This window comes from Melitaea cinxia, chromosome 1 (genome assembly GCF_905220565.1).
Source record: "Melitaea cinxia chromosome 1, ilMelCinx1.1, whole genome shotgun sequence".
NCBI classification, from domain to species: Eukaryota; Metazoa; Arthropoda; class Insecta; order Lepidoptera; family Nymphalidae; genus Melitaea; species Melitaea cinxia.
The window spans coordinates 5,654,592-5,715,353 of NC_059394.1; the positions used below are offsets into that span (position 1 = coordinate 5,654,592).

The 60,762-nt window shown below is 33.0% G+C and overlaps 3 protein-coding genes and 2 long non-coding RNA genes across 6 annotated transcripts; 2 read left to right on the forward strand and 3 right to left on the reverse strand.

Moving 5' to 3' along the window:
• Window positions 1–827: 827 nt before the first annotated feature.
• LOC123655790 lies at window positions 828–8,016 on the forward strand. Its single transcript, XM_045591547.1, has 2 exons — window positions 828–1,009; window positions 7,350–8,016. Exons 1-2 carry the CDS (start codon window positions 961–963, stop codon window positions 7,658–7,660), a joined length of 360 nt encoding a protein of 119 aa, XP_045447503.1. The 5' UTR covers window positions 828–960; the 3' UTR covers window positions 7,661–8,016.
• Window positions 8,017–9,349: 1,333 nt separating this feature from the next.
• Window positions 9,350–21,372, reverse strand: LOC123655695 (mediator of RNA polymerase II transcription subunit 30). Its single transcript, XM_045591453.1, has 7 exons — window positions 21,103–21,372; window positions 20,566–20,681; window positions 19,339–19,411; window positions 16,912–17,017; window positions 11,169–11,376; window positions 10,357–10,488; window positions 9,350–9,513 (listed from the first exon to the last, which is right to left on the reverse strand). The coding sequence occupies exons 1-7, from the start codon at window positions 21,218–21,220 to the stop codon at window positions 9,418–9,420; spliced, it is 849 nt and encodes a 282-aa protein (XP_045447409.1). The 5' UTR covers window positions 21,221–21,372; the 3' UTR covers window positions 9,350–9,417.
• A 2,625-nt stretch (window positions 21,373–23,997) lies between these two features.
• Window positions 23,998–57,295, reverse strand: LOC123655706 (RNA-binding protein 24-B-like). Of its 2 annotated transcripts, none has more exons than XM_045591470.1 (5): window positions 56,928–57,295; window positions 46,106–46,232; window positions 32,126–32,195; window positions 28,938–29,173; window positions 23,998–26,854 (listed from the first exon to the last, which is right to left on the reverse strand). In XM_045591470.1, exons 1-5 carry the CDS (start codon window positions 57,147–57,149, stop codon window positions 26,724–26,726), a joined length of 786 nt encoding a protein of 261 aa, XP_045447426.1. In that variant the 5' UTR covers window positions 57,150–57,295; the 3' UTR covers window positions 23,998–26,723. The 2 variants fall into 2 exon arrangements, with proteins under 2 accessions (XP_045447426.1, XP_045447418.1); XM_045591462.1 differs by having other exon boundaries at window positions 23,998–26,857.
• Window positions 35,040–35,732, forward strand: LOC123655858. Its single transcript, XR_006743458.1, has 2 exons — window positions 35,040–35,104; window positions 35,451–35,732. It is a non-coding gene; the product is annotated as an uncharacterized LOC123655858 (long non-coding RNA).
• LOC123655853 lies at window positions 36,304–37,257 on the reverse strand. The gene is made up of 2 exons (XR_006743457.1): window positions 37,174–37,257; window positions 36,304–36,573 (listed from the first exon to the last, which is right to left on the reverse strand). It is a non-coding gene; the product is annotated as an uncharacterized LOC123655853 (long non-coding RNA).
• Window positions 57,296–60,762: the final 3,467 nt, after the last annotated feature.

A 60,762-nucleotide genomic window follows, 5' to 3' on the forward strand; every position in this document is an offset into this window, starting at 1 on the left:
GAAATGTCACTTTTAAGAATTTCTCTCGTAAACAAAGAAATTTACCTAACTATGCTACGTATTAAGATACTCCATTTCTGTAGTTATGTCATGCTATCCATTTTATTTTATAATACAATTTCGTATAGTTTGTGAACAAAATATTCACATTGCTGGGTCTGGGTTTTCTTATGAAGAAGAAAGTTGTAACCTTGTCAGCAATGGTTATCTACTATTGATTGACAGATAACTGCTTCCGAACAGTTTTAACTGCACAAGAAAAGAAAGAAAAGCAAGGGGTGGTCACAGGCCAATAGGCCAGGCGATCAATCGAAACCCATCAAAAGACACATAGATTATTATCATCAAGACACCATAGATCAGGTTATAAAGGTGCTTCTAGAATTTCAATCAAGTCAAGCTGTTACTCAAAAGTGCTGAAGCTACCCTTTTTTTTGAATATAAAACAACAAAGACCGAGTGAAGCAGAATATGCGAATAATTCTAATCTTTTTTTTAGATCAAGTTAATTTTTAGTTTATCTGTTAAGATCAATGAGCACTTTGTTGAGATTCTCCAGAGTCTGACATCCTACCGTTTCATTCTTTGGCTACTTTGTTACTATAAAATTGTTGTTTAAAGTAACAACATTATCGCATCCTTAACTCTAACTACGACATTATTTTATTGCATGCAATATAAGTGAAACTTGCATAATAACTTGTTCATAAGGTCAACATTGAGTCGTGTCTAGATTTAGAGAATAATGAAAACCGCAAAGCTAAGTCTTTAAAGTTAGACATCTATAATACATGATATCGAATTCGCGTGAGGAAAGTAGCATCCCAGGGGTTCAGATAAACCGCACGCCTCGCATTTTTAATCCGGTTCCGTGCGCCGGCGCATCACTCGCAAGCTCGCAGCCACGGCCCACGCTTGCGCACTAGTGAAATTCGATCGATAATTCTTAAAATATTCGCAATGTATAAGTCTATAATTATCGTGTGTGTTTTATGCGTTGTTTTGATAGGTGAGTTAAAATGTCTCTTTTTTATCAATTACGGTTTTTTCATATATTAAAAATTAAAATTGTAATGTAATTGTATTAATTAAATACTATTTAGAGAAATATAACCCATTAAAGTCTAATAATAATAGCCCATTTTTTAACAACACCCAGTTTTTTTTTCAACGATTTTCCAATGAGCAGAAAATAAAAAAAAATATATAAACATATTGGAACAATCAGGCTCATAAAAAAATATAATGATATTTGTAAATAGTATAACAACTAACACTTAACTGTTAATAATAAAAAAATCTGTAAATTAAATAATACAATGATAGAGCTACGAATTCTATGGCAACATATTCGGTATATATTTAGCTACTATTTCTAACAGAAAATTTATACCTACATAAAAGTTACACTAAAATAAAATGCTTAAATTAAATTAATTAATTAGAGTTAACCTCAGGATGTATAAATATTTTTTTTTATAATATTTTCTAATATACACACACGGTCATCTATTGTTATGGTAAGCGACTTAATCCTTGTGTCATAAGTAACAGCCAATTGTTATAGCTAAATAACTTTTTATTAATATATAAGAATAATACATATGTAAATACGTAAATACAAATGTTACACCCAGACTCAGACGGGAATCGAACGCGCAACCAGCGGAATGGAAAGCAAGGCCACTACAAACTGCGCCAACGGGCTAGAGAAAATCAATTACATATAAATGTATGTTTAATCTCGAGGCAAAACTTTAGTAGGTAATTGTGTCGCAAGATAAGTGATTTGCTACGAGAAGCTCACGAGATCAAAACTGGACGTCTTTATTTTATAACAAAGTCGATAATACTATGCAGTTGAAAGACGCATAAACAAATACGCAATACATACACAAATTTTATATATTAAAATAGTATTATTTTGAAAGATTTTGAATTCTATGTAGCTCCCAAAATATATTTCTTATAAATAGTCTCTAAATTAACGCTACCAGTGAGTAAGCTATATACAATAAAAGATTATTTTAAAAAACACTACATGTATCGATTATTTTTTCATCAATTATATTAGTGCCTTTTTGGTATAACAATTATGATTTTAATATTCATAAGCTTAAATATTTATATTTTATAAAAGAATATAAAAGTTCGTGTTTAATAAAATCCAAAAAATGTTAAAAAAATAATAATTTATTATAAACGAAAAACTTATTCAGGCTTCGTTCAGGTGCAATATACAAATCGAATAAACAAAAACCGCGTTTGACGAATTTATAAAGCTTTTCATACCAACTTCCAAATTTTGTTTTACTTTTACAGTGACTTTTTTAAAAAATGGTACTGAATATTTACTATTTTTTTAATTTGTACAGCAATACGAATACGATAAAAAAAATTGTAGGTTTGAGTAGGCTGACCTAACTATCATTCCGTCTTATTGGTAGTAATAATTTTTATAAGACCTATTTAAGGTATAAAACATCAAAAGATCCTTGTGAACCTTTGTGGCTACTCATAGGAGTATAAAAACTAAAAGCATCGAAGTCGATTACGTGTTAAACCGTATTGGATTCAATAATAACACTACTACGTCTAAATTAAAAGATAAAAAGTCTACTTATGTATTATATTAAACAAAAACCTCATGACATGCTAATTAATAGATATTATCTATACTTTTAAACTTTTTTAGTCACGATTGAGTATTCGCAGTTAAATCGTGATGAATCTTTTCCGCGATCGTGCGCACACATTATCATTTTTTATTTATCAGGCCCTATTGATACCAACAATAGTAAGGACAACAATTCTAAGCATATTGGAGATTTTCAAACATGAAATGCTTCGTTAACGATTGATTGACAGGCTTCTGAATTAACAAATACCTTTTAAATAAATTATTGTACATTTACTTGTTCATTAAAAGGTGGAGTCAATTTATTTTAAATCAAACTTATAATTCAAAAGGTTTATCTTGTTGTATTTTTTAATAAATATATATATATTAATTTATTCATTTATTGATTTATTTACACTTTCGCAGACCAATACAAGGCTTTAACAATATTACAAATTATATAAGAAAATAGAAGTTGCATCAGTTTGCATCGGGCGGCGTTATCGCTAATACAGCGATCTTATCCAGGCAACCTTTGGACAGAGGACTAACCTAGGGAATGTGGGATGTGTGGGATATATCTATATACTGATAGACGCTGTAATATAACTGTACTACATTGCAATAACGCGTAAGCATTGCACGTATAATCCTATTCCAAAAAAACTTTAATATGTTGCTCCTGCATTGCGGATATGTACATAAGTTATCGAAAGTATTCAATATCCAAAATATGTTTTCTCAACCAGAGGATCCAAAATACCGCAGTAAATTGTCACCCTGACTTACAATAAATTTAAATTTAATTTAACTATGTAACTTAAATAAAAGCTAAATCTCGAGTCAATATTTGACTGAAAAACTTAATTTTTTTTTAACATTACTTTATATGTTTACTCTTAAATTGAGTATTATAAACAAAATTAACAAGAACATTTTCAAAGCTTACGCTTCGCTAAAAGCTTAAAAGCGTGTAATGATATCATCGCTATTCTAAGAAAGGTATTAAACGGAAAAGCATTTGAGTTGCCGCAAATGTTAAAATGTTCATGTTATTAAAAACCTAATTGGTCGGGCTAACTCTATCTTTGTTACGAAGTACAGTTCTGTTGAATTTTATTTAATTACAAGGACTTACATTTAGTTTTCATTAAAGTCGAGGGAAAGATAATGAGCCGTGCAAAGAGTATTTTTATTTTACCCTTCTCTATGGTAGAAAAAATCGGAATTTTATAATAATGAAAAAACAAACATGATCAACCTGTTTCAAGTCGAGTTACACACCAGTGGTTAGGACAACGACTTTTATTACTTCTTGCTGGGTCATTTTTAACCGACTTCCAAAAATGGAGGAGGTTCTCAATTCGATAGTATTTTTAATGTGTGTGTCAGAACTTTTTATTGAGTTGACCGACTGCAGTGATCCTTTTTTAATCAAAAGGAGGTGCGTGTCTTGTGGTCCCATTTAAATTTGAAAGATGTCTGATGACTAATAATAATCTTTAATAACGCGTACTTACTTGATTATTGTTTCGTCTACTTACGTTGTGTGACTTGTCGATGTAATTGAAGTCAATTTTTTTTTCGTTTGCGAGCAAACACAATTATCTTGTAAGAACATTTAAAATATATGTATATAGGTTTTTCACAAATTATCGAAAACTGTTATTTAAATATAATAAAAAAATAGTACTTAACATTTGACTGACAAATTTGGAATCGAGGCACCTTTTTAAAATTTGTGCTCAAACCTCACTCGAAGGGATACGGCAAATTAAAAGAATACCGAAAATCAGTCCGCAGAATGAGTTTTTAATCGTAAAAAGTGCCTATAAAATATAAAACCTACTTATTACAATTTTCTACCACCGACGATTCAAATTTCTCAATTTATAAGATAGATGTCAACTTAATTAAAGATCAGCACTATTAATACAGAATTCATATAATCATATTTACTTTAAAACTTGACCGTTTTAAGATAAGAAATCTTGTCTGACTTAGCTCTTCACCTCAGTGTCCTACTTTTTGCATCGATGTATGTATAAGCTGTTAGTACTATACATTATGTATATCGTCTTTATATTAATTATTTTTCATACAAATAATTTTAAATAAATAAATATGAGTATAGTAATATTTAACCCAAATTTGCATGTTCTTCGAACGATGAAATAAAAATGTATCCGTAACACTATTCAAGTTAAGGAACTTATCTTAGATGTTATTATGACCTTTTTATTAATAGCCAGCACTAACCAATCGATCAAAGACAATATACCGGTTTGAACTCATAATAAAATTGCCCATTAAATATCTCGGTCGACAACAAACGAGCAATTGGTGAAAGATCGTGTATGCGCCTAACGACATTACCTTCTTGAAACTACTTTCAAAGATTCACTCCAATTTCTACCCTACACTATTGATTTGAGGATCAAAATAGATTTCATATGTGATGTAATGTTTAAGTGAAGTGCAAGAGGAACACCGCGATTACTGTTAGCATTTTGACAAGCAAAAACTCAGCCTCGCGGCGCTGGACCGTTAGATGAAAGTCGCATACGCCCGCTCTATGCTTTTAACATAATGCTGCTAAGCGAACGTCAGATGTAACTTTGCACGGAAAAACAATTCATACCACCTTTACAAAAGACTCATTAACGCATACACTATTTAATAAAAAGCTGGTGCCGAGGCATGTCATACGAAACATGTCGAAAATATGATTGGTACCCAATATATGAGAAGCTTGAAATAATAATCTCAACCGGAATGATATACTCGGTCATTGTACTAAATATTTCGTGAAAATATTTTAAGCAAATATAAAGAAATGCTACACACGTGAAATTGTATGCACTATAATAAAAAGCTGTCGTCGCATGTTGCATGCTACATTTCAAATTGTTTTAGTAATAATTAGTAAGTCCATACATTTCAGACCAAATTTTTTAAAAAGTATCAATGTCACTTTTTTATAACATCATACCCGTTACTTTCGCATTTATAAGTATGAAGTTTTTTGTCCATTTTATATAATTGAGATAGGAAATGAGTCTATATTTACAGGTTGAACGACCGAACTAACAAGGGAAGCGGTTTGAACAAGTCCTGGCCTATCTGATGTCTATTAGTGAATTTACGATGCACGGTATATGCGCGTGCGCAGATTTCATCTTATGACCTCAATATATATCTATACATTTTGTTGATATGTATTCAACTGTCATAGACCATTGCTATTTAAATCATTTTGTAAGTGCATATATTACTAGATCCTAGGATGGTTTAGATATATAAATAGTAGGTGATGCTGCTGCAATGAAATTTAGATCTTTTCCTGACATCCTTATAAGATCCTCTACAATGTTGGATACAATTTACTACTGGTTAAAGGATTTTTCATATGCGATGAAAACGCATTGAGCTTAATTTACTCGTAGGTACTATGCTCCATTACGGGTTGTAGTCTGCTGGTACTTACACAACTTATACAAAAAAAATTGCTCACCAGCAAATACGACTTAATACTCTACATTTAAAATTTCTACGATATTTTATATTTATTATCAATTTTTATGTATTGAAATAATTATATTACATTCGATACTCCACAAAAACATGTTCATATATTTTGATTCATCCACACAAATCTATACGTATAAGGAAACCACAAATTCTAATATAATATTCTGCTCAAAACCCGAAAGGCCGTCTGGGGAAGTTCCTCAACCTTACCATGGGCGTATTACCCTAGAGTCAAATTGAAATGACTTGGGGCGGAATTCTGCGAGGGGAAGGGCAAGCCAAGCACGAGAGGTAGCGCAAGTCTGTACTTGGGATGAGGAAAAGTAATCGCTTTTTACAACAATGATTGACAAAAAAAAGGGAGACGAAATATATTCCGGACAATTCCCTAAACACGATTTTTTTATGGAATTATGGAATGGACGGTGACAAATAAGTTCCGCCAAAGAATTTCACCGAAATATGGATTAACTCATAACTAACACATACGTTGCTTTTACCTTTTTCCGTCAATTTATGGGGCAGCAAATAAAAACAGCCCGAGGCACGAAATTTTTAAATGCATCACTGAACCCACCGAACAGAAGATCAAAGCTAAATTACACTGCTCTCTATTAGTGTTGTCTTTTGTGGAGATTAGATGGCCAGAGCTCATGGGGTAGGTCAGGGGTAGGTTCGGCAACCCATTTACGATGCTTCTGATGTTGCAGACGTCTACAAACTAGTCAGTCTAGTCATATAAAAAATATCTGCACATAGTAGACATTTGAAGGCATGAGCAAAAGAATTCAAAAGAATTATTTTAAAAGTGTCTTTCCGTCTATCTATATGTTTATATACGTAACACGCCTAATAATAAATAGGTTTTTTAGCTATTTAATGAAATTGAATGCCATTTCCACGGTTGTATTGTAGGCAGTCTTTCTTAAAAGCTCATGCACGTATCATCTTAATACACCGCTTGGAACCTCAGATATTGAAATTGTATAATAAGAAGAAAAAATAGTGCGCAACAGCTATTACATATTTATTTTATCAAAAAAAAAAAAAACTTAAAATAAGTGGATATTAGTACTTAATTAGTTTTTGTTTACTTTCAAACGGAAATTTATGTACTATTTAAATAAACAAAATAATGCAGACAAAGAACTGAAACCCAAACGAATTGTTGTTAATAATGCGCTATATTTTTTTTCAGAGGGTCGTCCGAAATGGCAGCATCTACAAAAAATTGATGGCTACATTCCTGTTTACATTCGTATTGGAGATACTCCTTTGGAGGAGATCAACCCAGATTTAGCTGAAGCTTTCCACGCGCTACCCTCAGGACGCAACGCAGGAAAAGTTCTAGACGCTGTTCCGGATATTCCAGAACAAGATCAATCGCAGCCAGAAAACATTCCAGAAGTTTCGAGCTTTAGCATCGACCGACGCCCTTATGAGAAAAAACTTCTCGAAAAGAAGAAGAAAGTCAACTTTGAAATCAGCGACCCTGTCGAACGTAGATAGTTGTCCGTACTTAATTTTTAGTTTTATAGATCGAGTAAGATTATTTTCGGCCTTCCATGTCGATTTCAGAGTTCGCTGAACTCATTAAACTTGCCTATTAGCATATACTGTTACTTGTTATATTTATAAAAGTACTAACTACAATATAGTAAAATAATTTTTGACCACTTCTACCCTGTATGCTCATGACTATAAATAAAGTATAATTATTTTAATTCTTTCATTAAACTTTCCTATTAACGTATTCTATTACTTATTCTATTTATAAAATTAGTAACTAAAATATAGCAAAATAGTTTTCGACCACTTGTACCCTTTATGCTCATGACTATAAATAAAGTATATTTATTTTTGAAGGCTTTTAATTTTAACTCTACAGATTAAATTATAAGATTTTTTAAAATTTGTAGTTACCGGTAATTTTTTTTTATGTTTACCTAGCAAAAAACTCACACCTAAAAATGCTACACAAGGTTTTTCAAAAACCATTAATTTAAAAAAATTGAGTTTATCTGAGCAGAGCGATCGAAAATTGCTCATGATATACAATAATATAACAATAGCAAATGTTATTGTTCCTATACACGTAACCCAATAATCATAACTTGAGAACTTATTAGTAACAATTTTTTTTTTTTGGTAATAGACACGACAAGGTAGACTATTTATTTTCTAGACTAGAAATCCTAGATTGTGTAGTGTCAATTAACAGTAAAGTAAAAAATAGAAAAAGAATATGGATGAAATAAATATACAACGAAGACTTCTTACTCTCTTTTATACAACTAGGTCGGCAAACAATTCATTCATCAATTATACGGTTCATCTGATGGTTCTCGTAAGCGATCACCGTAACCTATAGACACCTGCAACACCAGAAGCATCGCAAGCGCTTTGCCTACCCCACCACCAATTCCCCTAGGAACTCTGTTCATCTTACTTACTACAGGAACAAAGCACTGCTTGAAAGCATTATTATTTAGCTGTGTTATTTATCATCCGTAAAGGCGAGGTACGTCCTGCTGTTCACTACTTCAGTTACATTTACTTCATCGCTTTCCTTGCAAGAATTAGAATTTTTTAACTCATCTCTAATATTAAATAACTTTATATGCTTTGATTTTTGATGTTAAAAGTATGTGTATAAAGAATATCAAAAGAATGTTTAACAAACATATTACATACAAATTTTAATTATAATTATCACAATACAAAGCGATAAAGTAATTCTATTTACGTTCTTCCAACAACCTCTCTGGTGTAATGGTGCGTGTAGACCACTAAACACCGACGGTTTGCAGGTTCTATTTCCACTCTGATTCTTCGATTCCCTCTCCCGATGCATATTTGTATATGTACAAATATTTGTTTTCGGTTTGGTTGTCAGTCCTTGTCAGGACTCCCCACCGTGCCTCGGTGACCAAGTTAAGCTGTCGGTCCCGATTTTTATCATAATACCTAATAGCGATCGTTACTCATAGTAGGGAATATATCAGTCAAACCGCAATGGAGCAGCGTAATGGATTAAGCTCTAATCCTTCTACGTAGGGAAAGAGGCTTACGCAGAGGAATGTTACAAGTTGAATCGTATCGTATATATTCTAATTCACATAGTTATTTTGGTTCTATTTAAAGCAATTAATCAAAATAAATTAATGAATAGTCTAAAATATAATAAAAAACAATACAGCTTAAATAAATTTTATTATGATAATAAAATATTAACATTTACACAATTTATTTAAATTTTTAACAATTTATGACCTTCGCATTGTTAACATAACATTAATTTCCCAAATTATCGTCCGTAGGTTTGTAATTACTTCCTTCAACTGCTTATTTTTGAGAACCACCTGAAAAGAGACATTATTTATTAATTAGCTAGCTGTGCCCGCCACGCAAAATAGGCGCAAAGTCGTCGAGTTGCGGAAACCAGCCCGTGTTAACCATACCAACCATACCATAGCTGTGCCCGCGACTTCGTTCACGTGAAATTTAACAAAAAAGTTATTGTTCAGTTCGCAAAGCTATAAAATAAATTAATTTCACAAATAAAAGTAGCCTAAGTTATTCCTTACAACATCAGCTATCTGCCAGTAAAAGTCCCGTCAAAATCGGTTCAGCCGTTTCAGTGATTAGCCGGAACAAATAAACAAACAGACAGACAGACAAAATTGTAAAAAATGTCATTTTGGTATATGTATCGTGTATACATCCATAAGCACTTTGTAAAAAGCGGTTATTTTAATATTACAAGCAGACACTCCAATTTCATTTATCTGAATAGATTAAGAGATAAATTATTTATTAATACTAAATATAACTCTAAACTCAAATTATTTTACACAATCACAATTCAGCCTGTAACATTCCACAGGTGGGATATATAGGCCTCTCCACGTAAGAGAATCATCAAGCTTAATCCACCACACTGCTCCACTGTGAGTTGGCAGTCCCTATTCCCTGCTATGACACTAAATTATTGCTACTACTATTACTAGTTGCGTTTCGCAGTTTTACCTGCATAATTTCTAATCTCGCGGAAATGTCGGAATATAGACTAGTCTAATGGCGTTCTGGTCTCCAGCTATCTAGTATCTACTTACTAAGTTACAATGCAACGTTCGCATTTATTGTATTAGTAGGGTTCCCGATAAAAGTTCTTGCACGAGTTATTTAATATTTTAAACAAATACCTGTTCAGTCAATTCTCTGTTTTCTTCCAACGCCAATCTGTAGGATTCAGTGTTTCGTCTTTCATCTAGCGCTTTATTCTCTGCTTCGTCTTTTAACGGTATTAGACTTTCCATATGCGTGTACTCCATGCCCTAAGAATACAATATACATTAGTCATACTTTGCTAAGCTGTGTGGCTACGGCATTAAAGAATATAGCCACCCCCTCTCTTCCCGTGGGTGTCTTAGGAGGCGACTAAGGGATACCACAGTTCCACTACCACCTTGTAACTTAAAAAGCCAACCGATGGCGGGATATCTATCCAACTGCTGGCTTTGAAATACACAGGCCAAAGACGGTCAGCAGCGTCTTCGGTGCGACAAAGCCAGCCCTGCGGTCACTAACCCGCCTGTCCAGCGCGGTGACTATGGGCAACACACATAAGCTCATGCCATTTTTGGCTCGAACTTGTGGAGGCTTATGTCCAGCAGTGAACTGCAATAGGCTGTAGTGACGATGATGTGATAATACTTTGCTATAATTTAAAATTCATCGTAAGACTGCAGACACCAGAATTAAAATGACGGATAAGTCTTAGTAACCTTACACAAAATACAAAAATACAAATTAAAACTAGAGTTACGCAACATATCTACCATATGTAAAAAATTAAGCGGAAATTAAAAAATGTTGAAAAAATTAAACAAACGTAAAAACTGTTTTACTGCCACTGTATACTGATACATAATAACGGAATACAGAGCCAACAGTACGAGTCTTGGTAGAATGTAGTAGTTTTATTTAACACTTTTTAATTTAAGTTTTTGTTTACCTGACATGTTTCATTACATTTCTCATATATGAGCCTTAACCTCTTGAACAAGAGTCGTATAGTACGGAGCTGTTCTTGCATTTTTGCTTTCTTATCGTTGCTTGCGTTTTCCCCATGTTGTGTTCCATTCGGAGGCTGGATCGCTTTTAATGTTTGAAATACATCTTGTGTTCTACTCACGATATCTTGAACTGTTTCTTGACCGAATCTGAAATAAAGATTGATGTTTTATAAGTAATATTTAAATAACTTCTTGCCAAAACTAAACCATAATAAAAATTAAAAGTGAATATTAAATGTTTGTATAAATTCGAACTTATTTCTAATATTTTCAGGTTTTCATACTAAAATTTTATTATAAAAAAATTGTTTAAAATATTTACAGTAGAATGCCTATGCTTTCTTAAACTATTGACCAAATATCACTTGATTCTATCTACTTATTGAATCAAATTAATAAAAAATCTTTTAAAATCAATGATGCAATCATACAGCTTTAATGCTGACTCAAATAGCATCATCATCCTGTCATGGAGTATTTTATTGTTAAAAATTCAATTTAATGACTCATATCATTAATAATAAAGACTGAATGCTTAGCATTCTTTTTTAGTATTAATCTCGCTGTTCATTCATTTGCTAGCTTGATACCTAGGTCAACTATGTTTAAATTTCTTATAACAATATGTATTACTATAAATTCGCCATTTTTTTAGGGTTGAATGTTGTTATTTTTCTTATGTAATTTAAACTGTGCAATATACTTATTAATAAGCAAAATAAATAATTATGTGTCTGTTAGAAAACACAGCATCGCTAATGAAGAAGCAGTGTGTAACTTACCCTATCTTTATAGATACTACCGTGTTTTTACGCCCTTGTCTATGCTTTGGCAGTGTCTTTGGTCTCTAGTTGTCTATGAATTGTCACTGCTAGGCGGGAATCGCGCTGTTTCGTCATTGCGTGTGTTACTCCCTACCGGTAAAGTTCGAATTTAAGAATTTGTTAAGTATAAGTTGTGGGTAAAATATTTTAATAAGAAATGAACTATAACGCTGAGAACTCTCCGCACGAGGAGGAAAATACAAGAAATAGTGTTCAGAATACAAATGATAACGAAGCGAATTCGTCTTCATCTAGTTCATCTCCTCAATCTGATAGTGAAAGACCATCATTTAAGAGACGAGGTGTAAAGGAAGACCCTCGAATAGAAGCCCTAATGAATCAGGTAAGCTTTTTATCAAACATATATATGCAGAGTCTCGGTAGGTCGCAAGTTAACAAAGACGTTACTAATAATGCAATTATTAGTGATAATTTTCTTACTATACCAGAGAAAACACCTCAATTATTAGATTTAGGTGAAATAGGTATCAATATTGATGGAACTAAATTAATAAAACCAGCTCTCGCGGAGAGGGTAGATAAAATAAAATCATTACAACATTTTGGCTTACCCACATGGCAAAATGTTAGATATGCTAAGACCTTACAGTCCTATTTAGCTACTCCAGGTTTTATTGATCTTAAAATTAATGACGAGCTATGTCATTTAAGTAAATCAAAGGATTATTTAGCTGGTACTGAATCTATCATGGCAGCTTTTTCAAATGCTATTTTTGAGAGTAATCAGTTACTGAGAACGGGCTTACAAGCAGTGGTTGATTGGGCTGCGAAATCCCCAGAGGAATTAAATGTGACCACACTAGTAGAAAAACTTAGTTCTTCTGTAGGAAAAGGCAGTTGTTTTAATAAAAACTCTGAAGACATATTACAGATTTTATGTGGAAAGAGGGCCGAGTGTATAGAAACTAGGAGGGAGAGATTAATTAAAGAAATACCAAACAAATGTATACAGTTAGCATTAAGAAATATTCCTCCTTCTGAAAGTGCCTTATTTGACCAACTTAAACTTAATGCCCTCATTCAAAATTTCGGTGGTCCTACACAGTGGATGAGATCACTTTGTTTTAAAGAAAATAAATCTCACAATTTTGCTGCAAAAAGGAAGGGAGCAGATCCCAGTGCCTTTCCTTCCACTAGTGCAGAACCTAAAAAATCGAGATTAGATGTTTCTCGGAGAAACTACAATCACAATAATAATCAGACTAATGATTCTCACTCTCGTTTTCAAAATTCTCAAACTAGGCCCAGCGGTAAAGGTAAAGGCACTGGTAAAAGATCTTCCTTTCGTGCCTTCGACAGACAAAAACAATGACTTACAAGGACAATTCAGGGGGGGTGCAATTGAAGGACTTCAGAGGTCGATGGGAGAAGTTCGGAGCAACTCCCTTTCTACTGAAAGCTATATCAGGATCTCGGATACCCTTCATTCGAAAACCCACGTTAGTATACCCCTCAACGAGAGTAGCTCGGAGCTACGCAACAAAAGTGTCAAGATTAATGACCGAACAAATAGAGGAATTAAAACAAATTGGAGTGTTAGAAAAACCTGCTACTTTGACTCCCGGTTTCTTCTCTCGGATGTTTTTGGTAAAAAAGAGCGATGGTGGCGTCAGACCAATATTCGACTTAAGAGAATTGAACAAGTTTGTAGGAACGAAACATTTTCACCTCATAAACCATACCAAGGTACCAGACTTCCTACAACCCGGAGATTGGCTGGTAAAAGTCGACATATCGCAGGCATATTTCCACCTGCCAATAGCACAGTCAACCCGACCTTTCCTGCGAATGTTTTACAAGCAAGAAGTGCTTCATATGAACTCACTTCCGTTTGGCCTATCATCGGCTCCAAGGCTCTTTGCCTCTATAACTTGCTGGGTCGCGGAGATCCTACGCAAGAAAGGAATGCGGGTCCTAGTGTATCTAGACGATTTTCTGCTAGCACACCAGGACTGTTCCAAACTAGCAACACAGGCCTCGGAGGCTGTGAAGCTTTTGGAGTTTTTGGGATGGCAAGTGAACCTCAAAAAATCGGTCTTGACACCAGTGAGATCTCTCGAGTTTCTAGGCATACAGTGGAGTTCAGACAAGAACCTAATGAGTCTACCAATCAAGAAACAAAATTCAATTCTAAAATCACTAGAAAAAATTTTGATTCACGGAGTCTGTCGCCTCCGCCAACTTCAATGCCTTCTCGGACAATTAAATTTTGCGTGTTATGTCATCCCACGAGGTCGGCTTCACTGCCGCCGATTACAGATTTTACTCAGACAGTTCCCGAAAAATCTCTTGAGGATGACGGTCCCTCGGGGGGCATTACTGGATATACAGTAGTGGCACGGAGCCCTATCACTGACAACACCAATACATGCTGCAAAAGTGTCCCACTTTCTCACTACAGACGCCTCCGACATAGGATGGGGTGCAGTTTTAGACCAAGAGGTCATTTCCGGAGTCTGGACACCCCACCAAGAATTATGGCACTGCAACAAGAAAGAAATGTTTGCAGTACTGTCAGTAATGAGGAGAAACGCCGAGAGTCTCAGAGACTCCCATGTTCTCTTACAAACAGACAACAAGACTGTAATGGCATACATCCGCAAGGAGGGCGGGACACAGTCCATAGGTCTATTATCATTGACATTCCAGCTTCTGATGATCATAGACAGATGGAACATAACGCTATCAGCTCAGTATCTCCCCGGCAGGTACAATACTATAGCAGATCGGTTATCTCGGAGACGACCCATCCCGGAATGGCACTTAAAACCACTGGCTACCACGGAGGTATTCAAACGCTGGGGTGTACCGAACATAGACCTCTTTGCAACGAAAAGGTCTGCTGTCGTACCAATTTATGTCACGTTAGATCCACGGGACAAGTCAGCTCTCTTCATAGACGCCTTCTCGAGGGAATGGAACTATCCACTGGCTTGGATATTTCCTCCTCCAAACTTAATACCGAGAATTCTCACCCACCTCAACAAATCGAGGGGCACCTTCCTCTTAGTAGCTCCAGACTGGGAACAGCCGTTTTGGAGAGCGGATCTCCAAGCACGAGCACTGGACAAACCAATGAAAGTGAACCGGTTACAGAAGGTATTGACGGACCTCACGACCGGGCTCTCACCCCCACAAGTAACAAGGACAAGCTGACACTGAAGGTTTGGAGAGTTGGGGGTGGGGCGACAAGCTAAGATCTTGGTCTCAAGCAGAAAGGGACCTGCTTAAGTCAAGCTGGCGCAAATCTACCTTAGAAACTTATAAGCCAGCATTAAAGAGATGGATTACTTGGTGCAGAATCAAAGGGATTAATTCAAGATCCCCTGGTCCAGAGCATGTGGCACAATTTTTAGCAGACACTTTTATAAAGGAAGGTCTAGCTTACAGTACAATGTTAGTCCAGAAATCTGCCATTGCTACCTTCTGTGGAATGGGTGATACAATCTCATCAAATTTTTAGTTAGACAAGTACTAAAAGCAATACATAATTCTAAACCTCCAAGCTTTAAACCTGCAGTTTGGGACGTGAAAAAAGTCATAGATTGGTTAGAACAACATCCAGGAGGTAGTTCATTATTTGAAATTGCGAGGAAAACTGCTACAATTTTGCTTTTGGTCTCTGGTCGTAGGCTTCATGACCTTACACTCCTTAGAACAAAAGAGCCCCATTTTCTCGACAACGGTCATGAAATTTGCCTATGGCCTGTATTCGGTGCTAAGACCGATACTGGTACCAGAAGGCAGTCTGGTTGGAGACTTCTCCCTAATGAAAATGAAAATATATGTCCTGTCAAATGGACAAGGCTCTTAATACAATCATTTAGAGACCGTCAAAATGATAAAACAGATGGCTATTTATTCATTACCATTAAAGGACCCCCAAGACCAGCAACTAGGACAATAATTGGTGGATGGATACGTTCAGTGTTAAAAGATGCTGGTATAGATGCTACACCTGGCTCTTGTAGAGCTGCAGTAGCATCACTCTCCTGGCTAGAAAACAGACCAATTGTAGAGATTTTATCAAGAGGTAATTGGGCATCTGTACAGACATGGAGAAACCACTATTGCCGAGAGATTAATACACAGGAACGCGACAATAGTAATACATTTTTGAGAGGTTTTGAACCTATTTAAATGAATTTTATAATAACTAGAAATATATAAGAATAATTAGTAGATAAAATCGTTGAGAATTCAGTGTTATTATGATTTAAATATTGATTGATTTAGAGTTATTAACATTAGAAGTTATTTCTTTAGAATTTAATTGAATAGATTTCAATAAATTAATTGAATATTCCCCTTAATTATTACTTTGGCTTATTATTTAGAATAAAATCATAAAGGATTATAATTGAAATATTATACTAGTTTAACTAATGAGTCTTATTTAATTTACAGTCCTATCAACATTGCGTGTGTTCTTTATTTGTTCTTGTCACCAGCAGATATCAAACACGTCTTCATTAGCGATGCTGTGTTTTCTAACAGACACATAATATATACGTTTTACACAACAATAAAACGTTTATTATGTGCCGAAAGAAAACACAGCATCGCAGAAATTATCTTCCTGGTGAAGACAGCAATGACGAAACAGCGCGATTCCCGCCTAGCAGTGACAATTCATAGACAACTAGAGACCAAAGACACTGCCAAAGCATAGACAAGGGCGTAAAAACACGGTAGTATCTATAAAGATAGGGTAAGTTACACACTGCTTCTTCATTAGCGATGCTGTGTTTTCTTTCGGCACATAATAAACGTTTTATTGTTGTGTAAAACGTATATAATAATACTTCAATAGAAAGACAAGAATAATTCTACTTACTTGCATAGCGAAGCAGTGTTGAACTCCTTGTTCTGCGGCGGGTGCGCGGCGGGCGCGGGCGGGGGGGCGGCGGCCGCCTGCACCACCGGCCCCGCCTGCATACCGCCTGAAATAGGTGTACAAATCTATATATATAAATAAATCCCTTCCTTTTTCCATGGTCACACCATAACTTGAGAATGACTTTACTGATTTCATTCATCTTTCCTATTTTATTTCTAATACTTTGTAAGGTTCTTACGAAATGAAAATTTAAGGATATTGCGTATAACATTGGAAAATTACAAGAAAAGTTAACAACTATTTAAACTTCGCGCATATGATGACATTTGCGGTTGATCTTCTGTAAGGTCGAGGTACTACCCCAGTCGGGCAGCTCCATATTTTGAGCAGGAAAGTACCTGCTGTGCCCTACCTCATGAGTTATGAGTCATTTATAGGAACAGAAGTAAGCGTTCTTGAATAAAACGTATCCCATAAATATAAATCTACTGGCTTTTATGCAAAATATTTTAAGCTAGCTTTTGTCCGAGACTTCGCTGGAATAAATGTTTATTATATTCGACAACGACGAAATTCCCTATAAACTCCCAACACCTATTTCGAACCCTTAAAACCTTTTTTGCAACAAAAGGTAGCGTAAGTAAGTTCCTAAAATCTAGTCTATCTCTTTACTAAACTTCATTGAAATCGGCTCAGAGGTTTAGCTGTAAAAGCGTAACAGATACCGAACCTCAACAGAACCTACCTCAGTTTAAATCAAATACATAGTTTACGATTCTATAAAACCTACAGGTAAACATTTATATATATATAGACTATATAGACTACTGGACCCAACAGACGTTATCCTGTCTTACGATTACGGTTTAACGGTTACGTTTTCTAAAATTTTTCAATTTTCTGCGCTTTTTTTCTTAATTATTCATTCCATAAGAATTTTTGTCCAAAGTATTAGTAAACTTTAAAAAAATAGCCGAATCGATCCAGCCGTTCTCGTCTTTTGGGCTCAGCATTTAGCGGTTCATTTATATTGTTATAGATGTAATGTAACAAAATAAAAGATATTTTGCAATAATTAGATTTAACTTACCAATATGATTTTTAGCCATATTAGCAATTTCAACACAGAACAAAAACTACTTTTTTATAAAAATATTTCCTACAGCTACAAAACCAGACTAACAAAATAAATTATTGCTAGACATTAGTTTCCGAGTATGAACTGAGGCGATTGTTCGCATCCCGATGGAAGGTAAAATAAAAATAAAACAGCAAGGTGACAAGTAAATTAAGTAATCATAAACAACCAGAGACAAACTTTGACTTAAATAAATATATTTAATAGTAATATTACAATATTCTGCCACAAAGTAAAACAGATTATTTCCATACTTTTATTTCTATTCAAAGAAAAAGATCGTCCAAAGAAAATAGACCCGTTCAAAGTCACTAAGTACATAGTGTAAAACAAAGCCGTTTCCCGCTGTCCGTATGCTTAGATCTTTAAAACTACGCAACGAATTTTGATACGGTTTCCTTTAGTAAATAGAATGATTCCAGATCAAGGTTTATATGTATAATAGATACGTAATATAGTATAGAGAAACACTGATAGTTTTTGCACCCGTGCGAAGCTTGGCGGGTCGTAACTTCGTAAGTAAGAATATATATTTATCCAAACACGAAAGAATTATCCAAGAAAACAATACCTTGTGAAGAAACACAATACTATGACAAAATGCACCAAGATATTAAAAAAAAAAAAAAAAAAAAACAAAAATATATAATAATCATAAACAATTATAACAAATTGTTTTGAGTTTGGCCCTGCATCATAAGTTAACAAAATGTGGGTATTTTAAAATTACTCAATGTGTATACTATAAATTATTATATTACCCAATTCTAACTACTATTATATTATGTTAGTTATGTTACAAACTTACGTCTATACTACATACATACCTTATTTTGCTGTAACTGTTTCTTTGGATACAAATAATTTACTGTTCAGTTGTGTTCTCTGTTTAATGAAATAATTGCTTTAAAACGCATACTATATTAAACTGTGCTTAAATATGTTTGTATATTTGATAATTTGCTATTTTTAAATGTGAATTTATTTAGACAAATATATTTATTTAACAAATTAATCATATATTTATAAAGTGTGATTCTCGCTCCCGTGGTAGATGTGCTGTTATTTGTAAATAAAACCTTAAAATTAAAGTATTATTAAATATAGATCAACCCAAATGGGAAAGTACCTAAACCTTATAATATTGCTTGTGAATAGTGCTGTGTTCCTATAGTGTTTAAGATGTACTGTATATATACAGAGGGGTATACTGGTTCGCCAACCCTAGTTGTACTAAAAATAGGTATGTACCCTCTTTCATGTAATCAATAAGAGTATTCACACACCTTGTTGTTGCACTGCCTGTGGAACGAGGCCACCAGGCCCAGCTCCTACTCCGGCCATGGGTGCACCCATTCCCTTAAAACATATAATATTTAATTAAATAAATAAATTTAATAAAGGTTGTATGATTAAAGTATTGTCTTATGTTACAGATCCTAAAACGAAAATAATCAATCAAATCAGGTACTCAGAAATAAAACAAAGGATGAATGGTTACAATAGTATCAAATTTCTGTCCGAAGTAAGATTTAATATATTTAATTTTGGGTCGCATGCCTTAGTTCTAAATGATAAATTATAACAAATATTTATAGAGGCCATACAGATATTTGACCTTGTCTGGGTCAATTGTTTGTGTTGCGTGTTTTTTACCATTACAGTATTTTTTTCAATAAGAAATACTTGTGATAAATAACATATTTATTTAGATAAGGATTAGATATCATGTCTATCAAATTACCTTCGCCACAAAGGATTATTTTAGGCACAAACTTAACTATAAAAAGGCTACAATGAGTTAACCTTAAATGATAGAGATATGTTGTCACTGGCTTTTGTTTAAAACTTTTAATGGCAATCCATTCCGTCATACATCGTTTTTCGGTAGCTTTAACTGTTAACGCAGCGGACATAATGAAAGCTCTCAAAAAGGATTTTTTTCTGTTTTTGTAGCATTTATTACTTATGCTCATCTCCTATTGGTTGTTGCGTGAGTATATAGTATAGTAGTATATAGCCTATAGTCTTCCTATGTAAATGGACTATCCAATACAAAAAGAATATTTCAATTTGAACCAGTACTTTCTGAAATTAACGCATTTAAACAAACAAATTCCTCAGCTTTATAATATTACTTAAGTGTAGGTAAGAACCTAAAGTATAGATAACATGAATAATTCCACACTTTGTAACCATTGGTACAGTTTTCAGTGACATTGATTCCTAACCTGGGGCTAGATTTCTGACCTGAGTCTAGGTTTATCAAATAACTTATGTACATTTAATTTTAAAAAAAATCTATATCAGCTAGCAGTTGCCTATATTCTATCTCAATATACATCATCCTAAATATATTTATTTATTTAATATTTTTTTAGTACACATAAATATTTTTAGATACATTGTTAAGAATTTATATATGATTATTTCTATAATATAATGAGTTAACTCACTTCACGTAAACATTGAAAAACAATATTATTTCTATCATTAAATTTAAAAATAAGTACCTGGCCTCCCATACCCATATTTCCCATTTGTCCTGCCATAGCAGCTCCATATGGTGGTACCATTTGATTCCCCATTCCCACCATACCAGTATTTCCCATTTGTCCTCCCATTACACCTGAAGTTTTTAACATAATTTTTAAGTAAAGTAAAATGATAACAATCTCAGTCAACATAGAGTAAAGTAGCATAAAATACGGTAATTATAATAGTATAATATATAAATAGTAACAATGATAGTTTCTTTTATTATCTCTTTACTAATTTATAATAAATTTTACGGCTAGGCTTTAGATTAAGAGCCGTCATTTTGAAGTTAGATAGATTTGGGTTATTTTTTTTGTAACAAAATTATGTCGATAAACGGTCTAATTTGGAAGTAAGATAGGTCAGGGTTATTTTTTTTTTTTTTGTAACGATATTATACCAATAAATGGTCAAAATTTGAGCTTAGATAATTCAACGGCTCCTAATCTAAAGCCTTACCAATTTTAAATCAAAAATAGACTATAGACAAAGCTTGAAACTACATAATATACCAGTCAATTGATTAGGCATGGATTGCATCTGGCCACCCATAGGGCCGCCAAAACCCGTTCTCATGGCGCCAGCATTTCCCTGAAAGTTTCCAGGAAACTGGTGTCCTTGTCCTGCCATTATCTTAATTCTTGTGTCTCTGTTGCATGTATATTTTCAATCAAGAGTTTAGATGCGTTACTCAAGTATATTTGGTAAAATCAAGTATTTTTTTGTCTTTAGTAATTGTTACGTTTAATATTATATTGAAAGTCACATATAAATTTATACTAAATAAATAACTTTACTAATAGTGTCACATCATAAGACCCTAAAAGAGAGAAATCACTACTACTCAAGGAAGTTATACCCAACAGTTCCTTGCTACTACTACTGTATTCGTTGAAAGATAACACCAAATTAACACGATGTTTAAAAACAAATACAAAAATCGAAATGCCTATTTGACATTTGACAAACGCTTGCGTCACTTGACACTGACACATTTTTTAAATTACATTCCCTTACAGAGGACACGAAGGTGTTATACGGTGCAGCTTACAATTAGTCTCTTGAATTTTCTATTTATCTTCTTTAAATTTAATTTATAATTGTATGGCTTTTAGTTATGATTTTTATTGATTACAATAGTAAGTTACAATAATACAATCTAATAGATTTGTTTTGAAATTTCGAAATTGATTAATAAATATTTTTGTTTGAAATTATATTATATCGTTTGTATATAAGACCTATATTGGTCTACAGACCTATATTGTTAAAATTTAATCATAAAAATGTTTTGAATATTACAATGATTCAACTATACATGTATTTCAACAAATTGATTAAGAGTAAACAATAACTTTTTATATTTCCACATTAAAATTTTGTAAAATTTTAACACCTAGCCCTTGTATTTATGAAAAAACATATACCTACAAAAAAAGAAAAGTTATCATCGGCCTCTTTTGCACGCCGGTCGATCTAAGAAGAATAATAATGAGTCTAAACATGCCTTAGTGATACCATATGAATATTTTTACACCTATTTATCTACCTCTCGCACAAGTTAAAGAGTACATTACTAATCAAAAAAATAAAATAAAAATGAGGGCTATTAGCCTTTTGTTACTTCAAAGCGGTTAAATTTACTTTTCAAAAAGTAATTAAAATTATGTGGTGTTATGGGACACCAGGTAGAAACGAAGTTCCTTCGGATAGTGTAGAAGCAACACAATTTGAAAAAAAATTGTTTAATTTTATATATCGACGCTAGAAAGCGAACAGATAGTAATCCACAAAAGTACAATTGTTCACCAGAGCCGAAAAACTTTATGTTTTTTTTTAATTTTAATCATAACTTGCGTATTTATGGACCTAGAGTTGCCATTTTTTGACACTATATTTATGATTTTTTGCTAAATAGCTTATCTTAAATGGATTTAACCTAAAGTTTATTTAAAATAATATTTTGTGGGTTACGACATTTGACAATATATTTTACAATCCATTAAAACGTAGTAACTGAAGTAAGTAAACCTATGGAACGACGAAAATCGCACTTTTTTTTGGAAAGCAAAAAGTTGGTAACCATCATTACTTTAGGTAACATCACATATAAAAACCTCATAATAATGAACAATGTTTGATATTTTGTAATCAGTATGTAGTAACTACCATTTTTTTGCATAATCCGAAAAATCTAATTGTAGTAAAGGTAAATCAATTGAACTGAGGTTGCTAAACAGCCTGCAGTAAGAGTCAAAGAAATAAAACGTATATACTAGAAATAAATGTATTTTTGATATGTTTATTTAAAAAAATCAAAAAGTATTTTTAACCGACTTCCAAAAAAGGAGGAGGTTCTCAATTCGACTGTATTTTTTTTTTAGTGTATGTTCCTTCAGAACTTTTGACTGAGTGGACCTATTTCGACAAATTTATTTTTAATCGATAGATGGTGTGTGTCATTTGGTCCCATTTAAATTTATTTGAGATCTTAAAACTACTTTTCGAGTTATATCTAATAATGCGTTTTTACTTGACGCTTTTTTCGTCGACCTATGTTGTATTATACCGTATAACTTTTTACTGGATGTACCGATTTTGATAATTCTTTTTTTTTTGGAAAGGAGATATCCCTAGTTTGGCATCATGATAACGAAACTAGGATCTCATGATGGGATTCTAGAGAAATTGAGAGAAACTCTCGAAAATCCGCATAACTTTTTACTGGGTGTACCGATTTTGATAATTTTTAATTTAATCGTAAGCTGATGTTTATCATATGGTCGTATTTAAATTTTATCGAGATCTGATAACTACATTTTGAGTAATCTTTGATAACGCGTAGTTACTTGTATTTTTTCGTCGATCTACGTTGTATTACTTGTCGGTGTAATTGAAGTCGGTTGTTTTTCGTTAGCGAGCAAATAGAATTATGTGATATTTCGGCACTATAAAAACTGCCATTGTTAAGGGTGTACTCAGAGATGTTATAAAAATGCATTTATGTGTGGTTTCATGATTATTATTACGAGTTTAGTAGTAAAAGATTGAAAATATATTTTTTTGTCATAGACAACTAAAATTTTTAAAATAAATTTATCTCTTAAAACTTTCTCCAGATTAATCGTATTATTTTAATCTGATGAAGTTTACCTACTTTACTCAGTAATAATTTCGGTGATCTCATTGATTTTGAAAGACAATTTTACAGTTTGTTTTTAATCTGGACGATCGCCAACTTAACGAGTATTTCCGACCTACTTATTCTTTTCATAAACTAAAATTTTAAATAGCCCCAGACATATTTACACTCTACAAAATGTCACTACATCGAGCAGCTACATGCTATATGCTATGACAATTATTAACTTTATATTTAAAGGAGGATAAAGAAAAAAAACACAAAATTATACCTTATAAAATTATTTTTCATTTTAGATTATCCTAAATTAAGTACATTATAGTATAATTTTAAATTAATCATAACAATTATTAGGTATTTTATTTTATTATGAATTCACATTTTATATAAGTTATACATAAATAAATTGTGCTTATATTACTTTGAATGAAATGCACTTATGGACTGTTCGGCTCGTTTTAGCTCATATTCCATACATCTGATTTTATGATATGTCATAACATGGTCAGTATATAGTTCTTTGTTTAGTTAATGATCTATACAATAGATTAAAATATTTTAAGGCAAGATGGCCACGTATATGGCTAACATGGTTCATGTTTTTGGTACACGTCTAATATTATACTCTACTTATAATTAATGTGTGTATAATTCAATATATTGGACCGAACCGTGGTTTTAACTCAGACTGCCGCGATAAGAGATTCGATCCGTTCGATAAATATTCAACAATTTTTATTACTCTTCCACATAATAAATAGTTATCAACATGTAGATTTACAAATATCAACAAAATAAATTACGAATAACAGTATATTATAATAATTAAAATTAACTTATCATCTACATATTTTCTGTGATTCTTCTATCTCTAGTGCCCTTAACTTGCTTGTACTACGACGATGGCCGTTACTATTTTAATTATTTCTTTGTAACAAAGTTTTGTACAACCGAAATACCCTTTTTTCTAATAAGTTTTAAAGATCTTTAAATACTTATAATTGTTATTTGAATAAAATTAATAAAATAACGGCCAGCGGAAGTCAAAACTCATTATAATTAATATTATATGGACTAGTAATTGGTTTATTCTAACTAATAAGTACCCTATACCGCTTTGGAGAACAAAGTAATTTTACGAGGGCCTATATTAGTGTGATTTACATCGATATTAAAGTAAATGACTTACATTAATTAATACATAAGCCCTTTATTGCTCTCCTCTAACCTTAAGCTAAACCAAGTCCATCTTAGGACGTATTGAGCAATATGGACGCGTAATACAGACACAATATAAGCTAAATTACTGTAACATTGTAACCTTTCCCTATTACAATATATTTATCTAGAATTTTTTTGTTTACGTTAATGGCTTTCTTGAAACCAAGCCAGATTTGTAAGATTTAGTGACATTCGTATTTACTCAGCCATTTTTATATATGTTTATCGGTTTATATAATTAAACAATATATGAACGATTTTAAGAGAAACTGAAATAATATAATGACAAATATGTTTTCCATTAAAGAATCATACATTTTTACTTGCATAGTTTTAAGTAGTTATCATTGTAATAGTTTTTTATCTACAAACGGTACCAAACACTCATCATCGTTCCATCACAATATGTTCGGCGATTTCTCAAAATCATTAGTAATAATCATTAATAATATATAGGTCCTTTTTTTTAAAAAATCAATAGAAAGGAAGGTATTCGGAAGAAAAATATATTCTTAAATTCTGTAGCAAAAAGGACAAACGATAAAACTCTGGAAAGCATTTTCTAATCTTTCGTTTTTTTTTTTTCGCTTAACAATGACATTTACCATGATTATTGTCATTTGACAGCTCTTTGCTTTTATCTATATTTAATGAAAAGTATAGTTTAATACAAACGTATAAATTATGTACCTAATAATAGATTTAAAAATATGCTATAGGTAAAAAAATATGGTTTGTTTTTAGGAAGCTAAAAATGAGGCAAGAAATATTACCGTAGCTACGTATTAACTATTACTACGCATATAAAGAAACTTACTGTAAATGACTACTTTCTTTTCATTTCAAATTACCTAAAATAAATAATCATCGAGTTAGAAGATTACTTATTTAAAGTTTTTAAAGACGTCACAATACGTGTTTTCTTGCTAGTTGTGACCGGTAGCGGTAACCATACAAACTTTACAGTCCAGACTTATTTTCACTTTGTAACTATTAAGGACGCGTAGTAGGGCCAGTAACTTTAGAGTTACAGAACAATCCAAAATGACAAAATGGGTTGCTCAAGTCGAGATTAATTTACATTAACTGTTGTTAAGTTAATTATTAATAACCATTGTTTCTAATTATTGTGCTTATCTGGTGACTTATCTGTTACTAACAATTCACTAAGTGAAAACAAGAACATGGTTGAATGTTTGATTAATAACTGCTCTTTTGTGTCCACAAAAGAATTGGCGTGATTAAAGTAAAAACTCTATTTGCCTCACTTTTGTGCCCGCCGGTCGATTCTAATTTGAAAAACGCATATTGATTGTCTCATTTTACATTCACCTCATGAGTTAGATCCAAATAGTTCCTTTATTTGCTATAGTTTGATTTATTTTACCTAACGTACTTTTACGAAACGTACTTTTATAAATTTTCTTATTTGATTATTTCCTAAATCTTTCACCGAAGTTCTGGCATATCTAAGTACCCTCATAATGTCTTATAACTAGTTGAAAAGCTTATAGCTTTGGTCATTTTTAATATATATTTGGTTGAAACAAATCGTATTTTGATGTGATATGATACTGCTTGTTTTCGTTTATTTATTGCGGTAAGGAAACCACATTTCCACCTACTGGACGACAGGATTTCACTAAATTTCAATACTGACTCTATCTCATCACATTTAAGATACCGCATTTTTGGTAATGGCTTTAGGTTTAAAGTTGTTTTAAAATATTATTGGTACCATCACTTGCAGCCATAGTTTAGGTTAATGCACTATTGCATACGAGCTTCTTGGAGTTGTGGTGGGTACGGAAGCGGTGGAAGCAGTGGCGCTTGCACTCCGCCTCCGGGCAGGGCGTAATAAGGTGAAACGTAACCGGCTCCGCTGGCCGCTGCGGCAGCTGCTACTGAAATCAATTGAAACATCTTACTTACGGTGATGTAATAATGATTTTTCGGCAAATAAAAAAGCGAATTTTGTCAAGAGTATGTATAAATTTTTGATATTTTTGTTTTTAACCGACTTCCAAAAAAGGAGGAGGTTCTCAATTCGACTGTATTTTTTTTTTTTTTTTTTTTTTTTTTTTTTTTTTTTTTTATGTATGTTACATCAGAACTTTTGACCAGGTAGACCGATTTCGACAAATTTTGTTTTAATCGAAAGGTGGTGTGTGCCGATTGGTCCCATTTAAATTTATTTGAGATCTAACAACTACTTTTTGAATTATATCTAATAATGCGTTTTTACTTGACGCTTTTTTCGTCGACCTACGTTGTATTATACCACATAACTTTCTACTGGGTGTACCGATTTTGATAATTCTTTTTTTGTTAGAAAGGGGATATCCCTAGTTTGGTACCATGATAAGGAAACCAGGATCTGATGATGGGATCCCAGAGAAATCGAGAGAAACTCTTGAAAATCCGCAATAACTTTTTACTGGGTGTATCGATTTTGATAATTTTTACTTTAATCGAAAGCTGATGTTTATCATGTGGTCACATATAAATTTTATCGAGATATGATAACTACTTTTTGATTAATCTTTGATAACGCGTATTTACTTGACATTATTTTCGTCACCCTACGTTGTATTATACGTTATATCTTTTTACTGGGTGCACTGATTTTGATCTTTTTTGTATAAATCAAAAGCTAATACTTGTCATGTCGTCCGTTTTAAATATGATTGAGATATAATGAGCAATTTTTGAGTAATCTTTGATGACACGTATTTACATGACGATGTTAAGACGACTGTGGTCATGTTCAATACTTTGCCACAACGCCATCTATCAAAATGTAATGAAATTACTTCGTTCACTATCGATCAAATTACAATATTCCACTAGAGTAGAGAGTAGCAGTTTATTCGTTATAAATATATTTGAGCTTTTAATTTTTGAGTTATCGCTAATACTGGGTATTTACTTGGCTATTTTACGTCGACCAACGTTTTATTAACCTCATTACTATTTTACTGGGTGGACCGATATCGATGATTCTTTTTTTAATCGATAGGTGGTGCTTGTCATGTCATTTAAATATAATTGAGATTTGACTCGAACTTTTTGAGCTATATCTGATATGGCGTATTTACTTGACTGTTTTTGGAGTTTTCTCCTTAAGAATCGATTTTCATTTATGGCCCCGGAATGAAAAAATTGAACAGTAAAATCTACTGAACGAATGACCTTGTTAGAGATGGCGTTCAGACGTTTTCTAATAACGCAATTAGGTTCCGATAGATGGCGTTATTGCATTCATTTATTTACAATTTGATATAGTAATAATATATTTCTTAGACTAGTAAGCCTTTTTGTGCCTATTTAGACAGTTGATCTGAAGGGGTAAACTCCAGTTGTGCATCGGAGCTGTGTGAAAACATGAACATTACATATTTTTAATAAAAAAGACATAAACCGTAATTCAATATAAATCCGCTTCAACTAAAAAACCCGCCGTAATAAGCGATGTCAGCGCTTCGCGCGAATCGACGACGGGCCTTTTATGAAATTTCTGCCTACAATCGCTAACAAAATGTTAGAAATAACAGTAGAACATTATATAATTCTACAATTTTATAATGTCGCGTTATATGGAATACGAACAAAGTATTACTATTTTTCGTCGATCTACGTTGTATTACTCTTCGATGTAATTGAAGTCGGTTTTTTTTTCGTTTGCGAGCAAACACAATTATTATACTACTAGGTTCAAACAAGCATACGACGCACCTGATGGTAAGATAACGGTAGCTTATAGACCTCTGCAACCCAGAAGCTTCACAAGCGCAATGCTGATCCTACTTCCAATCCCCCGGAAGCTCTGGTTACCTTACTCACCACAGGAACACAACATTGCTTGAAAGCAGTATTCTTAGCGGTGACCTTGTGTAAAGTCAAGGTATTTCCCCAGTCGGACCGCTCCAGGTTTTGGATATATGTCATATAAACCTATATGAATATTGTAACAAAATCACTAACCTGCAGCGGTTGCATAGGGATCGAATCCAGCTGCTGCATATTGCTGTTGGTAAGCGGCCGCCCCTTGGGCCGCAGCCGCCTGGTACTCATACAGGTGGTTGGCGGCAGCTACAGCAGCCGCGTGCTGCAACTGCGGCAACTGAACAAGTCCACCAGCTCCAGTGCCCACGCTCGCTCCTACTCCGCTCATCGTCCCCATATAACTAGGAGCACCGTACACGTATCCCGGGGATAACCTGCCAATTATCGTCATCCATTACTCAAAATCATCACGAACGAGCAAACAGGCTTCAGACGTCGAGAGCTATCGACACTCTTCAAACGTCTTCAACCTGACCCCGCGATGACCTCTCACGACGCTCCATAGAAGCGATCGTTTCGTGAGGAACCATCGATTTGCAAAATGAACACGTTCCAAAACTGTCATCACACGCTATAAGTACCTAGCCCCATTTGCAACCTTGACTGGTACGAGCATCTAGTCTTGTTATGTTAGTAGACATCGATAAACGGTTATATATTATGTAAGTATGCGATACATAAAAGTTGTCGCGGTCGAACCGCCGCCGTGCGTCATTGGCCGGAAAGTTAAAAAAAACTGTTAAAAATGTGCTAGCGATATCAACTCCGTCCGAACGAAAATAGCCGTATATCTCGAATGTTTTACTTATATTTTAAAACGCGATGAAAATTTTATATTCTCAGCTAAGGTTTCTGTCATTTATATATGCCATGAAAAAGTTTTCTACTTATAGGAATGATTACTTATATATATAGATATATATATACAATACATATAATACATATTAGGCATATATATATATATATATATATATATATATATATATATATATATATATATATATGCCTAATATGTATTATTAAATTATTTTAATCCTCATATAATGTATGGTGACAGTTTTCCATATTTTAATAATGTTGTTGCTAAAAGGAAACTAATCTTTATACGAAATGCATACTTATTTACTAAAGGAAAACGAAAAAATCACAAAATGTAAAGGAAATGCCGAATCCGCTTATTTCCCACTACACAAGAACAGCGGGCGGTCAAGTCTGTTCAAGAGCGCTTGTCGTAAGCTGCGTCAGCGTTTACAAAGGGTTCTTGGCAGATACTACGATACTTAGTTCACATTTATAGAACGTTTGTCTTTTTCCAACATTATACACGTCAATAGAGACGGATTGATGGATGATCGAAATTTATAGCGGGGTTGATTATCTTGGTAGAGGACTGAAGAGATACGCGCATGCGTCATGCACGCCCGACTCTAGGCTCCGCCCGCCTAAACCGCCCACCTGTGGTATACTATATTACTCGTAAGTGCAATACCTACTCTGTATCAAATTACATAGTCTATAAATCACGAGACAGATGCTACTAAGGTTAAAATTTAATTTGATGTCTAGGAACAACAAAAAAAAACTTATTATAAGTACAAAGAAAAACACGCGTAAAGAGCAATATAAAACTGGCGAAACGTCACACAAGCTGTCACATCTACAGTTACAATCAGAAACTAAATTTTATTCACTCCTAATTATCTGTTAGACTCCTACTTTAACTTTTAAATGAAAGTCATTACTTACATGCACACCTAAGACTATTAGTCGAACCACGAGGATAGTTAAATCAATCCAATATATAAAAACGAAGCCAAGGACAATATTGTTATCTTCACTTTTTACAAAATTGATGTTCAGAATGGATGATGTGTATTGGTGTAGTCAATTAATTGTTTTTACATTAGGCAATATGTCAAAAGGGTTTATCGTTTGTGGTGGCTTGGGTCACCGTGACAGCCTTATCTTGAAACAACTTAATTTATCATTATGTTTCTATTGGTAAAAATCGAATACTGGTATATTTGACACGGCGGCGGAGAAACACTGAGAAAACGCTTTGTTACAAGTACTTGTATTGAGAGCGAAATCTCTTCTGTAAAACATTTGTTCGCGGGTAAATGTAACAGAACATCCCTTCTGAAGAACCATTAACATTACGACGAACTAGAAGCCCATGGCTCTGCCTCTATAATAATTTATAATAATTCTACACTGTTTTGAATGTGATCATTCATGCCACTTTGACAATTCGCTAGTGCTTTTAAGGATGATCTTCGGAATGCAAATGGTTCTGTCAACTCGTGACCCGCTGAATTATTTTATCTTCGAATATAAAATTTCATATATCTTTAGTATTCTCGCGATAAATATTTTCTAATTCAAGATTATAACTTTTTATTTTTTTTAATCCAATAAATATAGTTACATTTAGTGTGGTCGATATTTTAGTAGAAATTTAATGTAATAAGCGTGGTTATAATAATTAATAAAAATATTTAACCCGCGCGCCACAGGCTACAAGGGAAATTCGGTTACTTAGTTCTTAGTAAGTGTATTAAACGAAATCCACCACCAACAAAACTCAATTCAAATCAACAAAATCTTACACGAACACGGCATAAAACATAAAATTAAAGAAAACATTGAGTGTCGAGAACGATGCGAATAGTGACGGCGGTGGGCGGCGCCCGCGCGACATGACCGCCGGCGCCGCCCATGCAACGATATAGCTTCAAAACGTAAACATTTAAAACCCAATTGACTAATTCACACCCAAAACGAAAAATCCACTCTCACGCTCACGCTTGCCATATAGATACCTATGTGAAAATGTTTGATTATTTAGTCTAGGTGTGGTCCGCCGGCCGCCACGCCGCTAGCAGTCCGGAGACGCCGCTCTCCTCATCTACCGAGACAAAAGTCAGCTCAGCTTATTGTACTGACGCTGTAAAACTACCATTCATTCTTTACTTACCTATTTGCCTAGTTTCTAGAACTCTCAGAATTATAAAACATGAATTATTCCAATGCAACGTGATGTTTAATTATAAACTTTACGAAGTTTATAAACTATTAACTTTTTAGAAAAAAAATGTACGCATTTATATAAGTATCTTCTCTGCGTCGTATTAGTTAGGTAGAGTCAAACGAGTTAAAAAACCTATCAGTAGACCTATCAGTAGATTATGTCTGATTTTTGTCTCGTGAGATGTATTTGAAGCGGCATGCGGCGCCGCTTGTGCTGGCAAATATCGAAGTGTTGAACCATAGAACATTGATGCAATACAGATGCGTTAAAGGTGACAGGGGCAATCTAAACTTACCCATAATGCGCTGGCAGAACTGTAGGATAGCCGGCACGAACTCCCGCCGCGGCCGCAGCTAACCCAAATCCTGCAACAAAAATTTTCACTAATGAGTTTGACTTCCTCGAGCTCGACTTTAAAAGTATGTCATTGGAAAAATATCATCTATCATCAGACCCTCTCAAAATGTGCTATTTTCATTCCCACTTAACGGAAGTGGCTAGAGAGGACTTGAAACTAAAATATATACGATTGGACTACATCCAAATGACACAAGAGTCAACTTAGCGCAGGCGACTACAGAAATGTTAATTTCTTTTTATTGCATTGTTAAGCCGAGGCGGCGTCTATTTCGGTCGCTAGCCATCCGCCTGGGCTTCGGCGTCCAGGAGCACGACTCTTGACAAGACGGCACCCGCTATAATTGGCTTATACATCGTTACCATCAAGACACTTAACGTGAATGTCTAACAACGGATCACCGACTGAAGTCCACTTCACAAGACGAATTTTGAACGAGTTATGCAAATGATAGTTAGGAAGTGTATAATTTTGAAGTCCGTATTTGATATTTAATAACAAATCGATGATGAACGTCTAACAATCATAGAAGCGTGACTTATGTCCGGTTTGTTGTTATGGTGAAATTTCCCCTGCTATTACAACGAGTCGCGTCCGGAGTGGCCCCGGATGAAGTCGCGGTTCAGCTGCTTTGATAATGTTTGACCTTCATATATTGAAATAGCAAATTTACTAATAATATTCTCAATAAAATACAATTTCATATTATTAAAATTACAAAATTGCTTTGATACATATCTGTTTTGGTTTTTTATTTTGTAGCCTTTGAATGATTTTTTTCATATACCTAATTGAAATGAAATTACTGTTATTTCCGACAAAAAAAAAAAAACTAATACCACTTCCATTTACTTACTTATTTCTTTGCTCGTTATCTATTAAAAAATGAAATTTAAAAATATGATAGTTTAAATAAATTGATAATATATTTCGTTTTAGTAAATTTTTATTTCATGCTAATTTAAATTTATATTTTATTCTTTTCTTGTTTTAATTTTGTTTCTGTAGATAGGATAATTAGAATACTTTATTTATTTATTTTTTTTTCTCCCACCTAAGACGAATTGTTTTTTCTTTCTCTTTATAATAATCATTTCCAATGATGTGTTGAGTTAGTCTATAAGTAAGTGCAAAGTATAATAAAAAATATTATACGGTTAACTTTTTATATTATAAAATCTAAGCTTCCTATATAGTAAAATAAAAATAAGGCTTCCTATATAATTAAATAAAAATAAATCAATCAAATATTTGTTTCAAATTCCGTTTTGAAGATTAACTAGAAGAACTATTAATTTTAATCAAATAAAAAAAGCGTGTATTGAATACATTGAATACAAATTAATATGCGTGACTCTTGCTAAAGAAAAGTACGGTATTAGGTAGGTAGTAAAGTACTTACAAATACTTTTCTTAAGTATCAGATAGTGGCAATCCGGCAGATGACATCAATACAAATTAAATTATAATTTATTAAATCGGTAATTTGCTGCAAAAAAGTATAAGGACCATTTTATGTAGATAATTTTATAATCTACAGTTTTCGTCTAGGCTATATTTTTGATAAAACTGACTGTTTTTGAAATTCAAAATATAAAAATTTTGACCTCTGACCTTAAATAACTTTTTTAGCACACATGGGCTCGGTGGGAACTTTTTGCGCTTTAGTCCTACTGGTGTACTTAAGGTCTCTAGCAAAATTCAGCCCTGTCGGAGTTTTTGTAATTTGAAATGTCTATTTTAATCATGCCACTTACAACAGTACCAAACAATTCTACGATGTATTGATTTTAGTTGTGTTAATTTGACGAAATTATTTCGCCATAGTCATGTGGGATGAAGAACACGCGTTCAGTGCTAAAATTTAAATGGTTTGATGCTCACATCATTCCTTTCACTAAATTTATATTTTTATACGAAATCATTTTTGCGTGATGTAATAGGTATTAAAAAAATATCCTTATATGATGGGTTTATCGTCCTGGATATCCGTAAATAGGTTCCCCTGCGATACAAAAAAAAGAAAGTAAGAAAAAGGTATTAAAAACATAATTATACAAAAGTAGCTCAATATTTTGTGAACAGAGTTATAATATTACGTAGAGGAAAGTAGCATCAAATATAATACTGAATTCATATAACACATAATAAGTTGTTTTAATTATGGGACTAGAAGTATTAAAAGAAAAGAGTCGCTTCATATTATCAAAGTATTATGATAAGCTTTAAAGCTTAGTAAACTAAATGACTATAGATTATGATTACAGGTTTAACTTAGAATTATAAGATCAAAAATTATAAAGTTGCATAAATACGAATCAGTACATACATACTAAAAACTATGTATTATTATTTTACTTATCAAATTATTAATAAAATTTTGTCTTCATATTTCGTGAAATCATACATAATTTTAAAAGAATATTGTAGACATAGTTTTACAAGAATGATAAACTATAGCAAAGTCATAACGTTGACTATTTGAGGTTATTTTAAAATAATATTCAATTGGAGTCTACGTGACACGAATTGAAGACAAGCCAACGATATCGATACTAGTTACCCTTAAAAATGAAAGGGTTGGTGGCGTGTTCCAAGAGCGCGTGATGTGCCGCCGCAATTCGATCGATGCCATGCCATTTGACGGCCGAGGTCGAACCACTGTCCACCATAAGCCTTATCTGATTCACTTTTTTTCAGTCTATATCATTGTGACACGGCCTAAATGCGATGCTCTTTTTGTTGACCGCATGTGACCTAGTTAGGCTTCACCTGTAATCGATTATTGGCACCACAATAGTTTTTTAAAACAACTTCGACGCGATAAATATAACACGATCTAGTCGTGGCCGTATGACGCAGATTTCCACGTACGTTAGTCATGGTCTCTCCTGAAAAACGGCCGAACACGTCCCGGTAAAGTAAATACGCTTTGTTTTAATGTTTTTACTTGGTTTCAGGAGTTCGAAGCACGGGTCGACGAACTGCAAAGCCGACACCGAAGCTTAACGACGCTTGTAAGGATTCTACGGAAATACGATTTTAGACTCGTGCGGCACTGGTGGAGCAGACTTGGTTATATGCCTTATTCATTATTTATACCTATTCGCCTTTTTAAGTAATGTGTAATTAATAGTTCTATATCTACATTTAATGAATGAAATATTAAAAGAGTTATAACAATACACTATAAACACATTTTAGTATAGAAGCATTTCTGATATGACTGTGTGCAATCGTTAAAGCCTGTTTACGATTTCAGGTTTATGCAAACATCCCAGATAATCCAAGACTCACAACTAAACTGCGTTGCCGCGTGTACCGAAAAAGCAAGAGTTAATACAATGTAGCATCAATATGTCGTGCAAGTTTACTAGCACAAGAATAGACGAAGACCAGTCGTGGCCTAGTTTTGTGTGTCCAAACTGAAATGTTAACGCATGCGACAGCGTGTTCGGACTTCGGTGGCCTACCTTTGATCTGATCAATTTATATCTCACACTTTATGCCATCTACTTTATCTAAAAATTTATAGCATTCAAAAGAAACTTTTAATTATGTCCCCTTAACTCGTCAGTACCCGGGACAATTATTTTTGGAAAACACGTGCACGGTCTTAGACAAGTTAGTCACCGTCTAAGTTCAAAACATATTGGTGGATATGGTTAGTCATATTACGTACCTATCGTTATCTACATAAATATAATTTTGTGAACTGTTACGCCACTGAAAAATTTTCTTTCTTATTCGCTTAGAACAAGGACTTTTGCTTTATATGCTCAAAAGAAAAGTTGATCAGAAAATATGTGGTTTTGGCGCGTCGCCAGCGTCGTTGTCGCGGCTGAGGCGGCGGCGACGTTCCCAAAACTGCGTATATTTAGACAAAATAAAGAGCCAGCCGAAGACAAAACGAGACGCAACTCTTGTTTTATAAATAACCGCGTCGTTCGCCGGACGGAGTGCCTCGCTCAACCAACCTCTGCTCGCCAGCTGTTGTCCATAAATAATAATTAAGACACGAAGAAAGCTACGTGTTTCTTGTGGAACTTCTGAAGAACTAAAGAATTCAATAGGTACCTATATGATAATTGGAACTTCGAAAGAAAACTGAAAAACACATTTTACTAACTAATATATTCTTATAACATGACTAAGCATAAAAAATTGTTTTCGACATTACGTCACGAAAGGAACTTTAAACAGGTAAACACGTCGAGTGTCGGCTTAATCGTCAGACTTAAACGGTTTATAATCAATGCGCCATGGTGGAAAGGTAATCTGCAATGGAGGTGGATTATAGGGCTTCGTTGCGGATGTCGCCTCTAGGGATCGCGTTTCATGGTGCGAAGGGCGGAACTGCTGCACTCAAGCCTATGCTAACAACACTAGAACAATAGGTGCAGCATGAACTTCCCTTTCCGTTGAAAACCTCATTGACACCCTTAGTGTTCACTATATTACTACAGAAAATGTTTAGTTTTCTATGTATTTATATTTGAGAAAAAAAAATAATATCAAATTACATAGTAGATTACAGTAACAATATTCTTCGTTTTTGTTGTGTATACTATATATATATATATATATATGATATATAGTACTGTATACAATATATTATTTTTTTTATTCGCAACAAAAATGGCGTTAAGTCATGTGTTTTGGCCATAGTCACCAAGCTAGGCAGGCAGGTTGCTAACCGCAGAGCTGGCTTTGTCGCACCGAAGACGCTGCTGCCTATCTTCGGCCTGTGTATTTCAAATCCAGCAGTTGGATGGTTATCCCGCCATCAGTCGGCTATTTAGGTTCCAAGGTGGTTGTGGAACTATGTTATATCTTAGTCGCCTTTTACGACACTCACGGGAAGAGAGGGGGTGGATATATTCTTTACTGCCGTAGCCACAGAGCACAATTTATTTACTCTATCTCAATTAGAAAAAAATAAAAGAATCTAAATTAGGTATTTGCGCTTTAATCAGTGTGAGCACCTTGTCTATCGTCGATTCCATCTAATGGGACACATGCCATACGTCCGCAATACAAGGAAGATACTATTATGTACTTGGAACGCGTTCAAAAACTCAGATGTTATTAGTTCAGCGACGTCGTCTTATGTTTTATCTGTTTTTTATTAAATTGACGACATTAATTCCGTCGCTAAATAATTAGGTTTTTTATCTGTGAACGGCGAAGTCAAAAAAGGTATTGAGTAAGAGGGCGTTTACCTCATGTGAATGAGGTATTTATATTTATTTCCAATTGTAATTTATTTAGCTATAGAATTTTAAAACAACACTGTTTTATCATAAACCGTGAAAATGTATGTGTATCAATATAATTAAATCATAATTGTTATTATCAGTTTTAGTTTATTGAATAAAGTCAATAAAAGTTATTTTTTTACAGTAAAGTAAACATATCAAACGTATGTACATATATATAACTGTATATAAGACTTCAATATGAATGTAAGTAATAAGATGGGTAGAACTTATAATGTAATTGGAAAAGACGTTGTTATCGTTCGTTAATATTAGGTACATATTTGTTTTTATATCTGTATTTGTTTTGGTCCCTTTTAAGAATTAAGTCATTAAATTAAAATTTTAACCTTTTAAACAGTCTCACGTGTTATGTGAGCGTTTTATAATACCATTAAATTCTTTACAGCCAAAATCACATTCAAGCTGTGACAATATGGTGTCGGTCGTAATAACAGTAATTGCATGTTTCCGTTCTCTACTATAAAATAAGTAATGATTACAGTAAAGTCAGATACGATCACGTGGTCGCGTGGTCGTTCGGCTAAGCTAACAGACTATTATGGCTTCGCTTCAATTATAGTGGACACGCTGTGCTATCGATCTGTTTCAAAATGGTTTCAAATGGTGTTATTAAAACTTTTGTTTTGAATTCAGAATCTCGCAACAATTATTAATTGTCAAACGAAATCATATAATGAACGTAAAATTCAAGGTTCATTGTACCTTGAAAATTAGACAAATAAGAATTGTTCGCATTCGTATCGATCGTGATGGCCGGCAACCGGCGCGTGCGGACTCATCGGTGCATTCGACGCTTGTATCCTAAACCCGAATTAAAAATAGTGGGCTGACAGTTAGTCGGAAGGCGGGGAGACGCGCGGTACATGCATAAGTAATGCACCGGCGAAGGGCGAGCGGCGCACGCGATCCGCAATGCCAAACACAGGGCTAACCCCTCTGCAAACATCTAACAAACTGAACTCTTCATTAATCAATGATGACTTGCATACTTCACTAACACATTATATCGCACTTTTTCCTGTACCTCGAACAAAGTATTTAAAATTTCTTCGTACTATAAATAAAGTAAAGACGTCAGTGATTAAGATAGGACGCTAGAGACGCATATTTCAAAGGCAATTTCGATAATTTCTTAGATAGGCGTTAATCGATTTTTTTCGGTGCGCAAGTAACTTAATAATTCATCGTGTCGTCCGTCTGTTTGGACAAGTGCCTCGTTTGGCCCTCATCAACACTCCCATATAATAAAACATTAACAATGTTTTCATATTCGACGTCAGCGCCGCTGAAATCACCCGTGGTTGTAGATATAACGTATTTAGAAACTAGGTTACAATATTTAGTAGCGGAACAGTAAAATCGTATAAACAATATAACGCACGGTGACGTGAAATTATTTTCACATTCTGTAATATACGAGCACAGCGCTGTGGGGTTAAAGCACCTAATCAAACACGAAACAGACAATTGAATTTACGACAGCATTCCACAGAAAAATATAAACGCGCAATATAAAGCGATTTTATACATTTGTTTTACTAGCAAAATTAACAAAAACATTTATCCCATAAAATGTTTAGCTGTAATGAAGACAAAACGGTCTGTTTTTGTAGATTTAATTCAAGCTAGATTAAGAATTACGATTAAAACGAATTCATATCGTAAGACTATTACGATTAATGCTTATTTATTTTGGCGTTAAACCAGATTGGTGTGTGTTGAAGACAGATAGATGCGAGTTTACGTATCTATCGATAAATAGATTTCTATGAAAAATTAAAAAAGTTAAGTGAAGATTTTAACGATAAAGTAGTAAAATTATTACAAAAACATTTTGTTGTTGTTCCTTATTCATTTTCACGGTGTCCCTGCATATATTAATTTTAAGTCTCAAACATTTAATTTCGAATGTTACAAGTATTTTATTTCACATGATATTTAAATTGCAAATTAAACAAAAACTGTTCAGGTAAAAAATCGCAAGTAACACGTTACTCGTCAAAGCCGGATGAGATTATTAGTCGTCCAACGGTTAGAACCAGTTACTTGCATTAAATATCTTTTTAGAAACCAGATCTATAACGGACATCTCTTGTATAAGAGTCTTTTGTAATACCTAATACGACAGACAAACGCGTTAGGTCCCAAAAAGTAACCCTAGGGTGGGAACAAGTTCCTCTCGAGTACGCTGAAAGCAGTATTTTAATTATCAAGCGTTTCATATTGTAAGCATAAACACATTGTTAATAATTGTCGTCATCCTAAGATCTCACGAAACATAGACTAAACACGGTTTTTGATCGTTTCAGTTTTCGAAGTTTTGTCAACAAACGCAATAACTCGCCTGCAATCTGTTTAATAAACCGTCGTGATTGTGATAACTTTTCTCGTGAAAGGTATTTGGTATCTTTTCTTTACTCTATCGGTTTCCAGACGATTCACATTTTTTTAGTTTTTGTAATTGGTATGTAAGTTTAAAATATTGTATTAAGTATTTGTATTCGGCTCATAAACAAATAACACGACTCAAAATTCAACTGCATGTTGTGACAACAAGATAAAGCATCAGATAAGAATTATTAAGAACACGGTCTTGACAAATTATAGTAACTTGTTTTATAACTTAAAAGAGAAATAACACCAAATTTATTCGCATCTCTACCCTTAAACTATTTGCAATTGTATACTCTGAATCGCTCGCGGCTTTGTTCAATAAAATCGACGAATAACGGACTCAAATTCTCCCAACGTCCTCTGTCCATACCCTAACGTACATTAAGCAGGGGTACAGCACGGTGCATTACAGGGGACGGGCATATGGCAGGACCGGTACGCCACGGCCAGGTGGCCGTCATGCGCGCCCGCACCCATTGTGCTACGCTTCCCCCCTTCTTCCCCCGAGCCCCGCGCTAACGCATGTGGCCGCAAAACGCGAACAATTCGCAGAGTCAGTCAGAACAGTCCGCGAAACATAGCTGTTATGACGCAAGTCCTTTCAGCAATTTTCACACTTCTTTAATCATAGGAATCTGCTGGTGGACCCGGTTTTAAATTAGTTTTGGTAATAAGCCTCGTTAACGTTCGAATTCTCATGATAACCATCAAATCTCTTAAGTATTTAGCGTTTTTATAGGTGCGAAGGTAATTGCTTTGTTAAGAGCAGCCCAATTACGGCGAAGTATTCATTTCTACTATATATACATAGTTTATGGTAGCGATTGTATAATCAGGAAAAAATAAAATAAAACATGGGGGAAAAACGTTGTGAAATGCCAATGCAGTAGCATGCGAGTATTTTTTGTCACTATCTACAAATATCTTGTATCTATCAAATAATTGTGTTGTACATTTTTGGCAAGTTTTTTAATGGGAATATCAAATATCGTTTTGCAGAAAAAATGGTGCAATCCGACACACCAATAAAATGGTCAATTCTTTAAAACTTAAACATTTGAGTTATCTTAAGCCGTCAATAGATAATATTCGTGTCCTATATTCAACTTCAAATCAACAGATAGCGTTAAAAAAACTACTTGGAACTACTGGAGTTGTCAGTAATTCGATTAAGTACACTATCACGAGTCGTTTACAGTAATTTTCTGTTCGTTTTTAATTAGATAGCAGGTATTTCAGGTAATCGTATAGCTGTTATCAAATGTAGGTACAATTACAATTGTATTCAGGAAGTATGTTGTGCATGTCATTGTAGTCAAAGGTAGGTTGACAATTCTTTTGTCTGAATTATGTACTTAATGATTGTATTCGAACAACAAACACGCTTGCAATTCTATTTTCATAGTGTAACAAGATTTGCTTTTAGCTCCGTATTCTACGTTATAGTTTATGGCTGCTGTTATAAATAGTAATAAATTATATTTATAATTGTTTAAAGACTTAAAACAATGAATAAAAATAGTATTCGTGTAAATCCTTTTTATTAAACTTTATAGCTTTTTCAAGTTCATATAGTCATTTACACGATACCAAAACACAAACAAACGATTTTAAAATTTTTGTCTGCCTGTCTGTCTTTCTATTTGTCCGGGCTCATTGGAATATAGAGGATGTTGTCGGGAGTGCAGATATAGGCTACATTTATACAAATACGCCTTAAAAAACTATATTGTTTTTTTATAAAAACGTTTTAAAATATTTGTCTATATGTCTGTACATCTGTCTCTGAAACAGCTAAAATAAGATAAAGGAGCGATATTTATATATACAAATAAATAAAATTGGAATGTCTGTTTGTAATATTTAAATAACCGCTTTTTACTAAATGCTTATGGATATTACACGGTACGTATACTACAATAATATTTTTTACAATTTTTGTCTATCTATCTATCCGTTTGTCTGTCTGTCTGTTTGTTCCTACTACTCTCTGAAACTGCTGGACTGATTTTGACGGGACTTTCACTGGCAGGTAGCTCATATAATAAGGAGTAACTTAGGCTAATTTTATTTTAAAACTTTTATTATTTTATAACTCTGCTAACTGAACAAAAACTTTTTTTTTATATTTAATATCACACAAAAGCAAATTGACAAGTCCACTAATCTAACGGGTACAGAACAGAGTAAAGAAACAGAACGAAACATCTATAAAACCAGACAGTAATTCTAGTAAACTATACAGTTTCAATAAAATAAAGTAGGTAGTAAATATAATAGTGTGGTTAGCAATTGTTGATAATCTTAGATAAAGAACCGTGATAAGATTGATCATTTGCAAATAATATATCTCTATGATCAAGATATGATTTGGTATCACCATTAAAGATAATAATACATCGAGACTGTATGTGATAAAATCAATAAATGCGTTTACTATTTTGCAAGGAAACCGTAATCAAAACTTTATCTATTTAGATTTTAATATTATAACGGAAATCAGCTATCAATCATATATATATATATATATATATATATATATAAAATTCACGTGTCGCGGTGTTGGTAGTTAAACTCCTCCGAAATGGCTGTACCGATTCTCATGAAATTTTGTGTGCATATTGTGTAGGTCTGAGAATCGAACAACGTCTATTTTTAATCCCCCTAAATGTTAAGGGTTGTCCACCCCTAAAAAAATTTTTGATAATTTATTTTATTTTTATTTTATTATGATTTAGCATCAAAAAATACATACAACACTAAATTTTCATAATATATATATGGCAAAACAACGTTTGCTAGGTCAGGTAGTATATACGGCTGGACCAATTTTTATGAAATTTTGTGTGCATATCGGGTAGGAGTGAGAATCGGTCAACATCTATTTTTAATACCTCTAAGTTATAAAAAGAGGGGGGGTTAAGGGGGCTTATAACATATATGGCAATACAACGTTTGCGAGGTCAGCTAATATTTATATACATTGATATTTCCATATTCAAGATTATATTAAAAATTTAAGAAATTATATAGAAAATAAGATTGTTTTTATATATTCTTAAAACAAAAACAAAAAAAAATTGAATGTGTTCATTGTGTCTCATTGTCAGTTACCAGTGTCATCAAAGCAGATTTTGAAACTAAATTTTTTATTTTAAAATTCACAGTAAATTTTTAATAATGTATCATTTTAACCCTGAAATCTACAAACCAACAGTTGGTTCATAAATTGAAGTGTTACCAACATTTCACCACAATTGCAACATTACAAGGGTTGCGTGCAGGTCCAATCAATTAACGAGCCTCCTACAAGCTTCCGGCCCTGAACGTTTAGGGACTTCCGGAGGGGCGGATTGTTCCGCTAATCATGGTGTGAACACGTCACCGGTGTAAAACACTCGAACTTACCATAGAACTGTCAGATTTATATACTCTACTTCATATTATATCATGTAGTAAGTAGTAGTACTATAAATATAGTAATTTAATATAATATAAATAGAGAATCGATTTGTTTGCTTAAAATTAGTAAAACCCCTTATCACTGACATTAAAATCCAAATAAAAATCCAGACATAACAATTAGGGCTTTAAATTATATAATATTAAATTTAGGCTTATAAACAAAGCTATAGCTAACCAGCGTAAAAATATTACTTATTTCTCTAATTAATAACTTCCAAATACTTAAATGATTCTAATAATTCCATCAACGACATAGAAATAATTTCGAAGTATTGTAATAGGCTATAAAATATCATGATATGATTTATAATAGCGGAACAGAAGTCATAAATGTCAACACGATGGTAAGCATGAGGGACGTCCAGTCATTACCATACACGCTAATGGTAAGCTATTATTTTAAATTATGATATTATGTATTGAGCAACGAATTTTTAGTCTATTGATGTCTGAAGGATTGTGACTTTAAAAATAATTTAAAAGTAAATAAATGAGTAGGTTTGATATGAGTGTCTGTTATACATAGTTTTAGTTTTTTGCTTGATAATTATAACTTTACATATACTTTCAATATTAATAATAATAAATAAGCTTCTACAGAAAAAATATGTTTAGCAAAAAATTATTGGCTCTAAATCGCTAAATTATTTATTTATAATTTATAATTTTATTTATCTACTTTTTCAAATTTAAATACGCTTGCAATTTTATAGATTAGTAAAAATCTTTAAAGACAATGGAGAACCGTATCCAAACCCATCGCATAGTATTAAAAAGAAGAAGAAGATATGTAGCAAGGAGTTTATAGCAAATTTACTTCTGATTCTTTTTTTATAAGTATTCTAGTATAGGTATTTCCGACTAGAGATACAAATTAGCAGTTAACCAAATAACAATTAAGAATATATAATTATTTTATTTTCGTTTATTATTAACTGGAGCGATAAGCATTGTACTCGAAGATAAAATATTATCAAACACCTGATAACGATAGATTTTGCAATATTGAATGATATTATTTAATCACATAAATATTGTAAATGCTAAAATTTGTAGGGCAGAATGAATATTTTAATTCAAAAACGACGTGTAACAACTAGGCTTGCTGCAAAATCTAACAATAGTGTGTTCAGACGGCTTGTTTGAATTTGATTTGAATGATGTCCTGTACAATAATATGTTATTTCTGAAACCATATAATTATATGTGTATCTATTACAGTTACAGTATGTTATGATTTGTGAGCTACGAATACTCGTATACAAAAATAATGAATTGGCTTCTTTACTCATGCGTATCAATAAGCATTGAATTTTATTGATGCTGACTAATATGTTTCATACAGTTCCATAGCTTAAGTTTATTATCGTCAAGGTAATCGTTTTACGGACAAATTTTTAAACGTTACTACTTTACTAAAAATACGCATACCTATGAATTGTGAAAAACAACAAAACATGTGTTTGTAAGAAAAAAAGAAAAACTTACACACATACACAATTACACACCCACACACACATACACATATACACACTAACAATTTATGAATAAACTTATAGCTTTGAAATCATTTTAGTCGTTCCAAGCTTATGTACAATGACTCTAGTATCTAGTAAAATAGTGTGCTTGCGTTTACTTTTTGGCATCACTAACCCGTTTTTCTGCTAATGAAAATTTTATTGTTTTGCAATAAAACGGTCAGTCATAATACTAGTCCGAATAATTGCCAAATTGGCAGTTTTCATGGGAAGGTTGGGAGGTACTTAAATAAACTAACTTTGGTCGTATTATCACTTGACCCTGATAACCCAACCTCAAAGGACAATTTTCATTATAATTTTTAGAACTTAATAAGGAATTTATTAAAAATAATGACTTAATTAATATCCCATAAGTAATCATCACGTGTACACCAATGACCCCCACAGAGCGTTGTCACACGCAAAGCGATCGCGTTTTTTCATCGTGAGACGTACGAGCTCTCTTTTGTGAAGTAAACTGTATATTAAAAAAAAGTTTCGTGTGAACATCGGGCAAAAAAAGATCGTTTTACAAATGTTTTGTAACAGTTGAGCCGTGATAAGATCCCGTCGTCGGTTTCGTGATTTCTTTTATCCGAACTAACCCTTCTTAACGGTAAACGTATTCTAATTATCGTACCGTGTTCGAAGACATTGTATGCTCTTCTATATTATACACAACGCCCTTGAAAAAATAATAACCTTTTTATCACGTTTTACGCATCTGATTGCACATGCAATGTAATATTGCACCCAGAGCGTTGCTAATAAGAAAACGCAATTACTAAAAATAGCTATTAAGAAAAATTATAATCGAAATAACATATCCAATACGTATACTTTTTACAAAAATTATACCTATATTACAGAGTTTACTTAAACCTTCGTTCTGTCTCAATTTAATAGAAGATTAAAAATATTAAAAATTTTACAACAGCCAATTTTGTGGTTGATATTTTGTGAGAAGGAATTCACTTCGACACACAATTTTAACTCTACATAGGTAGATTTTCTTATCAAATATGTTAGGACAGATGTAAATTAGAAAATCCTTCAATCAGTCGTCACAAAAATACAATTGAGAAAAGTAAGCATTCAACAATGTGTTCAAAATTGATGTTTTAAGAATTTTTGTGTAAGAAGTAGCCAATGTTATAATTAGGTACTTCCACTATCCACCGACAAAGTTAGTAGTTCTAGCATCAAAGAACAAACATACACACATCCTTTTTTATATAAAATCAGTTAAAACATACCTGGTGCTATGTTTCCTCTGGGCTTTGCTCCTAATATTGCTAGATTGACGTTGGCTTTCCTTCCGTCTATGATAGGGTTGGGATCCTTACACGCTCGCTCCGCTGCCGCTCTATCACCCATTATTACCTGCAAAATTAATTAACATTTACCGTCTTTCTAATGCTAAATTTGTTCTACGACGTATATACCATTATAGTATACCCAACATATAGTCCAGTAGATTATTTAATATTTTAGAACACACATTACGGCATTTTAAAAAATAATTGTGTTTGCCGGCAAACGAAAAAAACCGACTTCAATTACATCGACAAGTAATACAACGTAGGTAGACAAAAAAAAATTAACAAACGCACTACGATATCGATTTCTTTGGGATGCCATTATCAGATCCTGGTTCCCTTATCATGGTACCATCCTTAGTGATATCTCCTTTCCGATAAAAAAGAATCATCAAAATCGGTTCATACACGACAAAGTTATCCACAGACATTGTATGTATGCGAATATATATATGTAAGTATAAGGTCGAATTGAGTAACCCCCTCCTTTTATGAAGTCGGTTAAAAAGTTAATAAAAAGTTTTAATGCTCACGACATTTCAGGCCGATTTCAAACTTTTATTCTTAAGTACCTATTAAATTTTGTGCTATGGCTCGTGTGGTGTTACAAGATATAAGCCGCAAAACATCACGATGCCAACACGTAAAAATCAGTGCACTAACTATAAATGTTTTAAACGTATAAAAACTTATGAGTTGTCTTGTAGTACACTTAATAAAAACTAGTAGTCAACTCAACTCACTTTTTGTTAGCCATATTTATGAGATTTGTATGTTTATTTCCCTTGATATAATAAAATTAATATACTGTGATACTAATTTGTTTCGGAAATTACTGTACCGCTCATTATCCATAACAATAAAGGCATAACATTGTAAAAAAGTACAATATAAAATAAATATAATTTTAAGGATATGATAAAAATCACATTCATGAGCTTTACAATGAAATATTAAATATAAGAACGATTATTGCTAGACAAATTACGTAATTATAATAATAACGATTTATTCAGCTAGTGGTCACAGAAGCTTCGATTCCTGCAAGTGACAAATATTTTATAGGTCATACAGATATATTTATCTGGGGTTGAATTTACCGAAAAACTCTATATCAATGATGTAAAAAAAATAGTATCTTTATGAGTACTGTTACAAAAAAAAATTACCCACATTTTTACTAAGCTTTAATAAAAACCACTTTAAGAAACATGTTGATAATAATAACTGTACCAATGTAAAACTTTATGTTTTGTTTTATACCTTTACTATTACTGTAAAAGTATCGTAATAATATTGTTACTTTTCATTTGTGAGTTTTATTTTCAATAATTTTAAATTACCTTTTACTATACTAATAAATTCTATACATATCTGAAGGTTTAAAAAAAATTGTTGCAAAGGCATTGACATACTTTTGTTATAATCATCGAGTTGCATCAATCATTCGAATAGAATCTAGTTTCATTGTATTTATATAATACAGTATATTACAGAAAATACAGTGACAACGTCGAATTACCAATTGTAATGCATGCGAGCCCCACAGGTCGCCACCTCGCCTTCACCAACCAACTATACCTGGCCCACTGGATACTCACCGGACAAACATATTATATCTCTCGTTGTTAAATACTGCAGCTCAAGTTATTCTAGTCAAAATATGTAACGTAGAAGCTAATTAAATCGACAGAAACGAAGGAAACATTTGATGACCTTCAGATATCGGAGGTCTGGTCATTGTAATTTAAATATCGAACCTTATATTTATAACTTTTTTTTTCCAAAACGTTTGTGTATAAGTTACAATGCCAAATACAATCGTATTTTTATCCCTTATTTATATATTTGATGGCATGGGATTGTCTTTTTGAAACATTTTGTTGAATTCTATTAATAATTTTGTCACAACTTTTTATACAACTCTGTTTAGAAAAGTTGAGAAAAAAAATAAGACCCGACTTAGCTTTATTGATACTAATTGTAATTCCAAACATACAATTTTATATCATTTTTATTCGAACGTGAACAACATTAATGAACGAAATAGCTATACAAATGTTGGTTATTTTATTTGTTTTAACGTTATTTTATTGCCCTACAGATAATATTAAGTTATTATACGTAATATAACATATTTTATAATATTAAATTATTTATTATATATTTATAATTTACTACGTCAATTTCAATGAGCTAAGTGTAGTAAGCTAAGCAACTATTCCTGATGAAGGGTTAAGAGTAATAAAAAAATACTTGACAGATTAATTACCGCTGCAATTAATAAATATCGTTTGAAACATAGATAGAAATGTATTTGAAAACTAGCTGTGCCTGCGACTTCGTCCGCGTAGAATTTAACAAAAAAGTTATTTTTCAGTTCGCAGAGTTATCAAATAGTTAAATAAATTTCTAAAATAAAAGTAGCCTAAGCTACTCCTTATTACATCAGCCATCTGACAGTGATAGTCCCGTCAAAATCAGTCCAGCTGTTTCAGAGATTTGCTGGAACAATCAAACAGACAGACAGACACACAAAAATTGTAAAAAATGATATTTTGGTATATGTACCGTGTATACATCATGCATTTAGTAAAAAGCGGAAAACCAACAAGGAAAGACAAATCATAAGACTTGTTAATGTTTGTGCTATTTAACACACACAGCACTCTCTTATAGTAAATTCACATTAAAAAAAATAGTTAATAGTCTCAGGTCAGGCCTTAATGCCAGGGCCGGAAAATTCGATACCTTATTTATTTTGAAAGAAAATTCAATAAGCATAGTTTAGTGTTGTATATTTTATTATACATGTACCTACATAAGTAGCTTTTCAAAGACTTCATGGACAAATACCAATAGAATCAATTTCATTTATATGCCTTATTTTAATTATCTAGTTAGCTATCAGAAATATAAATAAGTACATACGTAACAACTTGAGTTTAAAATGACGCCAGTGAAAGGGCGAGTAATAGCTTTTGTTCCATATTTTATGTTTAAAGGCAAACGTGAGTTATAATTAAAATATGCAGTAAATGCATATCGATACGGTACTCATAGTTAATTGATATAATGATTTATACCACAAAAGCCTTTATTTAATAGCAAATAACGTACATGATCGAATAAATAATATCATGGAAAGCAGTTAACAGCGTTTCGTTAAGCGCTCAAATTCTAGTTAGGTAAGGCGCCGATAAGGAATCTTATCAACCAATAGTTTTCAGTGTGTATGTTTTATTGTTACTGTGTTGAAATAACTTTTTCATTTTCTTTCACCAATATGCTTTTAACTGTTTAAAAAATTTAGCAATTTTTCGTATTGCATTGGAAAGTGCAATGTGAGTTTTTTTTATTTTTGTATAACTAGGTTGGCGAAAATGCGTACGGTAAGCGGTCACCGTAGCCTATTGATACCTGCAACACCTGTAGAATCAAAAAGCACGTTACCGACCCAGCCTCCAAAAACTTCCCAGGAACTCTGGCTACCTTATCCAAGACAGGAACAAAAAACTACTCGAGAACAGTAAATTTAAGTAAAGAATTTGAGTAAAATAATTTCCTATGTGATCTACCTCAGTAAGCTTAAATTAGATCTTGACATTGATTTAAAGAATATAGCCAGCACCCTCTCTTCCCGTGGCTGTTGTAAGAGGCGACTAAGAGATAGCACAAATCCACTACCCCACCTTGGAAATTAAAAAGCCGACTGATGGCGGGATAGCCATCTAATTGCTGGGTTTGAAATACACAGGCCGTAGACGGGCAACAGCGTCTTCGGTACGACAAAACCAGCCCTGTGGTCACCAACCCGCCTACCCAGTTTGGTGACTATGGGCAAAACATATGAGTTCACACCGTTTTTGGTGCGAGCTTGTGGAGGCCTACGTCTAGCAGTGGACTGTGATAGGCTGAAACGGTGATAATGATTGATTTATTACAGCCATTACAGGCAATAGGACAAGGTATTATCTCGTGGTTTTTGACTAATTAATGTCCTAAATATTTTGTAGTTTTGAAATGGAATAAAATAAAATTGTGTAAAGTTTTAAGGAACATTATTTGCTAAGCTCACAGAGAAAACTAAATTAAAATACGAATTACACCTTAATACAATTGTAAATTTTACATGAATTAGGGTATTAAATGATATTTACATACTGTTATTATGCACAATTTAATTGTTTTGCATTTAAATATTTTACATACACACATTTTTTTCCTGCAAATAAATTATATTTGATGACGACGCGTTGGCGCAGCTGTCAGTACTGACTGTTGCGCTGGCGGTCGCGGGTTCGATCCCCGCTCACGACAGATATTTGTATTGGCCATATAGATGTTTGTCGTGGTCCTTGGCGTTTGTGCTTGTGTATTGTGTGTCTTTCCGGACCCCGACACAGGAGAAAATCCTACTGGGGGCCGTTGAGTGTGAAGCGTTTATTATTATTATTTTTTTATTATTTATAATCATTAATTATTCAAAAATAAATAATTGGTTAGAACCGATTCTCCCTCGTTCATTTCTTATCTTTGTCACGAACACTATCTGCTAATTTATGCTATCAGCAATATTTATCAGCATATTTCATTTCGTCATTATTTAATTAAGACCGCACTTAGTCTATAAATAATTTTAAAATGAGAGGTCTATAAATTTCGTATTTTTTGTATTTATATAAAAATTGTTTTGAGACAGCAGGGTGTAAATGTTGAAATTTATTATTACAAAATAAAAAAAAAATTGAAATTTGAATATTTTGTTCATTAAGTAATCGTTCAAAGGGGCTTATGAATGGTCAATTTACAAAACATGCTATTTTATCATGCTTGTTTTATCGTCTATGTAATCTCTAAAAGTATTGATATTTGTCTTGATTCATTCTAATAGCAAGGATTTTCACCAAATCTCATCATTGTTAAACACTATTTTGCAAAAAGTATTGTTAAACTAACTCTTTAACAATATGTGTCATAAAAGGTAGAATTTAAAAAGAGAAAGTACATCAGGAAACAACGACAAAAAAAACGATAAGTACCGCACAGAAAGGTGCTCCAGTTTACACACCAATTTGCATTATTTCACTACGAAACACTAACGATTTAGCGTAGGAAAAACTCCATATTTATTAATTTCTAGCACGATGAATTACTAAAAAAAAATTCTAAATAATTTGTAGCAAATATTTTTGTCCCATGCGGAGAATAGTTAGTAGCAGTATAGTAATAGCAGTTTGATTGCATATTGGTAAACTTATTCAGTACAGTTCATTTAAATAAATACTGATTTTTAGGTTTTTGTATAACTTTGAATAAAAAAAAGTGATTTGTTTGGTACATTGGTATGTTTACAATAAAATGGTCATGTAAAAAACTGGTGTTGATGAGTTTATAAACTATATTTTTGAATAAAGAAGGTATAGTCATTTTAGTGACTATGTACACAATAATAGACATATCAAGAATATATATGTAATAAGCTTATCGAAGCAAAAAATAATAGTTTTTGACGATGAAAAATCGGCACATGGTTTAGTTGGTTTCTGGGCGTACCTATACAATTATATTTAACGTTGTTAAACTTGAAGTATTCCTTACAAATTAAAGATTTTTGATATAGAGAATTGAACTTCTTACATTTATATTATTATATAAACAAGCTTGTCCTTAGCAACGATACATCGAATACTTTTAAACGAGCAATTCTTATAATTATTTATTCTTATATTTTATTTATTCAGAAAAACTTACAGCTATACATTATAAATTAGAAATAAAATTAAAAACTAAAAGCCATTTAGAAGTTTTTACAATTAACAACCAAAGAGTGCTATTATTAGTGAGATATCATTTAAGAGTTTGAGAGTAAAACAAAATTAAACTTATACTTAATGGTTCGAGAACTTAGCTGCATCATTAAACTGCTTAGAAATCGTTAGCTATCGGAAGAGAAATATTCTGTGTCACCAATCGAATAGAGTAATGTTTAATCAGAAAAACATCAGCATCACGATGATCGCGCAAAAAGTCATTAAATCGTGTAGTAGATCTGCAAATAAACGAATTTCGACGATAAGGTGGGATATAGAATGTGGCAAAATTACGAAAGAATCAGTGGGTACATGAAATTTAATTCTGTTGTGTAAGTCTGGGTTATCTATAATATTGTTGACAATTTTATTTAGATATACTAAATCAGAGACATTTCGACTCAGGGGAAGGAAATAGTTTTTTTTTACATCTGCTTTTATAGTTAACTAAATTATCGCCACATTTATACTGCAAGTATCTTAAAAACCATTTCTGAATACATTCGATTATATTTACATGCTATGCTATATGTTGGGTTCCAGATCTCAGAACAATACACCAGTATACTACGTACGTAAGAGCAATATAGAATTGTTATAGGCTTAAGCATTCTAAAGTATTTGCAAAATCTAACAAACCCCAAAGGCCTTTTTTACGATAAATTCATGTTGAACATGCTCATTGAATAAAAATTTGCAGTCTACACCACCCACGTCTTTAATTTTATTTATATGTACCATTGTTTGATCTTTTAGGGTGTAATTGTATCTAAGAGTGTTTAATTTGCGAGTAAAATTCGTAATGTGGCATTTTGAGACATTAAGGTCTAATTTATTAATTTGGCAATAATTATTGAATCTGTTTAGGTCATCCTGCAGTAATCGACAGTCATCCATTGAAGAAATACGTTTTATTATTTTAGCATTATCAGCATACAAGAAGCAAAGAGAATGATGAAAACATGATGATACATCGTTCAGAAATATGGCAGAAAGAAGTGCCCCAATAATGAGCCTTGAGGAACTCCAGTCGGAACTGACACCCAGGCACAGACGTAGCCGTTTAAAGCTAATGCCTAAGAACGATTATTTATATATGAGGAGAACCAACGATATAGATTTCCGTGTACTTCCGCCATATAGATCTTTCGAAGCAGAATACAGTGGTCAATACGCCTAACTAGGCCTAACTAAAATCAGTATATATTATGTAGACCTGTGCACCCGAGTCCTTTGATGAGCTAACATAGTCATATGTAAGAAGAAGATTAGATGTGGTCGAGCGACCTTTCAAAAAACCATGCTGCTCTGGAATGAACCAAGCCTGAATTGTAGCATAAACCTGTCGATAAACGATATTCTCAAAGATTTTGGCAAAAATGCAAAGTTTTGAAATTGGTCTATAATTTTCTATATTAGATTTATTGCCATTTTTATACATGGGGGTTATGAACGCCGACTTCCATATGTTTGGTACATAGCCTTTATTCAATGATCGTCTAAAAAATATACTCAAATGAGTAACAAAGCTTTAAGCACATTTTAAAATTATTAAAGGAGGAATGTCATCATCATATAATATATATACTCTGAATCTCGGAAACGACTCCAACGATTTTCATGAAATTTAGTATCAAATGGTTTCGGGGGCGATAAATCGATCTAGCTAGGATTCATTTTTAGGAAATGTCGTTTTTTCCGTGTTTTTAGGCAGTGAAAAACTGCTATAATATCATTAGAATACGAAGGTAAATTTCATCACCATCAACAAGGTTATTATAATAACTCAGGTGGAAAATCGGGCGATCCCGAAACGAGAAGACCCCGGTTCGAGCCCAGTATATCCTCGAAGCATAAGAGTTGGGTTAATTTTTTTTACGAACTTATCGAATGAGAATTAATAAATTAATAAAAATTATTGTACCTTTTTTTAAAAACTACCCCTTGCTCGTTCCACCCGCGTAATATCTGATCCCGCGGGAATGTCGGAATAAAAGGTAGCGAATGTGTTATGTGTATGAATATTTATAATTTATTTATAAATAAATAAAAATAAGTTGAAATAACTTACTTCACTAATTAGATAAGCCTAATCCTTGTGATACAAAAAGGTCACATGTTTCTTGCGTGAGTTTTTTTTTCTATGAGTAATTGAGTGAGTTAGACCTTTATTTTGCTACTAGCGACCCGCCCCGGGTTCGCACGGGTGCAATGCTGATACTTAAATACTACCGAATGTCTTTATTTATAGTGTGAAGCTAGCTTATAGCATAGTTATTAACATAATAACAACAACATTCAAATATGCGTCGTTAGATTACGCGTTGTTACAGAATGCGTTGAAGAAATAAAGGTTCACTGCTCGTTCCCCGTAGGTGATAGCGTGATAATTTGTAGCCTATATGTTGACCCGACTTCTTAATAATATTCGTGCCAAATTTGAAGTAAATGCATGCATTACTTTTTGAGTTTATCCCGGACATACATTCAGACAAATATACAGACAGACAAAAATTCTAAAAACCATATTTTTAGCTTCGGTATCGATTGTAGATCACACCCCAAGTATTTTTTTTTTTTTAATATTCAATGTACAGTTTTGATTTTCCTACCATTTTATTATATGTATAGATTGTTCTTTCGGCGACAAAACTGTTAACGCATATAAAATAATATTATAGTATATTACGTAACTTTCTCCACTTATACATATAATAAGAGGTTAGTTTTTTCTCAGTTGAGACGACACAGGTTTTAATGGCCTATTCTACCTCTTGCTGTTAGGGTCTATTCGTAACTTATTTGCTGGATAAACTTTATTCACAACCGGTGAAACCGGCCATAGATATAGGAGATGATAGTGTTTGTAATCTGAGATTAAAAATTTTTGTTCAGCAATTAAGTAAAACCCATCTATCGGAGTTGATCACACGAAATAGGATTTATATTGCCTTTAAATTAGTCATCCTCACAGATATTCATGACTTGTACAATAAAATATGTACTACAAAACTTCTCAATGTCATCATCAAGGATCCGACCCATGTAAATGCAATGTAAAGATTTTAATAATTATTACAGTTACCTACTAACACTTGTTTACAAAGACACTTTGTGTTAATTTTTGAATAGTGACATAAATTAATATTCCCAAAACGAAAAATTTTCTACAAGGTGACACTAATTGAAGTTCAGAACCAAATTAACGTAGACGAGATAATAAAGATAAAACAAAATAATAGGTACAAAAAACGGCTACGGCGTAGTACTCGTAGCGAGAGGCGTGTCCTGGTCTGCGACGCCCAGCATTTTCACTCTGTAGACTGTACAGAAGACCAAATCGAGATTACAAATTCCGATGTCTTATTTCAATGTACATAGTGCCCATATTAAAATAGTCTTGGAAATAGACTTAATAAATAAGAGTCGCCACGCCTTCAGAATTAATTGTTTAATATATGTACATCAACACTCTTCAATTTCATGATTAAATTTTGTGCTTTGTTTACATTTACACAAATGTAGTAATAATTTAATAAAGACAAAATTAATCTTAGAGCCCAAATATTTGGATCTACGGCTACACTTATCTTGTTCCACAATAATTAATTAAGAAAAATTGGGTTCTAATTAATCGCTATTTAGGTGTCAAGCATATGATGTGCGGTCTATAAAATGATACAGTTCGTTTAATGACCAAAGCCTTGCCACCTCTCTAAGGTTTTTTTTTCTGCAGAATACAAGACCCGTTCCTCTTCGCCCGCACAGTATCAGATGACGCTCTTTTGTCTTCCAAATGTACTTCAGCACGTCCCAACATGCCGGGTTATGTACCCACCGAGCAACTATGCAATTGTTTCTTAAGGATCTTTGCCTTAACCTGTATTGTTTTAACAGTAAGGTCGATATTTAAATACGACTTCTAACAAACTAAACTAACATTACAGGTGTCATGTATCTAGTCTATGTTGAAGGTTTTATATAGTAAAATAGAGGCACAATGTGGTAAAAGTATTTTTAAGATTCGTAATTTTCATCTATTTGTAAGTTTTTTATATTATTACACTAAAAATTTCAATGTGTCTAGACCGTTTTTTTATAAAGTGTCGCTATCGACGCATTGCGATTATTACAGCTATTTAGATGTCACAGCGAGGGTGCAACGAGACATGTTCCCTCCGACAGGGTCTCTACCCTAGTTGAATTGAAAATGGGGTTGTGATTCATTTCCCACGAGCCCCACTTGCACCGCACGAAGCCTCAAACTTTATTACGCTAAAAGATTCGTGAAGCAGACATTTTGAAAATCGGACGAGTATCTAGCAAATTCGACTCGAGCCAGCGTATGAAATGACTAAACGACTATCAAAGCTTGTGGCGGTACTAATGCATTATTCACGCGTTGATTGACGCCAAGGTGCTGTTACGGTTTATCAACGTATTGAACTTTATTAACTAAGTAATCAATATTATTCGCGTTTGCATATAACTCTAGTACAGCAGGATACCCATTTTGACTGTTGTATTACTAGAAATCCATTAAGAAATTGTTCATACAATAAACAATAAACATTGGTACATGGAAAATTAAACAATACATCTATCTCTGCTTAAGTGGATGGTGAATGCAACTGTGGAAGTAGGTACACCTGTAAACCGAGGGCATAACTTCCGTGTTTTGTTTGAATAATTTCGCGATATGTTCCATATGTATGTGTGTATTCAGTAGCGAAGTATAACACAGGTAGCAAGTACGATAACGCGTACATGCGATACGCTGTTTCAGAAATGAAGCGATGTTAGTGCGCACAAGCACTATGAAGTTTACGTGTCATTTCAGCTGAACAAGTTTTTACAAAAACATATATATGGTTGAAATAAATGATCGTATTTAATCGTGACTGAATTATCAATAATTAAATAAAATTTAAAATAAAACCACTTACAAATCCATATCCTCTGCTTTTGCTAGTTTGTCTATCTGTTATAACGACGGCCTCCTCTATATCTCCATAAACTGCGAAATGTTCTCTTAAGCTCTTATCCGTGGTGTGATATGGGAGACCGCCAACAAAGAGTTTCGTCCATGTGGTGTCCTTCTGCCCGGGGAGTGCGCCTAACGCCAGCAGCCCCTCGGGCTCGGCCGGCAGAGCGCCCGCCATCAACATGCCTTGCACCGTCTCCGTCGCGCCGGCCACCCTTGCACCCGCGGTAACTGTCACTCCGCTGCAGCGGACTTATACGCACGAGCGTAGGTTACTTGTAAACACGGGAGCCGATAGATGTGAGTGTCGTGTGTGGTGGTTGAACGCGGACTGATGCTCGTTCACGGCGCACGTGGTGCTTCGGTATAACTAATTTTAACCCCCGCCGCGCTCCCCGCGCCGACTACCAGATGCAAAGACACGGCCCGTCGGGCCACATGCGTCGTCCCACTGCATGTGCCTTTGCCTTTTACCCTCCGCATTTTCCATGATGATATGTATCGTTATCAGCATTACTATTCTCACTACTCTCGTGTTGTTACTTTTATTTTCATTAATCAAATCATTTAATTTTACAATAGTTTTGAAGCCTTAGTTTTTTTTATTAAAGCGCTATTTCAAAAAGTCGAGTTAAACATCCGCTCTTATCTACGTAGTATTTTTTATAAGATTTGTACATCAAAAATAGATAGGGGCATCGTCTATGACGCGTAATTGTTGAAATCTGAATCTTGATCCCTTAGAATAGGGTCTGTTTTTTTATGGAAAAAATATGTCGTGAGGTGGGAACTGTTATCAGTCGGTACACATTGTTTTATCTTTAACAAATCTCTCTTTTGAATCAATCAGAGATCAACACCATCTCAGATACTTTTGATACTTTTGCGTTTATCGAAATTAAATATTAAAATAGATGAACCAAGCCTAGATATTACAAATAAGTAAAATAAAATAAATTCAGATTGTAATAGTTACACATAGATGACCTTACGGAATTTATTTAACAATTATGTAAAGAAGTTTTTTATAACAATTTTATTTCGTTTACTTAAACATGACACGATGAATAAGATCACATTTTATTGCAATTCAACCTAAATGTCTAATAAAAGTTATATTTATAACGATTAAAATATAAATTATTTTGTTATAGAAATATATCTCATCATCTTTTTATATGAAAAATTGGTAAAAAACATACTGCATTGAAATCCTTCAATTAGATTAATTGTCTTGACTAATATGGTATTTTTTATCTATAAATAGTAATAAATTATAAATAGTACTTACCTATCATGAATCAAACATTATCGAAATATGTACTAATAAATGTGAGTAAATTGAAAATTTGAAATAAATAAGATTTTTAGTTTCATAACTGTCATAGAGGTACGTTTATTATTTTATTTTGATAGGTATATTTATTTAAACACATTAAAATAAAAATAAAAATATTCATTTGAAATGGTAATATAATAATGATGAAAACAATTTCATGATTCTATGTAACATATACCATACCTATCACGTACGCAATAAATAATTAAATTATACTTTGACATAATATTTAAAAAAAATGTGATATACTATTTAAAAAAATCTATTGTATAAAAATAAAAGGATAAATTCACGTGATAAACGTAACAATTTAAAAGTAACAACAATGAATATTTATTTCTTTTTTGTCTATAAGTAGGTAGAGTATGTAAGAGAAGTGTTGTTCTTTTATTTAAGAATTAAAAAAGTTAAGAATGCTGATTTTTTCTCAGGGGCATTTCAAAAGATCAGCTGTTTCGCTTTCCCGCTATCTGTCATTGTGTAATCGTCTTTTAAGAGAATGCAATGAATGTTTTTTCATTAAAAGTTTGTGCTAGGTAAAGCTCTAAGGGTGGGGTCGAGGGTTCATTGATCGAAGCTATTGTCAACTGTGCGCGTGCGCTGCCAGCTGCCATAATCGCCCTAGTGTTGGGGTAAGCAGATGGTATGATATAGAAAAAGTTTTATTTTTTATTGATCTAATCTAAAATTTTGCGTTACGCTCGACGAGACCTTACTCTTATGTCGATGTAATATTTTGTGTGACATTACGTATGATCATAATTATTTTTTACTTTGTAAGTATGGTAGGTGAAGATTACAATCCAAGATCCAAGATTTCAGATTTCAATTGTTAAATGAAGAAGTTATTTACACTGTTTACTGCTTTTCTCCAAAAAAAAAAGAAAATGTTTAATCAAAGCATTGCTGTAATTTTTTTAATAAACTTTGTCTCACACCTAATTAGGATTACTGTATTTTAACTGACTTCCAAAAAAGGAGGAGGTTCTCAATTTGATTGTATTTTTTATGTGTGTTGTGTTACCTCAGAAATTTTCACTGGGTATAATTGTGTTTGCTGGCAAATGAAAAAAACCGACTTCAATTACATCGACAAGTAATACAACGTAAGTAGACGAAAAAAATTAACAAACGCACTAGTCGTCGCTACGATTTTTGAGGGTTTCCCTCGATTTCTGTGAGATTCTATCATCAGATCCTGGTTTCCTTATCATGGTACTAAACTAGAGATATCCCCTTTCTAACAAAAAAAGAATTATCCAAATCGGTATATCCAGTAGAAAGTTATGCGGTATAATACAACGTAGGTCGACGAAAAAAGCATCAAGTAAAAACGCATTATTAGATATAACTCGAAAAGTAGTTGTTAGATCTCAAATAAATTTAAATGGGACCAACTGACACATACCACCTTTCGATTAAAAAAAAATTGTCGAAATCGGTCCACCCGGTCAAAAGTTCTGATGTAACATACATAAAAAAAAAAAAATACAGTCGAATTGAGAACCTCCTCCTTTTTTGGAAGTCGGTTAAATAGGTTTATATGCGGTCAGATTGAGTAAGCTCTCTCTTTTTTGAAGTCGTTTAAAAAATATTTCCGATGATTCTATTTTATCGAAAATTCGTGCTTATCTATATGAGCTGAAATGAAGTTTATCCGTCCGTAATAGTCAACAAATATTATTCATTCAAATCAAAATAACAATGTTAATGACAAATTAACAATGACTTATTTTTTTTTTTTCATAGCAATCATATTTTCTACATAAATAAATATGAAATGCATAACTCGAGAATGGCTCGACCAATTCGGCTAATTTATTTTTTATATGTTCCTGGCCCACGGAAGGTTTTAATAATAAAAAAGAGAAAGAAATTTTAAAAATAAAATCTACTATTAACTTTTGACAGAACGAAGTTTGTCCGGGCAGCTAGTTTATAATAAAATAAAATAAAAAAACATTTAAAATTCTGTCTAAAATTTGTTAGAACATAAAAAGTATAATCTATTTTTTTCTAAGCATTCATAATTAACACTTTTTTCTAACTTTGCTATGACTAGTATTTTTAAAATGCTTTAGTAAACAGTAATTAATATGATATACCTACCAATAAACGGTTGTCTAACTCTAGAAAAAAACCCCAAGTAACGAGTACATATACTGAAAGAAAACTTAATTAGTAGCTAAGTTGATTTAATTAAGAATTACATAAAACTCTATTTACAAGTATAAATGTGATTATCAACTTAGGGTAATCTTTGGAAGGGAGGAATGGAAATGTTTTATTTTTAGATGAGTACATCTTTTTAGTTCTTTAAACAGTAACAATTACAAATCAATAAATGTATGCGATGGCGGAGAAAGCGTTGGTTAATTCGTTATGCTTCCACTGCTGGTTAGGAGATAACATAATTATGTATAGCTTAGGTTAGTGTTTAATCATTTAATTGTAAGAC

Coding starts and splice junctions, on each gene's coding strand:
- LOC123655790 (XM_045591547.1), top strand. CDS start 961: ATGTATAAGTCTATAATTATCGTGTGTGTTTTATGCGTTGTTTTGATA. Junction 1,010..7,349: donor TTTATGCGTTGTTTTGATAG/GTGAGTTAAAAT, acceptor ATTTTTTTTCAG/AGGGTCGTCCGAAATGGCAG.
- LOC123655695 (XM_045591453.1), bottom strand. CDS start 21,220: ATGGCAGGACAAGGACACCAGTTTCCTGGAAACTTTCAGGGAAATGCT. Junction 17,018..19,338: donor ACAGGCAGTGCAACAACAAG/GTGTGTGAATAC, acceptor CACCTATTTCAG/GCGGTATGCAGGCGGGGCCG. Junction 9,514..10,356: donor ACAGAGAATTGACTGAACAG/GTATTTGTTTAA, acceptor GTCTCTTTTCAG/GTGGTTCTCAAAAATAAGCA.
- LOC123655706 (XM_045591462.1), bottom strand. CDS start 57,149: ATGTTGATGGCGGGCGCTCTGCCGGCCGAGCCCGAGGGGCTGCTGGCG. Junction 46,233..56,927: donor AAAGCAGAGGATATGGATTT/GTAAGTGGTTTT, acceptor TTAATTTTGCAG/GTAATAATGGGTGATAGAGC. Junction 26,858..28,937: donor TCCCTATGCAACCGCTGCAG/GTTAGTGATTTT, acceptor AATTGATTTCAG/TAGCAGCTGCCGCAGCGGCC.